The sequence below is a fragment of the Mixophyes fleayi genome, chromosome 7 (genome assembly GCF_038048845.1).
Source record: "Mixophyes fleayi isolate aMixFle1 chromosome 7, aMixFle1.hap1, whole genome shotgun sequence".
Taxonomy (NCBI): domain Eukaryota; kingdom Metazoa; phylum Chordata; class Amphibia; order Anura; family Limnodynastidae; genus Mixophyes; species Mixophyes fleayi.
The window spans coordinates 97,792,799-97,864,887 of record NC_134408.1 but is presented as its reverse complement, the minus strand read 5'-3'; positions in this window follow the sequence as shown (position 1 = coordinate 97,864,887).

Sequence of the window (72,089 nt, the reverse complement as noted above, 5' to 3'; positions counted from 1 at the left end):
AGCATTCTGGTTCAGCATGCTAGTTCCAGTCCATTCCAGTATTCTTGTTCCAGTCCCATCCAGCATTCCGGTTCCAGTCTGGTCTCCTTTGCTAAATCTTACCACCGTCTTGCTATACTTCACTACTTGCCATTCTTCAGTGCCATTCATATTCTCTAGTTTACTGAACTCACAGCGACCAACATCTGTACCAATCCTTTCTCTTCCATGCAAAGGAACCTAATCAAGCCATCTAACTTTTTGCACATAGTCACCAGTTCTACTCCAGAGACACAACCCAGTACGGGTACAAACAGATCCTCAGGTGTGACAGTTCAGTTTTGCAAATGTAAACATTAGACTGTAATATATTAAGGATGGAAATGAGTATAGAATTTCAATCTTCACAGGTATTAGTTAATTGTAGCAATACTTTGTGCTAATTATTGATGTTAGAGAGCTTATTTCCGACTGTTCCTACTGTAAATATGTTTTAGGATAATGGAGTGATTTGAGAAGGCAGCAACCGAAGCTCCTTGCGGAATTGAGCAGAGATATTAGAAGATGTAAGTTTGTAATACCCTGCAAATCACAGGTATATTACTGCATGCACTAATTCAGAAAAGTCTGTCTCCTAGACTGTTTCTGGAAAGTTCAATGCAAATTGTGCTTACCATTTTGGGGTAAACAAGCTGCAAACTACAGTCCCACGCTGCTCATTAGAGCCCCAGACTGTACTAGAAGCATGAAGACACAGTTAGACTCTGCAACAAGTTGCAAAAGCCCATGAAAAAAGGCATTTTTGTGCCAGAATGTACTAGAAGACTTCATGAAATTCTTGGGGGAAAGGGGAGGGGCCAAAATCTGTCTGTTGAAAAGTAACAAGTTGTTGCTGCAGGCTGAGATGTGATGTGTGACTGCTGGTTTGGATAATAAAGGATCTTTCCACAAGGAGCCATTTAATGCTATTGCTGAACTGTTATCCTGAGGCATGTTTGCAGCCACAGTATGTAAAAAACAGATGTAAAAGCCAGCCCAGAAGGAAGAATATTTGCAGTAGAGGGGAAGACCTAACTTGCCACCATGAGATGTCAGCAGAACTCATATGAAGACAGATAAGTTTGTTTTGTTTTGCTTTGCTATGTTCAAGTTATTGAAACAAGTGAGACAACAAACTGTGTTATTAAAGCCTCTGACCATGACTGTAATATTGCTATTGAGAAGTTATGCTGCTGTCTAAAGGAGTTTATTCCAGCCACGTCAGCTGTATTTAAAGTTATCTGCATGCTGACACAGAGTGCAAGGGACATAAAGAGCAATCATTTGCCACAAGAGTGTGTCTATATTGCATCAGAAGTTTGATTCTATTGTGAAACTGCCTAAAGTATTTGCTGAGAAGAGAACTGAAAGTTGTTTAACTGTACAGCTGCTTGGACAGATCGATTACTGATTCCATCTTGTACAAGTAAATAATCTTCATGTGTCCAACTGAAACTTCACTTTAATCTGTGGTTTACAATTTAGCCTCTGTGGGTTCTGTCTATTTTAAAGTGACCCTAATCTACAGTCATTTCTACTGAAGCATCTAACCTGTAACAGCTGGGTTCATACTTCTTGCATCTCTACTCATTTTGTGTGATAAGTGTTATATAATTGCACTAAAAGTCTATTGTGATTGATTTGTCTACATAATGTGCTGCAACAGCATTTAGTGTAATGGTCTAATTAACTCATTAGCAACCGGTTGTTTCCCAAAATATTTATCCAGTGAAATCCATTTCACTGACACACAGTGCCTAAATTTAAAGTGAGATATATGTATTCAGTGACCTGTGTGTTGTGGTGATTTATGTTTGCATATTGCTGATATTGTTGAACCAAGATTCCTAAAATGTTATTTATTTTGTGACATGTTGAATAGTATTGCATATTGATGGTACCGTGGTATTACTTCCCTTCATTAGCGCTACTTATCTGCTGCTGTCGTAAAACCTTATGCCACAAACAAAGAGAATAAACCTCCAAGTTTATGCAGTTTTAGCCCTGTGTTCCTTGCTTTAATCCAACACTACTGGGGGACCTTTGCCTCTATACCATACCACTGGGCCTTTAGAATCCTACTTTACACTACTTCTGGAGTGCCAACCATCCGTTGACAAGTTCACAATTCCTAAAAAGTTTTTTTTCTTTTTTCAAGATAAGATTACAATTATATCTGGCCCAATATGGTTTGTAATAAACTTCACTGGACAAAGTACAATGCCTGCTATGTGTTAGTGATGTTTCTGAATCAGTATGTGATTAATATCAACCTCCTAGGTCAAGTACATATGAAAGTGGTGTAGAGGTGTGTTTATGTGCCCAATGATGGAGCAATCTTCCATGGGTGGTATTTGATATTTCACATTTAAACCTAACATTATATGTATGTATCTATGTATGCATGAGACAGAAACATGTATTTAATAAACTAATGTGTCATATTTATTCCAACAGAATGCCTATGCTGTCAGATTCGGGGGCTAGGGTGGGCAATCACTGAAGGAGGACCAGAAGGCGGGCCATGAGGAGACCCTGGAGGAGGCCCAAAAACTTTCCCTAGTCTCAGGAACCCTTGTGTCGATTTCCCCAACCCACCAGCAATCCCATTCCCAGAGTCTTGAGGAGCCACAAGTGGAGGAGGCCCTGGATGCCCAGGTGGAGATGGCCCAGGAGGCTCAAGTGTAGGATGCAGGGAGCCAATACCAGACCACTACAGAAGAATGTAAGTATCTTGATTGAATAATCTAGTCTGATATTAAACATTTTGTTTTGCAGCATACAAGTGTAGGCCTTGGAAAGGTGTCTGACAACATGGGCCTAATAAGTGTTTGTCGCCAAGCAATGCCCCCAATATATTTACACATGACTCCAAAATTCAATACTACTGTGTTCAGAATAAGATGAACCTTTGCAGAGAATTTCTGTTAATGTAGCATCTCTGATCTTTGCTGAGTTTGAAAAATGTGTGAATAAACTACACCCATAGAGCCAGTGACGGACTGGGGCATGAAGGGCCCACCGGGGGACTGCAACACTAGGGGCCCACCAGAGGGGGTGTGGTCAGTCATCATAGAGGCGGGACCAGACACTAGAGGGGGAGTGGTCAATCCACGAAGGACAGCTAGCACCTTAGTGTAGTATATAAAGAATGCAGTGTGTGTATAAAGAATACACAGTGTTGACCTGCCCCTTAGTTTGGGCAGAACAGTCACCAAAAATCAGGATTGTCCCACTAGATTAGGGTTGGTTAACCTGTGACACTCCAGGTGTTGTGAAACTACAAGCCCCAGCATGCTTTGCCAATATATGGCAGCTTATTGCTGTAAGGGTATGCTGGGACTTGTAGTTTCACAACATCTGGAGTACCACAGGTTAGCCAAGCCTGCACTAGACTCAGAACATTTGACAGACTGTCCTACCTGTTGTTGTCACTTTTACCACCTGTGGCTGCTGGTTTCTTTAGTTGCTGCTTGTCTGGATCCTGCAATGTTGAGGGCTCTATTTGGAAAAAATAAAGGGGACATTTAGAAACGCCAACCATCCCGGTCATTAAATCAACAGCACCCACATTTAATAATTAGGCCTCTCTCCAGCCTCAACATTAAAGTAATAGTGCTCACATGTGATAAATAAACCTATTACCCTCCCTCCAAACAGCCCCAGCAATAAATTAATAGCATTTAGGTTTAAAACATCCATTTCCCACGATCATTCATAGCATTAAATAATTAATATTCACATTTAATAGATAGCCCTCCTCCCCACACTCTGCCACACAGTAATGCCCCAATATTATGCCACACAGTAGTGCCCCAATATTATGCCACACAGTAATGCCCCAATATTATGCCACACAGTAGTGCCCCAATATTATGCTACACAGTAGTGCCCCAATGGTATGCCACACAGTAGTGCCCCAATATTATGCCACACAGTAGTGCCCCAATGGTATGCCACACAGCAGTGCCCCAATATTATGCCACACAGTAGTGCCCCAATGGTATGCCACACAGTAGTGCCCCAATATTATGCCACACAGTAATGCCCCAATATTATGCCACACAGTAATGCCCCAATGGTATGCCACGCAAGTGTCCCCAATTCACACACACATTATATATGGGACTTCTCTGCCGTTTTGTGTTTTAAAAAAAACAAAAACCAGGCTGTCTGGCAATGAGTCTCTTACCTGTGAGATACTCCGGCATGCTGCTCCTCTGGGCGGCCGCGACAGGCAAACAACTCCTCCTCCCATGCTGAAGTGTAAAACACACTACCGCGCAGGTGCAGAGAGTCCAGACACAGCTCTCTGCACCTGCGCGGTAGTGTGTTTGTTACACTGCCGCCGCAGACGTCCGGGACCATCAATTAAGTGCTCCCTGCAAGCTCCGCCCCAACGTCGGAGGGGGGCGGGGCTTAATTGCGCCCGGGCCTACCGGTGTATAGCCCGGCTGGCCGGCAGGCCAGTCCGAGGCTGCATACAGCTAATATATGTTTACAAAATGTCATAAGATTGCGACTGTAAAATGTATGTTTTCCTTTTTTTTTCCAGGTAGCGAAGAAATACCAGTCACCCATGCAGATATGAAAAATGTTAAAATTTTGGAAACATATTATTTTAAATCTGATTAAATGTTGAATTTCAGTTTGTGTTATAAAATTTTAGCTTAATTGTTTATAAAAGAGATTGTGTATGTTTTTTATTTTTTAAAAGTTAAATTGTACGAGTGTACACATGTTCCTTTGGAATGCAAGTTAAAAATCGTATGTAGTTTAAAACTAACTCATTTAATATATGCTTGACCATTACACCAACAGGAACTGTAATGACTTTGTATTCAAATACATAAACTTTAATGTGGAGTTGGTTCCCCTTTTGCAGTGATAACAGCTTCCACTCTTCTTGGAAGGCTTTCCACAAGATGTTGGAGTGTTTCTTTGGGAATTTGTGCCCATTCATTCTGTAGAGCATTTATAAGGTCAGGCACTGATGTTGAACGAGAAGGCTTGGCTCACACTCTCCATTTCAATTCATCCCAAAGGTGTTCGGTGGGGTTGAGGTCAGGGCTCTGTGTGGGGTAGTCAAGTTCTTCCACACCGAACTCATCAAACCATGTCATTGTAGTCCTTGCTTTGTGCACTAGGACACAGTCATGTTGAAATAGAAAAGGGCCTTCCCCAAACTGATGCCACAAAGTTGAAAGCATAGCATTGTCCAAAACAACTTGGTATGCTGAAGCATTAATATTGCCCTTCACTGGAGATAAGGGGCCGGGCCCAAACCCTAAAAGTCAGCCCCATACCATTATCCCTCCTCCACCAAACTTCACAGTTGGCATAGTGGTCTGGCAGGTAACGTTCTCCTGACATCTGCCAAATACAGACTTGCCCATCTGAATGCCAAACAGAGATTTGTCACTCCACAGAACACGTTTCCACTGCATCACAGTCCAGTGCCGGTGTACTTTACACCACTCCATCCGACGCTTGGCATTGATCTTAGTGATGGGAGGCTTGCATGCAGCTGCTTGGCCATGGAAACCAATTCCATTAAGCTCCTGCCTCACGGTTTTTGTGCTAACATTAGTGCCAGTGGAAGTTCGGAACTCTTCAGCTATGGAATCAGCAGAGCAGTTGCGACTACGCACCATCCGCCTTAAGGCAGGTAACTTTCTCCTGGCATCGGCCAAACGCAGGCTCACCCATCTGACTGCCAAACAGAGAAACATGATTTGTCACTCCACAGAACACGTTTCCACTGCTCATAAGTCCAGTGTCAGTGTGCTTTACATTACTTCATTTGGGGTTGGTCTTGCTGATGTGAGGCTTTTATGCAGCTGCTGGGCCGTGGAAACCCATTCCATTAGGCTCCTGCCACACAGTTTTTGTGCTTACATTAATGCCAGTGAAAGTTCAGAACTCTTCAGTTATGGAATCAGCAGAGCGGAGGCGCCTTTTACGCGCCATGCGCCTTAGCCGTCGTTGTCCCCTCTCTGTGATTTTACGTGATCTTCCACTTTGTGGCTGAGTTGCTGTTGTTCCTAAACGTTTTCACTTTGCAATAAAATCAATTACAGTTGACGGTGGAATATCCAGCAGGGATAACATTTTGCAAACTGTCTTATTGCAAAGGTGGCATCCTATCACAGTGCCATGCTTGAAGTCACTGAGCCCTTCAGAATGACCCATTTTATATCACAAATGTTTGCAAATGGAGACTGCATGGTTAGGTGCTTGATTTTATACACCTCTGGCAATGGGTCTGATTGAAACACCTCAATTCAATAATTAATAGGTGTGGCCAAATACTTTTGTCCATATAGTGTATGTTCCATATGTTTTATAATATCATGCAATATCATACAAACAGTATTATCATCATACAAAGGTATGAGGCATGTCATACTTACCTACATTTGAGATCTCCCCTCCAGGATGGGAGATCTTGCTGTCGTGTCCTGGGGGCATAGTCACAGGTGCCAAGTAATTTTGCCCTGTCCGTATTATAAGCGGCACTATTACAGCAGGAGGCAGGGCCAGGATAACACCAAACCTACCCCAATGCCATTCATTGCTTTGCTTCCTGCCTATGCACTATATAAATACCTGTACCCAATGGTGCTTAACTGAGTACTTGAGACAGAGCAAGAATTGGAGCAAAATGGGCCACCTTATTGATATATTACAGCCATAGAGCCAACAGTATGCACAGATTGTGACAGAAATAAGTTACAGTTAAAGAAATCAACACTGTAATTTAGAGAGCAAAATCAAAATATTTCACATTGGCGTACTCTGCCCATCAATGACAGAAGCCCCAATGTAAACCTCTATGGACTGTGGAGAAAATGTTAATACATGTCTCCACTGGCCCACAATGGTCTCTCCAGCCAGGATATTCCACAGTAACATTAGAGGATGTCCTCTATACAGTACAGAATTACCAGAATGTCTGCGTTTAGAGCACAGTTTTCAGGTTGAATCTATAAATCCCTTTTTTTAAGGATACAAAATGTAGCCCTATCATTTTATAAAACCCAAAGCCATAAGTATTTATTTTTGAAAAGAGAATAAAAATACTTTTCCAAACATACACATGGCAAGCAAAATAGACCTGCCAACTAGTTTACCTCTAAAGATGGTTATTTTATTCCCATTCTATCACTTTCAAAGGATGAAAAAGATTCTAACAAAAACATATCCCAAATAAAGAAGCTGAAAATAACAGTGATCATCATATTGGAGATGTTATGTGTGTGATTCTTATCATTGTTTTGTATCTATAATAAACTTTTCTAAGTGCTGCAGACAGGCCTGTAAAAATGCATATCCCTTGTCTGTAGTATGAAATTCAACAATGTTATCAACACTCAGAAAGGGATTTTCCAACTCAATCCTCTCTTCATGGAGGCAGATCTGTGAAAGCTTAGAACGTAAGTACAAATAGAAATCATTTTTTATCTAAGAGAGAAATCACAAGGTGACAAAGCTGAATGCTTTTGAGATGAAATCCACAGCAATCTAAAGCCCTTGGAGAGTAAGCAGCTTTTCCATCATCCCTCAGTATACACATTTCCTGAGGTACGCAGACACTTAGCTTCAATGAGATTTTGCACATAATTATAAACTTTACATTGTGAACAGATATACTAGTAACCTATGACAGACAAACTGTTTCATCGTAGCATTTCTTGACCTCTGTGTTTATAGGAGAGAAGAAAATAACATAATCTAAGAGTAGGGCTATTATGGTCTCTGTGTATAATAATCATACTTTGTGCAACAATAATAGCACTATCTCAAACTATTTTACTCAATTGTACACATTTCATTCATTTAAAGCAGAGCACATTGGCATTACTGATTTTTAATAATAGCAAATGCCTAAATTTAGAATGATTTGTATATGTTAGCAATATGTTTACATTTATTGTAAAGCATACTTGCCAACTCTCCCAGAATGTCTGGGTCACTCCTGAAATTCGGGTCAGTCTCACGGACTCCCGGTAGAGCTTGCAAATCTCCTGCATCCCGCTACTGGCACCACTAAATGACGCGATTTGTGGTGAATCACGTCATTTTAGTCCCGCCCCAGCGACAAAATGTCATGTTCCCTGGGGAAGGGGGGGGGGGGGCAAAATGAAGCGGTTTGCCATGCCCCACCCCCTCCCACCCTCCAGTCACGCCCCGCTCCCGGAAACAGATTCAAGAAAGTAGGTAAGTATGTTGTAAAGTGTCATTTGAGTTTTTCTCAGGTAAAAATAGCAGAACAAATACACAAACAGCTGAACACTGATCTGTACTAACATGTTCTTAGTATTTAACTCACCATAAAAACTACATTTAGTATATGGTGATGTTACAATTTGTTTGTCACATTCAAATTAAACAAGGTGCTGTGTAATGTGGAGAATCAAATCCAGATCACATTTCACATAATGGATTTTGCTATGTGATTTGGGTCCCTACAGTGTATACTTCTGTTCTTCACAATGGACCAACATTTTTATGTTTTATACTTTGATCCTGTTTAATCATGCAATCTTTGTTATAATATATGTACACTATGGGAATAATTTTGAGAAGGATGCAAGACCTCTTTTTGTACCATGTACCCGCACAAAAAAAGTGTAATCCTGCGTTCATATTATCCGTTTTGCATACACCTGACTCCTTTCATCTGGAGAGCCAGGACAATGGAGAAGGGGGCATTAAAGCATAGGCCCAGAACAATAAAAGTATGTCCCTGTAATTAGTCTGGACTTGCAGATTGTTACAGCTGCATATACATCTGACAGGTGGTGGCGGGGTGGGAGAATGGGGGCATGCCATTTAAAAAATAAAAATATTTAAACCTAGAAGAGGGTTTAGGACTGCCTGCGCTTGTCATTGTTGTGTTGTTGTAGTGGTGCTCCTTACAGTAGAAGTAGGAGGACTTACAGTAGAAGTAGGAGGTTTCCTTATACTGCTTCGGGGTTCTGTGATACAGGCTGTGACTCTGTGTTTGTGGATCTGTATACAATTAGAAGAACAGGTGCTAGTGGGTCAGTTTTGGTGTTGGAGAGCATACCTGTGTTTATTTGTTTTATTATGGGTTGCTTTTACTGACTTACAATATACTTGGAGTTTTCAGTGTGTTCTTGGTAAATATAATGGCGTCAAGAATTATTTTGTTTATTTTTTCAAATGACTAATTTTCTTGCTTTGTATACCCAGTTTGGGTCATTACAAATTATGGCTTGATGTCTACTACTCTATGGATGAAAACCTAGGTGTGGCTGGATCCTTTTTTTGGATCAAAGCTTCATTCTTCACATGTTGTTTTCTTTTTAGAGTATGGATAGTGTCCAATCTGTATACACCTCAGATATACAGACTTCTAGGGACTTCTGGGTGGTTTCCTGGAATGTAGGTTGCCTGAACACGCCAACAAAATGTAAAAAATGGAGAAACTCATTTAAAATCTTTGTCTTCGAACATTGCTTCTCTTCAGAAAACTCACTAGAAGCATGCCAATGGTATATCGCTGAGACTCATGTGGATATGGGAATACTATTCAGCCTCTTATATTTCAAAAAAGTATGGAATGGCAATAGTGTTTCAAAAACAGTTTAATTATATGATTGAAAGCTCGGATCATGATCCAGAGGGCAGATATTTACCATTATATGCTGTTATTGAGGGTGAGAAGTTCACCTTGTTAAATATATATGCTCCAACTACTCCTAATCATCAATTTTTTTCTCACATTTCTCAACTGTTGACAGATAGAGATATCTCTAACTTGATAGTTGGAGGTGATTTTAATACTATTGACAACCCAAAAATAGAAAAATCAGACCCTTCACCCATCCTCTCTGGTTCTCTTTAGAATAGAATACACTCATTGAAAATACACCATGCCCTATCGGATGCTTGGAGGCTGCATAATCCTTTGGCTAAATCCTATACTTTTCTTTCCCGAGTTCACAACGCCATGTCAATGATTGATTATATCTTAGTGGATAACAATATTTTTTCACATGTGGTTAAGCTACAGTTTCGTAGTATTGTGATTTTGGAATACGCCCCTATTTCTATCCAAGTAAATATTTATGTCCTCCCACGTCTCACATAGCCTTTAGAGGTCTCCCTCTTATCTTAGTCAGTCGGAACAGTTTACTGAATATTTACATAGTAAATGGGCAGAATTTACCGGCAACAATATAGAACATTGGAAAGATTCAATTCTCTTTTGAGAGAGAACTAAGGTAGTCATGCACTAAGGTAGTCATGCAATCCACTGTATTGCTTATCAGGCTAATAAAAGAAAGTATATTAAAATTAAATATAATCTAATATATAAAAGCCTAGCGGCGTGTGTTAGTGTGTGTGTGTGTGGAAAAAACTACCGGGTGACAGAGTGCTCAAGCTGCAGCGCCACCTGCTGGGCGGAGTTATATACTACACTGACCTACTAAATTCTTAGCATTATTTAATATATAAAAGCCTAGCGGCGTGTGTGTGTGGCGATGAAGATGACAAGAACCTTTTTAACACCTTAAGTAGCTTGATTTTTCTAGAATGCATGAGTATCATGCACGGGTTAACTTGTTCTTTATATCAGTCTATGAAAATTGCATTTGATACCTATACCTCTTGAGCTTCTATGGCCAACTTAGAGATATTCAGGCAAACAATTGTTAGAAATTTTTTATTATCTAATGCACAAACTAGTGTAGACCACACCAGAAACAAATTCTACCGGTGGGGGTATACATCTGTCAAATTGTTGGCTAACATGAGTAAGTCAGAAAAGGAACGAAATCGGGTTCTTCCTATTAAAGATATGACTACAGGTACTTAATTTTCAGACACCTCAGATATATTACTTCTTTTTCAAACATACTATGATGAGCTCTACAAAGCCCGTCCAGTGGACTCAAAATTACATCCCAAGATCATTGGAGAGGCTAATCATCCTAAACTTAATAGTGTTCAGCGTGAAAATTTGAACTCGTATATCACAGAAGAGGATGTGGAAGCGGTAATCAAAAGTTTGGCCTCTAATAAATCTTTTGGCCCTGATGGATACAATGGGGATTACTAAAAGATGTTGAGACATAGACTGGCTCATTTCCTGACTTTTCTCTATCACAAAATATATATAAATACATCTACCTTATCCAAGGTTTAATGAGGCTCATAACATCTTTATTCCGAAACCAGGAAAGAGCCCAGATCTAGTTTCCTATTATAGACCCATTATTTGGTTAAACCTAGATTTTAAAATCTTGGCTAAAGTCCTAACAAACAGATTACAATCTGTTATGCCGGATTTGCTTACCCTGAATCAAATGGGTTTCACTCATAACAGGCATTCAGTAAAAAGGGTTAGGACTGCTATTGCAGACATTATGGCCAGGGCTGCTAAAGAATAGGAAAACTCAGACATTATTTTAAGCCTTGATGCCGAAAAGGCCTTTGACACGGTCACATGGCAACATCTTCATTTAATATTGGAAACAAGGGATTTTAGACAACAATTGCTACAGATTATTAGATTCCTCTATATCAATCTGAAAACTTCTCTTTTTATTAATGGACAACTTAGTTCCCCAATAAATATGTCACAGAGCACTATACAGGGATGCCATCTCTTGCCACTTTTGTTTAGTTTAGCGCTAGTCCCTCTCCTCTCTATCCTACAAATAAATCCAAAACTGTCTGGGATAAGGTTGGGTAGTCAGGAATTTAGGTTGGTTGTATTTGCTGATGATTTATTATTGTTTTTATTTGATCCACATCTAACTTTGTCATCATTATTTTAAATAATTGGGGATTACAGTAGGGTATCAGGTTTTCCATTAATTAAAGTTAGTTGCAACGTCCCTTGGATTAGAGAACAGACCATCATCGAGCAAGTCCTATTACCTGTCTTAAGCTAATAGATACCTTAGTTATCTTGGCATTCAATTGCCAAACAATATCAATGAGTTGTATTTCCTCAATATGAGAAAGATGGTTAAAGCGACAGTTGATGATATGGCCAGCTGGAAACATCTAAGGCTTTCTTATCTGTGTTGGGCCAATCTAAATAAAATGATAGTGCTTTCTAAAATATAAAATATAAACTGCTGAGAAGCTGAGAAGCTTCTTTGACTTTGCCAATACATGTTCAGGACTGTCCCACTGGTTGAGTGTCTTCACTCATATCTCACTAGATACAATTCTAAAGACATTATCAATTCACTTTTCAATCTTTCTTATAATATTTATAAAGAAATGTATTATAACATCTTTCATCGAGGATACCTGTCTCCACACCATAGTACACTACAGGTCTTTCTGAATTTAGCAGCTGTTCTAAGTGTCATGTTGATTGTGCTTCCTTCTATCATTGTATGTGGGAGAGCCCATATATTAAACGATTTTGGAGGCAATTATACCAATAATTATACTAATTATACCAATACTTCATTGAATTATGTGTCTCCACTGACCCCAGATGGGCAGACCTGGGGTTTTCTCCATGAGACAGTTAGAATGACAAAAGGAAGCAGGAAGTTGTTATTGATTATCTCTGCGGCTTCAAAAAAAGTATACTGCAGATGTGAACTCAAGAGTTCCCACCGTATCTGGCTGCATATAAGGTTAATTTGTTTTATATTTTCCAGATGGACTGGTTGGCATCCTCTCTGCTTAAAGAAAAACGGACTAAAAGATTTTTTCAGCTTTGGGAGAGCTATATTAATTCAATGCTCAGTCCTATCAAACGGCAAAGTCTCATTAGAGACTGGCAGACCCGAAAACCATGACTGGGCCTTATGTATGGAGCCCACCCTTCTCTTTCTCCATACATAACACCAGGGACCCTTACCAGGTTTTGTTATCACATGGAAACACTCTGTTGGAAGCTTTTCCCATACATTTACACCTTCTCCCTGGTGTTTTAACGTACACAATGCTGGAAGTCTGGGACACATACCTCTGTCATTTTGCCTCCTTCCAGTGACCCTGTCACAACATATATATATATATATATATATATATATATATATATGTATGAGCTGTATCCAGTGTGTTTTCCAGTACCTCATGTGAGTGCTTTTATTACATTTTATTAAATTTTTTATATGCATACCAAAATATCTTCCTTTTTTTCAATCTTATGCATTTTCGCCATCTGGATGAGGTTGTGACTGTGAAGTCATTGGTGTTGCACATGTTTTAATATTCTCCAGAAGTGGGATACTTCATGATATCTGGTACGCAGATTTAGACGTTTTTTCTGTTGCACTTATATGGGTGTCATTTAATTGGTAATCTTGGGATACCAATCCCACACACCCCATAGGATTGTGGGGTTATTGGTGATATTGCCCTCACTAAAAATACTACAGAGTTATACTATGTTTGCTTTTTCTGCATTTTTGTACTGATTGGTGGAGATCTGGAGGACTACAAGTACAGCAAAGACTACTCCACTATCTCCTAAAAGACCCATCGTTGTTTACCTCACGGTACGCATGTTATTGCTCTATCCCACGTTGTATATTTGATATATCACTCACTGTCCTGAACTGAAGTAGAATTTGGCTCCTTTCCATGACCACAATCCCGCTTAAGTATGTGTCTTTATTCTGAAAGCTCTAAATAGTATATCTCACTGATGTCTGTTTGATTTCTCTCTTATTTGTCTCAATGTCACTTAGTTTCTGCTTGGATACCTAGTCCCATAGCTCTCTGTTCAATCTCTCTTGTCTCTTCCTGTGGCAGACAATTGCAAGCTAATGAAATTCTCCATTTAGGTTAATAATCACCTTTATTATGCTGCCTCTAGCTGCCATTCACTCTACTGTCTCTCTTAGCTCTCTTTCTATTTTTCCATAGGTCAGGACCCAGTTGATAATAATGATTAGACAGTGACTTTGTCTCAACCGTGATTCTCACAAGCCTCCTAGTCATCTATCCTTCTCCTTCAACTGACATTTTTTTTAACTGTCTCTCCTCTCCAACTGTTTTTTGTCGTTAGCTAATCTCTACCTTTTGTAGTTTAGCAATGGTTCCTTGTGTTTCTGACTACTCTGGATGAGCTAACACAGTGGTACTACTTTGACTCTTGCTAATATCAGGCACTGAGCTAGTGGTTACACATCTAATAGTGGAACACAACTGTTTATCTACATATATGTTTCAGGCAAACACTAGACATAAGTAAATAACTAGAACCATTTTGATGGGGTCTTCGCTTATAGCATCGGCGACGTTCTCACTGGTGGTTGGATGCTTCTAGGCCTTAACTCAGAGTGGTAGAGACAAGCAAACCAGACAACAAGAGAGAACTGGAAATACCTATACATATCAGTGATCAGGACTGGTGGTGGACAATTGTAAATCAATAATTTAGTAAAAGACAGGACAGACAGAGTACAGGAAAGGTCCAGTAAATGTAGCCAAAGGTCAAGACAGGCAGTAGACAAGAGTATTACAATAATCATACCAAAGGGAGTTCAATTAAACGTACCCATAGATCAGGAGCCAGGAAATATAATATAAATGAACAGTAGGATCAGCAACACAATGTTATCACCAGCACTGAGGTAAAGAGCCCAGATGTCTCCCTCCTCTGACCTTCTCCTGCTGCCACTCCTCCAGCCTTCACCCTACGGCCTTTGCCTGATGCTAGCTCCTGCGGCTTCATCCTTCTTCCCTCTCCTTGGGGTAAATGTATGATCCTCTGATTTTTGCAAGTTGCTGGAAATCGGCGACTTTGCAGTGAAAATTTAAAGCGGCGATGACTTGTAAAGGCAAACTTGTTAGCAACGTGTCTGCCTTATCTCTCTTTTCATAGAAAGTTTGGATTAACCATTTAAGGGAGTTCTCTCCTCACCTTTGACAGCTAATAGTTTATTATAGTCCTCTGCAGAGTCCGTAGATTCGTAGATCTCGTTTAGTCTTGCAACCAATTTAAAGGCATCAGTAATTTGTGTGACCTACTTTTTTTAGCGTATGAAGCAGCTCTAATTAATCTAGCTTGAGTCACAGCATTTTGGACATCCCAGAGGAATGGGCGAAATCGTTGGGTCAAAATTAGCTGTGAAATAACGTCAGAGTTCAGTATTAATTTGAAATTTGAGCTGGGGATTGTGCAGAGTTCTTTCATTTAAGCACCAGGTAAATTGCCGCAATCTAGACCCAGGGCTCTCAATTTCCATCGTTACGAGGCCATGATCCAACAAAGTGTTGAGGAGGATGTCAGCACTAAGGATATGTTTTGCAACCTCAACACCATGTCCAGACATGTGTGGACATCGTGAACAGTGGAGTAAAATGTGTAATCTCTAGCAGTGGGTTATTTGACAACTGTTATGTCCCTAGTATCATATGAAATAAAGATTATCTGTGGTTCCAGAGCACAAGAGTTTTATTTGCAAAATAGATTACAGGCAAAAAATGCATACGCTTGCACGGTTGGCACCAACAACAAGCTTTGATCAGAATGCTCTGATTTCCAAAGCCAGAGGTGAACAATTTATACACTGTACAGTCATATAAAGCAGTGACATCACAAAGGTACACAGTTACAGTATTAAGACCCACATTCATAGCTTGATAAGTCATGACCTACCAAGAACTCGACGTCCCATTGGTTGATTCCTCTGGTCATTGTTCCTTGAGGTGGGGGTCATCTTTCCATGAGTGACCAGTTGTCCTTTCCTCAGGCTCCCGCCTCTAGACCTGTATAAACTGTTTTTTTATGAGTTTTCTCTGGAGTTGATATTTGGTGTATCAAAAGCAAATTTAGTTATAACTAGCGTTCTCAATGTGTGAACACTACATAAATAATACCGGAAACATTCTCATGCGAATGTGAACAGAATGAGGCCATACACGGTGTAATTAATATATTGGAAACATTAATTAACTTTTTTCCTCATTATATTTTATATTAAATGATGGAAATACATTAAACTTATTTACATGTTGCTATGATAATGATTAGTTTGCATATTAATCGCATCGCAACTGATTGTAGTGTACAGAAATTATTGATTACCATCTTTGATCAATTATTAAACTTCAAAAATCTCCATGCATCAAAAAGTAGGTGCTCGGTGAGAAGGTACCCAAGGGCCCTAGAGTTGTTAGCAGTGATCTGGTTGGTCGATCTAGATGGGGTTTGGATATGTCCAGGTGATTATCGAGTCTAGTATTAAAGTCTCCCCTCAAATTCCAGTGTTGTGGTATGAGATTGATCAGGACGTGGAAGTATTAAATTTGATCTGAATTGGGAGCATGAACATTAATAAAATTGTATAGGATATTATTAAGTTCACTGGTCAGAATGAGAAAACACCCCTCTCTGACAATATTGGAGATTGTAAATGTGAAGTTTTGTAAAATAAAAGGGCTACCCCTTTTTTTGCATATGGGGTTGCAAGCAGGTTAGGAACATGGGAAGTGTCAGGGGCGGGCTGGCCCGGGGGCAGGGGGGCAGCGCCCCCCCGGGCCGTTCAGTCTTACCGGTGTTAGGGCCGGAGGGTAGGCCGGCTGGCCGCCCCCCAGGTGCAATATAGTCTACTTTCACCGGCGGCCGCATTACAATATACGTGATATGGCCGCCACAGCGCATAGGCACGTGATGCAGCCGCATCATCAATGACGCGGCCGCATCCCATATCATGAGATGTGGCCGTCTGTGTGGCCCCCGGGCTGACATCTGTCAGCCCGCGCCTGGGAAGTGTTTATGTTTGAGTTCTGGTTATAGGCAACCTGAGAAGTGAGTAAACTATAAAAACACTATGTCACCTCTCAGTTGGATTGAATGGAACAAACTTGATTGTTTTGGGGGACAATTCAGACCTTTCATTTTAGGTGTTACAAATTCTATATATGCCTATTACCTTGTAATAGTGCTTGGCATATCGGAATCCTGGGAATGTGGTGGATATTACGGATCCTAAGACTATTGTGTCTGCCCCGGCTTTCTGTTTCTTCTATTTATCAGCCAATGACAGAAGATTATTCCGCATATGAACAAACTCTTGTTCCGAGGATTGTTAGAATTGGATGATCTCTTGCGTTCGATCAAGTGCATCAACATGGTTTCCTAAATCAGCAAATTCTGAGGTGAAATTAGACATTGCTTTTGACAGCAAAGCCCACATTAGTTGATGGAACATAGGGTCTGTCTGTCCCAGAACCCACATAGGATTCGCTCCCTGACGGTGAGGCCAATGGTGCTCGTTTGCACGTTGTGGGTTGTCCTGAGGTAAGGTATTTAACAAGCGTCTGGTAGCTGGATTTCTTTTGCTTGGGCATAATTCCAGTGTGGAGAGAGAATGAAGGAAAAACTAATAAACAGGTAATGTTCCAAAATGCTGATGGTCCACGGACAGGATTAAAAAAGGAGAAGATTTACATTATATTGAAATACACACATAGAAGGACGTAGCATATTTGAAGCTATGAAACAAAATCTCACCTCACAAACACTGCAGGACACAGCACAGGCAGCATGCATTTCAGGCTTTCGTTCGTGTACTGGAATGGTATGTGTCCACTTGGTGAGTTGACTGTGCAACAAGGTTAGGAACATAGCACAGATTACAAAGTTCAAGGAGCCTTGGGGTCTGTCGCGAAATGACGAGTGGAAGCTCGCAGTATGGGTGGTATACTGTATGGCACCTTTGGTAACCTAGCAACCAGCAGCTTGCAGTGGAGGCTGAGCTACAGCAGGTTAAACTGCTTTTGTCTCTAATTGTGTCCACTGAAAAACTAATAAGAGCTACTAATGTGTAGTATTAGACAGAGCATGTCTGTGAAGGCTGCCAAGCCACGCCCCCATGTCAATGTTTTTTTAACCTTTTCCAGCATCTTGAGGGTCCTCAGTTGTAGTATTCTATAAACCTGCCAAGAAGAATAGATTTATGGCAACAAGCAAAATTTGTGGTTTTTTTTTTAAAAAAATTAGGAACTGCTGCCAACAAGGAGGCGACAGAGATAACAGCAACATTCTTATGTGCATAACTACCTGTCATCACACATTGCTTCAATTTTCTTATACATTAACTTAAAATTTGGCTATTTAAAATAATTGAGTAAAATATAAAAAAAATTTTTTACAGAAAAGCCTAATAGAATTCATTATTTAAATAAATTCTAAGAAATTGTTGCAGCAAAATATATTCAATAGCTTATTTATTCTCCAAACAATACCTATGATTTAAAAAAACTGAAACTGTTATGTTGTCATTCAGACTGATAAAATATGTATTGCATGTATTTTTAATTGTGTTACCTTATTTATACCCTTAAAGGCAGTACAAAATATATATATAGATTATATATCATCATCATCATCATCTATTTATATAGGGCCAACATATTCCGTAGCACTTTACAATTGGGGACAAACACAGAAAACTAATAAACAAACTGGGTAAAACAGACAAAGAGGTGAGAAGGCCCTGCTCACAAGCTTACAATCTATGGGACAATGGGAGTTTGATACATGAGGTTAAGTCTACATTTTGCATTTCGCCCCAGCCAGACTGCAAAGGTAAAAGTGACTTTATATGGACAAAAGTATTTGGCCATACCAGTTAATTATTGAATTGAGGTGTGTCAATCAGATCCGTTGCCAGAGGTGTATAAAATAAAGTACCTAGCCATGCAGTCTCCATTTGCAAACATTAGTAATATAAAATGGGTCATTCTGAACAGCTCAGTGACATGTTACTGTGATAGGATGCCACCTTTGCAATAAGACAGTTTGCAAAATGTTATCCCTGCTGGATATTCCACTGTCAACTTTAATTGATATTATTAGAAAGTGGAGGCGTTTAGGAACAACAGCAACTCAGGAACGAAGCGAAAGACCAAGTAAAATCACAGAGCGGGGTAAATGACTGCTATGGCGCAAGGTGCGTAAAAGTCGCCATGGTCTGCTGATTCCATAGCTGAAGAGTTCTGAACTTTCACTGGCATTAATGTAAGCACAAAAACTGTGTGGCAGGAGCTTAATGGAATGGATTTCCACGGCCAAGCAGCTGCATAAAAGCCTCACATCAGCAAGACCAAGGCCAAGCATCAAATGAAGTGGTGTAAAGCGCACTGACACTGGACTGTTGAGCAGTGGAAACATGTTCTATGGAGTGACAAATCATGCTTCTCTGTTTGGCAGTCAGATGGGCGAGTCTGCGTTTGACCGATGCCGGGAGAATGTTACCTGCCTGACTGCATTATGCCAACTGTGTGGTGGAAGAGGGATAATGTTATGCGGCTGTTTTTCAGGGTTTGCCCTTTACCTCCAGGGAAAAGCAATCTTAATGCTTCATCATACCAAGTCACAATGCTATGCGGCAATAGTTTGGGAAGTCCCTTTTCTATTCCAACATGACTGTGCCCCAGTGCACAAAGCAAGGAATACAAAGACATGATTTGATATGCTTGGTGTGGAAAAGCCCTGACCTCAACCACATCGAACACCTTTGGAATGAACTGGAACAGAAATTGCGAGCCAGGCTTTCTCGTCCAACATCAGTGGCAGACCTCATAAATGTTCTACAGAATGAATGAGCACAAATTCCCACAGAAGCACTCCAGCATCTTATGGAAAACCTTTCAACAAGAGTGGAAGCTGTTTCCGCTTGAAAAGGGGGACCAATTCCATATTAAAGTTTATGTATTTAAATACAAGGGCATTAGAGTCCCTGTTAGTGTAATGGTCAAATGAATGAATACTTTTCTCCATATAGTGTAAATAAAGCAGATTCCAACAGGCTCTACTCAAGATAATTAACTTATTTTATAGACATAGCTCCCCTTTGGATTTTTAGTAAGGAAATCCAGCCTCTATCTCTCCTATATAGTGACTGCCTAGTCCTTTTCTTTAAATCCCTAATATAGATATAGCAGCTCTAAATAGATGGTGCAGTTCAGAACTTGTCGCAATCACACTTATACACTGCATCGAATCTTCTTTTCAAAAGAACAGTGCTATATCTGCACACTGCATTTTTTGTCTGGTAAAATAATTTTAAAAGGGTAGTCCTTCTAGTAGACTAGAAAACAAAGGGCAGAGTGTGGAAATTTTCACAGTCTCAGAATTAACTGTTATGCTGACGGTGCCAATTGTGGATAAAATGTATTTTGTTGTCAACCTTACCTGCCATGTAATTATAAGTAAGCCATTCAGTATTTGTAACTGTAATGTCACTTCCATGTTCCAGAATATGAAAAAGTCTGAACTTTGCAGAGAATATAAGTGATTGCCAGGAATAATTAAGGTCGGCACATGGGTGAAGACTTTCAGAGATCAATTTGTGCCCTTTCTTGTCTAGCAGCAGGTTCTCCATGGCTTTCCATGCATCTCTGATCAGCACACGCTCCCATTCATGAAAAAAAGCTGCTATTGATTTGCTCTAATCCATTACAAGTTTATGCTTGGATTGGAAAATAATAAATGTCTTGCCTTCTAAGCAAGAACTCGGCAGTAGTGATCTCCAAGTTCTGCCAATTGTCAGAATATTATTTACCACACAGAGAACAAAAAGTTCAAAATTAGTTGTCTGCCATAATTAATGAAAATTTGGCACATTTTGTAAAGTGATTAAAATGTGCACTATAATATATTTTTCAATGAAAGTCACTTACAATAAAATGTTGTGTAAGCAAAAATTAGGTTAATGCATTTTCTGAAGTGTTATTAAATTTCCACAAATATAAGTAAACAAAGGAAAAGTAAATTGGTCTTTAGCTGTCCAAAAGTAGCAAGACACAAGTTCACCCCTGAGGTAAATGTATTAAATTGCGATTCTAGCAAATCGCCGATATTTAGCGACTTTGCCTGCATCATTTACAATGGCAATGTGTTTAAAGGTAAAACTTGCTTTTAAACACATTGTAGTTTTAAATTATGCCGGCAAAGTCGCCGAATATCAGCAATTTGCTAGAATTGCGACTTAATACATTTACCCCATAGAGTTAAAACTGGGGTTATTATATTTACATTTAAGTAATGTAGCCTCTTGATTCGCTCCATTTGACCAAAATGTTCTGTAAGAACTGCTCCCATTACAGTCCAGCTTGTGCTTTTCCTTTCCGCAGATCAGCAGCATGACAATACATAATTATACATCAACACCTATTAAAGTAAAATTACACCAGTGTGTTTTATCAACTAGCTACACTAACTAGAGATGCTCAGGCTCAGTTCACTGAGTACCGAACACACCCTAACTTAGCAGATACTTTCGAGCTCCCTCGGAAATGAAAACGAGGTCGTATGTCATTGTTATGTCATTGGATCTCGCGAGTTTTGGATTCTATAAGTATCGCCCTCCATGGCGATCCAGCGCCATTTCACAGAGGGACACAGAAGGGGTAGCACAGCTCTTAGCAGTCTCTAGTACAGTTGGGCAGCGTCATAGGTAGAAAAGAAAGAGGAGGGGTAGCAGTGTTCTTCAAAGTCTGCAGTGACATTCAGGAAAGCTCCATTGCTAATTGTCATTGCTGAAATAGAAATAATATGGCTGGCAGTCTTGGTGCAAATGTGCAGTCACATTGTACTATGTTATACAGGTAAAACACAAAGAGGAGAGCTCCATTGCTCAATTGCTAATTGTCATTGCTGAAATAAAAATAATAGGTCTGGCAGGCTTGGTCTTCTAAATCTTCAGTCACATTGTACTATGTTATATAGGTAAAACAGAAAGGGGAGAGCTCCATTGCTAATTGTCAATGCTGAAATAGAAATAATAAGGCTGGCAGGATTGGTCTTCTAAATCTGCAGTCACAATGTACTGTGTTATATAGGTAAAACAGAAAGAGGAGAGCTCCATTGCTAATTGTCATTACTCAAATAGAAATAATAGGTCTGACAGGCTTGGTCCTCTAATCTGCAGTCAAATTGTACTGTGTTATATAGGTAAAACACAATGTAAATGTAAAAAAAGACCTTTTACCTAGGTAAAGAAAACAAAACCTGTAATCTAGGTAAAGTTATCTGCAGAAAAATGTAAAATTGCCAACATGCCATTCTACACACGCAGTGGCAAGGAAAGAATGAGGTCTTCGCTTTTCTCTATGAGTGCTAGTTCTGCAACAGTCACTGAGGCATCTTCTTGTAAGGTCAGTCATGACCAAGCAAGACCTTGACATTCGGACTCCAAAAGTGGTGTCCAAATACTTTTACGTGTAATAGCCGAGGTGGAAGAAAATAGTAAAGCATTAGAGGAAAATGTATGTTCAGATTCAGAAATGACACAAATCCCTGAGGAGAGTCTATCCACGAGTGCTTTGTGTAATCCTGACCTGTCTGATAGTGTACCTATTAAGAAGGGCCCTTTAAGCATTTCTGCAAATGTGTGCATGAACAGCTCAAGTGTAGCCGGTGATCTACAAATTGAGGATGCCACTTTGGAATTGCAACAGGATGAGGGGGATATTTGTATAGCTGACGAGTGCGCTAATTACCATTTATTTATATTACCATTTATTTATATGGCGCCACTAATTCCACAGCGCTGTACAGAGAACTCATTCATATCATTCCCTGCCCCATTGGGGCTTACAATCTAAATTCCCTAACATACAGACAGACACAGATGGATGGACAGACAGAGACACACAGACTAGGGTAAATTTTTTCTTGTATGCAGCCAATTAACCTACCAGTATGTATTTTAGAGTGTGGGAGGAAACCGGAGCACCCTGAGGAAACCCACGCAAACACGGGGAGAACATACAATCTCCTCACAGATAAGGCCATGGTAGGGAATTGAACTCATGACCCCAGTGCTGTAAGGCAGAAGTGCTAATCACTTAGCCACCATGCTGCCCTGAGGATGATGATCAGGAGGATGATGATCAGAATGATGTTGTTTGTGTAAGTCCTGCCCCAATGGAAGCAGTTCTTGCACGTGATAACATGAAGGCCATTGTCATGCTTGGGCATAAGACCAAAAAATACACCGCTTATGTGTGGTATTTTTACCCAAATCCTGACAACAGTTGTCTAGCCATTTGTAGAATTTGTGAAGCCACAGTCAGTAGAGGTAGGGACCTTAACCATCTAGGAAACTCATCCATGTTATGCCATTTGGCGAGTTCATAGCAAGCTGTTGGGAAAATTGGAAACTTATGCTATAAAAATAACAACAAGCAGTCCATCATCAGCTAGGTCCCTTCTCTCAGCTAGATCCCGACACTTGCAATCTATACCCACAACACCGTCCTCATCAATATCCTAGGTAGCGATCAGAGTTACTCCTGCATCCAAGTTACTAAGGCTAGATGACTCCTCTATACTGGATTCCTCAGAATAATTCTTGAGCATTAGTTCCACTGCTGCTGCTGCTGTTGCTGTTGGTGAATCTTCATCCCGGAAGCAGACCAAGAAGAAGACTATTAGTAGTTTACAACAATTGACTGTTAAACAATCCTTTGCAAGAGGAAGCAAGCATGAAAGCTGTCACCCAGTCGCAAAGCGAATAACAGTCGCCATGGTGGCTATACTAGTATTAGATCTGCATCCAATATCCACTATTAATGCAGCTGTTTTTAGACAATTACTTGAGGTCTTGTGTCCCCGTTACCAAATTCCATCACAACACCATTTTACTAGAAAAGCTATTCCTCACCTCTAACAGAAGGTTCGTAAAAATGTAATTATTGGGCTACAAAATGCCATTCTAGCCACTGTACACTTAACCACAGATATGTGGACAAGCTGAACTGGGCAAACTAAAGATTATTTGACTGTGACAGCCCACTGGGTTGGTGATTCGCCTTCACCAGCAGAAACAGCAGCAGCATGTACCCAAGTATGTCACAGTTTTCAGAAGCAGGCTACTCTGTTTATCACTGGCTTCACTATGAGGCATACAGCTGTAAATCAGTTACGAAAACTAAGGGATGCCATTGCAACATGGCTTATCCCGTTTGGACTCTCCTCAGGATATGTCATCTCTGATAACGCCACCAATATTGTGAGAGCATTACAGCTGTGTGAATTCCATCACATTCCCTGTTTTGCTCACACAATAAACTTGGTGCTGCAGAGCTTTTTAAAAAATGACAGGGACATTCAGGACATGCTGTCTGTGGCCTGTAAAATATCTGGACATTACCAGAATTTGGCAACAGCATGTAGGAGATTGCAACAGCTACAAGAGTAATTCAATTTTCCCTGCCACCAACTGAAGCAAGAGGTGGTGACAAGTTGGAAATCCACCCTGTATATGCTTCTGCGGATGGAGGAACAATGAAAAGGCATCCACGCTTACTCCACAAGCCATGGAAAAATAGGGGGATGTATTTTACTCAAGGGCAGTGGAGAATACTTTCCGTGTTGTGCAAGGTGCTGAAACCATTTGAAGTAGTCATCTGTGAAGTGAATTCACACACTGCTAGCTTGAGTCCAGTGATTCCCTTAATTAGACTTTTGGAAAAGCAGCTTGAGAAACTGAAGGAGGAGATTAAACAAAGCAATTACACTAAGTATGTCGGACTTGTAGATCAAGTACTTTTTTCGCTTCACCAGGATCCAAGAGTAATCAAAATCTTGAAATTCGCTCACTACATTTTGGCGACTGTGCTTGATCCTCGGTTTAAGAGCTATGTCATCTCTTTGTTTCCAACTGACCCAGATCTGAAGAGATGCAAGAAGCTCCTGGTGAGCTAGATGACAGCTCAAGTTTTACGTGACAGGACGGCGTCTCCTCCTTCAGTTTCTCAGTCAACTGCTGCTAAGAAAAAAATTAGCTTTCCCAAGAGACCCAGGGATGATGCAGATGACTCAGCACAACATTTTGACATCTGGTCTGGTCTAAAAGAATTGACCAAAAAACTTGACACCTCTGCCGTAACTCCCCCTGATCCTGCTATCAACATCCAAAGGATGGTGGAGGATTATTTTAATGACAGCATAGAAATAAACACATCAGACAGTCCCTATACATAGTGGGAGGAAATAAAGGGAATTTGGAGACCCATGTACCAACTCGATTTGCACTGCCTAAGCTGCCCACCGTCCAGTGTGTACTCTGAAAGAGTTTTCAGCTCAGCCGGAAACCTTGTCAGCGAACGGCGTAGGAGGCTACTTCATCAAAATGTGGAAAAGATGATGTTCATAAAAATGAACTTCAATTTCCACGAGCAAGGCCTTTCCTGCCAATTACATTGGCAGGAAAGGCCTTGCTCGTAGTTTGCCTTTACAAGCCATCGCCGCTTTAAATTTTAGCTGCAAAGTCGCCGATTTCTGGCGAGTTGTAAAAATCTGACCATAATACATTTACCCCCAGGTCTTGTCTAAATGAATTGACCAGAATTAGTGACACCTCTGCTGTAACTCCACCTGATCCTACTATCAACTATCAACATCCAAAGAATGGTGGAGGATTATTTAAATTTTTTTAAACGGTATAAAGACAACTGTTTTATTAACAAAGAACAACGTTGCTTGCAGAAGTAATGTAAGCATGTATGTCTAAATAGACGTGTATATGTATTACCTTTCACTTTGCTGCTGCTGTTTCATCAGTATTGCACAAAGTGTTTGTAATCTGTACTTTACATCAAAGGTAACTAACAATATTATATTTTTTTTGTGAATTGGGGCTCAGTGATGAACTTGCTTTTTGCTGTGAATTACAATGGCTCTTTTTAGTGCATTGTCTGGTACCCTGGAGTGGTCTGGGTCTGATAAAAGCATGCATCCCGGGGGGGAGGGGATGGGGTCAGCGCTTATAGCCATTTATTACCTGTAGAATTACCACAGTTATCCAAGGAATGGGTGGAGTGATCAAATGAACCATTACTGATTTCATGATCGAAGGACAATTCCATCTTGCACCACTTTTCTTTTCTGACACTGCTGTGTGGCAATGTTTCCTAGATGTGCTAGGAACTGCTGTGTGTTTGAGTCATTGCTCTGTCACTTAGCATCCAGCCAGGTCCCTGCAGTCTTTGTTTGAAAGTGTATGAAAATAATATTGTGACCTGTGAGGTGGTCAAAATTGACTGCAAGTGACTTTAAATTCGTGTTATTGAGGTTAATAATAATGTAAGGGAGGAGCAAAAATATGTGATTTTAGAAAAAAAAATAGGGATTTTAGAAAAAAAAATCGGGATCCAAAACCAAAACCCGAAGTTAATCCAGATCCAAAACCAAAATCAGAACACAGTGAACTCTAACACTAACCAGTGATCAATTGTCCAGTTGAAGATTAAATGCTATAAATGGAACAGTACAAAATGTGTGCACGTCCCATTATTTTTATAGCACTCAACCTCGAAATGTTATCCTTAAAATGCTGTCCAATAAGCATTACTGAGGTGAAAATGAAATACAGTAAACAATGTTTGGTAAATAACTGCCAGATAGGAACTGACTTTATTAAACAAATGTTTATTGATAAAAGTCAGCTACACAATTTTTGTTCCAGGGACTGACTCTGCTTAACCCAGTGGTTCCCAAACTTTTGAAGTTCGCGACACCCTTAGAGTCTCCAGATTTTTTCAAGGCACCCCTCTAAAATAATTATTGAGCAGTCCTGTTTTAGAAGTAGTTGGGTCCAAAAAATGTAATAAGTATTTAGGTCAGGAAAGAAATACTTATTTAGTTGTATGCAAAAATGCCCCCTCTGCATCCAGACACTCTGCCCTCAGGCACTCTGCCCCCTCTGCATCCAGACACACTGCCCTCTCTCACACTGCCCCGTCTGCCCTCTTTCACGCTGTCCCCCCTCCTCTGCCCTCTCTCACGATGTCCCGCTCCTCTGCCCTCTCTCACGATGTCCCCCCTCCTCTGCCCTCTCTCATGCTGTCCCCCCCTCTGCCCTCTGTCACGCTGTCCCCCGCCCCTCTGCCCCTCTCATGCTGTGTCCCCCTCCACTGCCCCTCTCACGCTGTGTCCCCCTCCAATGCCCCTCTCACGCTGTGTCCCCCTCCAATGCCCCTCTCACGCTGTCCTCCTCCTCTGCCCCTCTCACACTGTGTCCCCCCCTCCACTGCCCCTCTCACGCTGTCCTCCCCCACTGCCCCTCTCATGTTGTGTCCCCCCCTCCACTGCCCCTCTCACGCTGTGTCCCCCTCCACTGCCCCTTTCACGCTGTGTCCCCCTCCACTGCCCCTGTCACGCTGTGTCCCCCTCCACTGCCCCTGTCACGCTGTCCTCCTACATTGCCTCTCTCACGGTGTCCTCCTCCTCTGCCCTGCTGTCACCCTCCACTGCCACTCTCATGCTGTGTTCCCCTCCTCTGCCCCTCTCATGCTGTGTCCCCCTCCACTGCCCCTCTCACGCTGTGTCCCCCTCCACTGCCACTCTCACGCTGTGTCCCCCTCCACTGCCCCTCTCACGATGTGTCCCCCTCCACTGCCCCTCTCACGCTGTGTCCCCCTCCACTGCCCCTCTCATGCTGTGTCCCCCTCCACTGCCCCTCTCACGCTGTGTCCCACTCCACTGCCCCTCTCACGATGTCCCCCTCCTCTGCCCCGCTGTCATTCTCCTCTGCCCCGCTGTCACACTCCTCTGCCCCTCTGTCTGACCCGCTGTCACACTCCTCTGCCCCTCTGTATGCCCCGCTGTCACACTCCTCTGCCCCTCTGTCTGCCCCTCTGTCTGCCCTGCTGTCACACTCCTCTGCCCTTCTGTCTGCCCCTCTGTCTGCCCCTCTGTCTGCCCCGCTGTCACACTCCTCTGACCCTCTGTCTGCCGCGCTGTCACACTCCTCTGACCATCTGTCTGCCCACTGTCTGCCCCACTGTCACACTCCTGTGCCCCTCTGTTTGCCCACTGTCATACTCCTCTGCCCCTCTGTCTGCTCCGCTGTCACACTCCTGTGCCCCTCTGTCTGCCCGCTGTCACACTCCTCTGCCCCTCTGTCTGCCCACTGTCATACTCCTCTGACCCTCTGTCTGCCCGCTGTCACACTCCTCTGCCCCTCTGTCTGCCCGCTGTCATACTCCTCTGACCCTCTGTCTGCCCGCTGTCACACTCCTGTGCCCCTTTGTCTGCCCGCTGTCACACTCCTCTGACCCTCTGTCTGCCCGCTGTCATACTCCTCTGACCCTCTGTCTGCCCGCTGTCTGACCGCTGTAACACTCCTCTGCCCCTCTGTCTGCCCGCTGTCATACTCCTCTGACCCTCTGTCTGCCCGCTGTCACACTCCTGTGCCCCTTTGTCTGCCCGCTGTCACACTCCTCTGACCCTCTGTCTGCCCGCTGTCATACTCCTCTGACCCTCTGTCTGCCCGCTGTCACACTCCTGTGCCCCTTTGTCTGCCCGCTGTCACACTCCTCTGACCCTCTGTCTGCCCACTGTCATACTCCTCTGACCCTCTGTCTGCCCGCTGTCTGACCGCTGTCACACTCCTCTGACCCTCTGTCTGCCCGCTGTCATACTCCTTTGATCCTCTGTCTGCCCGCTGTCACGCTTCCTCTCACTCCTCTGCCACGAGCCAGCCATAGAAAAAAACAAGGAGCACATAAACTTACCAATCCGCATGGCGTCGGGACCCAGCAGACTCCTCTCTCCCGCAGCTGTCACTGAATATCGACGTCAGGTCATATGGACCACTTGTACATTACACTATTAATTTTTAACTATTAACTATTGGGATAGCTAGCAGCTTATTAGATATTAGTTGCATGCTATAGTTAAATGGTCTGATGTTTATAAAAAAAATCATTGGTCTGTTTGTCTGGTTATGCATTCGGACACCCCTGAAGTGATTGGGATAAAGCCAATGCGAGGTGGTCCAGTTTGATGATGGCCAGGATTTAGGGGCTTAGGGTCCCTGTTGGAACACCCGTTGGTGTACGCTGGGCAGAACTTTGACCCGGGGAGCCTGTTCTGACACTGCATTCGGACACCCCTGTACCAATTGAGATGAAACCAATGCAAACTGACCAATGATTTTTATACATCATATATATATATATATGTATATATATATATATATATATATATATAAAATAATACATATAAATATATAATTAATGCTGTTGTGCCTTTTGTTGCATATTGGATATTTTTTACTGTTTCTGTGTTTGAGCAAATTGAATGTTGTGTTTTAATTTATTGCTTATTCAAATAAGTGTGTGTGACTTTAGTTTGTTTTGAGAAATGACCAATTCTTTTTTTAAACATAAACTCTGTTTTGATAAATACATATCTTAATTATTTTGCCTAAATGTTTTTAAAATAAGTTTATCATTAAAATTACTATTGTGTTTGTACCTTCCTCTAGTTATCCCAGAGCGCTGTTGGTGTATATAGACTTTTCTGTAAATACCATTCAAATTAATACAAGTGGTGTATTAAAAAAAGTAAGGTTTTTTTTTTGGATTGTGTTGTGAAACACAGCATCCTATTTTTTGGCTGCTTGCTAGTACGGATGAGAATCTGCACCTCACACAATTGCCTTCACAGACAAAAAATAAAATATTTCTTGATTTTAAAATTCAAGCACTTGAATTTTAAAATCAAGAAATATTTTATTTTTTGTCGGGGTGTTGGTCAGAGTCAGAGAGGGAAAAATGCTCTCTGTATTGCTGGCTTCAAATAGAAGCATATCAGTACCAATGAAGTAGAGAGAAAAAGGATGTATATTGGGGCACTCCAATGAGGGGATATTTATAAAATATAACTTTTAATGATGTACATTAAAAATAGGGGTAGAGAGCGAAATATTTAAAATAACATATGACAAACACTGTTTGTCATATGTTATTTTAAATATTTCGCTCTCTACCCCTATTTTTAATGTACATCATTAAAAGTTATATTTTATAAATATCCCCTCATTGGAGTGCCCCAATATACATCCTTTTTCTCTCTACTTCATTGGTACAATTTATATCATGTAGGGTGCACCCCCTGGTTGGTATATCGCTTTATGTACCCCAGGTTTGTTATACAACATTTATTTTTGAAGGAGACCAATCTATATTACATGCTATCTGGTGCGGTGGTATACCTCTTTTGTTTTCAAGAAGCATATCAGTGTCACTCTCTTTAAAAACTCAGGATTGTCATAGCAAAATGGCTCACCCTTGTAAGACTCTCCTAAGGATTCCTCGTTACTGATAACAGAGCTAACATTGTTGAGGTGTGCACTACAACTGTATGAATTTCAACAGGTACCATGCTTTGCACTCACAATAAAATTTGTTGTTCAGAATTCCTTAAATAATGAGAAGTAGGTATGGAAATGCAATTTCTAGGCATTTTTGACATTCAGCAAGCACATGTAGAACATTGCAGCAGTTGCAAAATAAACAAAAAAAATGCCACCAACTGAAGATAGCAATGAGGTGGAATTCCACACTTTATATACTTCAGCAATGGGAAGAACAACAACAAGCCGTCAAGACCTACACATCAAACCATGAGATAGGAGGGACATGTTACCTTACTTCAGTACTCTGGAGAACCCTTTTGATTTTATGAGCTTTGATCACTTTGGTGTGTTTTACTTTCTAAAATGAAAATGTATTACTGCCACTACTGTCTGTGCCTGGGATATCTTCTTCTAAAACAACCATCCTAAGAGCCAGTGCTCTTTATTAAAATGCCTTCCTGTCTGTCACTGCTGTATCACTATGTTTCATAGGGATGCTAAAATGCTCTTGTTATTTACATGTACAAAATCAGTACATCAGTATATGGTGGTGGCAGCAAATATGATGCAGTGGGAAGTGTGCTTATGTTTCTTGAACTATGCTTTTATTTGTAAGAAAGAACCATAAGTAGTGATGCTCCTAGCTGAAAAATCTTGGTAAAATAAGTAGAGGACCTGAAATAATACATAGCCACTTCAAGGGCAAGAGTCTGAGAAAAAAACTTGATTCCAAATGGCATACATGGGATAGTCAGTGGGAACAAAAAAAACAAAAGCCCAGGACATGTCTGCAGTCTCACATTTTTTTTCTTTTACTTTCCTTTACAGTCTGATGAAGAAGAAGCTGTATTTGAGACACCTGAATTGATTATTTGCAGAGTCAGTGATTACAAGAGGTTCAGATTATTTTCTTCTCAATGGAAAGCTTATTTTGATTGGCAAGTCTAAGCTACTTAAAGATAGCAACAGTAAAAACTAGGGAGACTAGAGTTATCCTATATGAAAGAGAAAAAAACTTGAGAAAAATGTACAGAAAATACCCCCCATACACAGTTTCTATTGATAATATTCCTGATTACACCACAACACACTGAGACCCTTCAATATAGATTTGGTATCATGTCCTCACAATCAAAATCCCTCAGTGATACAAGGGCCTCCAGTACTGTAGGGTTCAATGACTCAGGTACCAGTAGTCCCTCATACTCCAGTGATAGGAGCCTCCCCTAAACTTACTCCATCAGAGATCCAAGAAATGCCAGGACTGTCTCATTCAAGACGTCTTGCCTTGTTTAAGCTACTAGCGAAACGCGCGTCGGCGGACTCCGCGCTCGCTACTCTGCAACTCCAATTGCAATTATATTTATTTTCACCTCTAACAATATAGTCAGCAAGTCTAATCACAGCTTTTGGTATTAGCTAGCGGTGCCCACTATCTCAGTAGTTCCTAGTACTGCAGCAGACAGCTAGACTGCAGTACTGTAGAGATTTGAGATTCACGTTACCATCTCCATAGACCTGTTCAGGAGTGGTATCAGAGATAGGCTAGATTCCAGACCATAGGAGTCCATAATAGCATTACATCTGATAATAGAGGCACACTTCCTATTTGTAGCAATACCGTTTTAATTAAAAGGGCTTTAGGGTTTATGAGAGGGATATTAATCCCCGTCAGATTTAACCTATCAACAGCCCACTATTAGGGGTGCTAATCTCCAGATTATATATAGGAGATACATATTTAGTGTCAGTATTCAATTGGAGTTGATTGTCATACCGTGAATGCGGTTGTATAAAAATATTTATCAATTATCACATAAGAATATCAGAGTAGCCTCGCGGCTAGACAATAAAATATTGTCTATTTTAACTGATTTATGTATATATCAATGTATGTTTCCAATTACAAATTTTAAATATTTCGCTATTAGAAGTACGTTCTAAATTTATACATAATAAAGAGTGATTTTAATATCACCAACATATCAATATAATGCAAATATATATGTTGTTTATTTCCATTCATGAGTGCCCCTTAAGGTCATTTTCTTTTCTTTTTTGCTGAATAAGGCTACCCAATTATATGACCGGGTGCACCCCTCCTCAATAAATATCTATACCAAGTTGGAGTTAGGGGGAACTATATAAGTGGAGGAGGTTATGAGTGGTACACTTGGTGCAGTTAAACACTCTCTCTAATTGTGTCAGAAGTTGCCATCACATATCACTCTTCAGTGTCTAAGACATAGGGCTAGATTTACTAAGCTGCGGGTTTGAAAAAGTGGGGATGTTGCCTATAGCAACCAATCAGATTCTAGCTTTCATTTATTTAGTACCTTCTACAAAATGACAGCTAGAATCTGATTGGTTGCTATAGGCAACATCCCCACTTTTTCAAACCCGCAGCTTAGTAAATCTAGCCCATAGAGTTGCTGGCAACAGCCAGCTGTCACTATTACAGTCCTTCTTTTATTTTCCACAGTGCACTTGCCTTCTGTGAATTCTACTTTGTAACTTTTGCTTTCTAGAATACTTATGACAATCAAATTGGTTCTTTTACCTGATACAAACAAAATTTCTTCAATATTTGTAATTACAGTTTTATCTTTTATCCTCAGGCGGACTGTAATTGTCCTGAGTTCTGTTGCTGTCAGGATTTTGTATCTGATCCCTCTGATTGTGATAGCATCACACTCAGTGTAGTAAACCAGTGCTTTTTACTGCTGAATTGTCTGGTAGCTCCAGCATCCAAGTACCAAGAGTCCTTTCTGTGACTATCTGCCACATTCAAAGCTGACTCTTTGTTTCTAACAGTTACTTTTTGCACCATTTTGCACTTTCAACCAACAAAGCAGTCATTTCACCTTTAGTGTCCACAGGTAACGCTCCTGTTGCAACAGTTTTTCCCTCATGACTTATATAGATAAGTTGGTAGCACATGACTCCAATGCCACTAGAAAAAAATTGAATTCAGCGGACAGGTTCTGTAACAAGGCCATGGCGACCTCTTTGCCGTCCACTTAAGCTCCGACGGACATCAATTGCTGTGAAACTGATAACATTTTATAAATATAATTTACTTTGATTACCACAGCTAAATACAGGTAAGAATTAATATTATATCATATCATATCAAGAAAGAATTTCCACAAAATCTCATTAAAGATAATGGGCCTGATTCATTAGCGAACGGATCTGTTGCGCAATTCAATAAGGAATGGAAAGTTGAAAAACCTTTATGCAACGGAATATATGATGCAACGGATCTTAAGCAATTAGCTCATCTTAAGATCTGCATCTTAACTTCTGCTTCTTATTTAAAGATAAGAAAGTGTGTTACGCAACGGCAAATGTGGGAGGTGTGAAGGGTTTGTTTACACATGTAAAAACACAATTGGAGTGTATTAAACAGGACTATTGTAATCTAATTATTCATTTCAACACTTATATGTTTATATAATCTGGGACAAATGACTAAAGTATTTTTAATGAGCTAAATCAACATACCTACTTATTCACCTACGTCATAGATCATGTAATAAGTTTGATTTGAACTAATAATGTGGATGCAAAATCATTGCATAATAATTTGCAAACAAAAATAAACATGCATGTTAAAATAAACATTAGTGTATGATAAAAAATAATATCATTAATGTTGCAAAATGTGTAGCATACTCTTTCATAATCGATACATAGTAGAGTACATACAACCTCCACACAGATAAACGTCATGAGTCAAACTCGTGACTCCATTGTTGGAAGGTGGATTGGCTAACCACTAACGCAACATTCATTGGGAAATATAAATTCATTCTATAGAATACAGCAATAAGCAAAACAATACAGCAAGTGTGTGACAGATGTAAGAGCTAGATAATAGTACTCTTCCTTATTACCCAAAAATATATGCCAATTAAGATCTGCACAGGTACCTTAGTGGTTAGCACTTTTGTCTCACAATACTGGTATCATGAGTTTGAATACCAAGCATGGCTGTATTATCTGTGTGCAGCTTGTGAGCCTTATTCATTAATGAAAGGAACACAACAGGAACTTTGCCCAAACCAGCCTAAGTTTTTTTGCCAAGGGCTAGTTTTAGGATAGTAGTTACCTAATAAGGAAAGTAATGGTTTGTTTTCATGTAACACACAAACCCTCGCTAGCTTGATTTTTCACGCACTATTACAATGATAAATCTGTTCTCATATTTTAGATGTATCTCCCCCTCAAATGCAACTTTATAAGGCCAAGGAGCATTTATGAATATAAATGTTTCGGATGCAAAATGAATCTATTATTCACATTATCTGCATACTGTCATTTATTACTATGGATGTCCTTAGACTTTTTTTTTTGGGGGGGGGGTGTTGGGGTTGATTTTGAAGGGACATGCTCCTTTGAGATTAATGCAAATATTGTCTGCAAGCCTTTTAATTTTTATTTATCTACCGCTTGTATGTTTTGTACTCAGCTTCCCTACAAATCATTGCAGACAACACATTAGCAGCACAGTGGGTTAGTGGTTAGCACTTCTGCCTTACAGCGCTGGGGTCATGAGTTGGTTTCCCAAACATGGCCTTAGCTGCGTGGACTTTGTGGGCCATTAAGATAAGTGAAGTAATAATTAGAGGAACTTTGAACCTTGTAAAAGTGTTGAATAAAAGTTTTTATTTTTGCACCAAAGTATAATAATGGCTCTTTTTTCAGGTACCACACAGATACATAGAAAGTTGATCTAGGACATGCCTTACCCAAATTATAAATATTTACCAACATTTTAAATATATATGCAATAAAACATGCCTTGACCAAGTTATTCCTTTTATTAACTAACTTTTCTTAACGAATCTTGCCCTGTATGTTCTCCCCATGTTTTGTTTTTTCCTTCCTGAACTCCATTTGACTTCAGCAATCAAAAGTAACTTCTATTGGGACAGGGACTGTGTTCTCTGTACTGCGCCTCAGATTAGCTGACACCATCATAAATAAACAAATGATGAAAGAATTTTAGTGTTTTGGGTTTTGGGTTCTGATTAGCTTGAGGTTTTGGGTTCTGATTTGTTTTGCCAAAACACCTGACGAAAGGTTTTGGTTCTGATTTTGGGTTTTGGGTTCTGATTTATTTTTAAAAAAGCATAAAAAGTGCTAAAATCCATTTTGTTTAAAAAATGTTTTCACTACTACACTATTATTAACCTTAATAACATTCATTTCCACTCATTTCCAGTCTATTCTGAACACTTCACACCTCACAATATTGTTTTTAGGCCAAAAGGTTGCACCGAGGTAGCTGGATGACTAAGCTAAGCGACACAAGTGGGAGGCAAAAACATGTGGCCCAACACGTGGCAGGATCAGTGGACTTAAACAGCAGTACCACTGGATTTATACGGCAGGATCAGTGCCTTGCTTGCAGTCTCCTAGGTAACGCAAATAATCTGTACAAATATGCACACAGGGGCATGGCCAGTAAAATATGGAACACATACTTTATGGATAAACAATGTCACTACACTTCATTCCTGTAGCATGAGGGAAAAACATGAAAGTCAAAGGCGACAGGAATAGACTGCAATTTTTAGGAGACTTCCTAGAATTCAGTAAAAGTTGAGAATATTTGTGCACAATAGGTTTCAGGTATGATTTGTTATAAAACAGAATGCAACCTCCCCCCCCCCCCCCCCCCCCCACACACCATCACCACAAGACACACACACACACACACACACACACAGACACATACACACACCTTTCAGGAGGGACTGTATCCTACTAGTCTGCCCACACTATCTACAAGGGATAAACTCACCTACAAACATTTGTGGACACAAAGTGATCATATGGTCACTTCATTCATAAGAGTTTGCAATGGCATCATTACCTACCATTGATGTATTAAACACTACCTCTATGATACTATTCACTAACTATGATAACAATATTTCATCTATGGAAACAGAGAAACTACTTGATAACAGAGCTAATCACACTGAGTGTTATAAAGTGTATTTCATATATGATGAGTAAATGATAACAATAAACATATCAAACCGCCAAATCTGAACTCACCTCGCTAAAGATATTATCCTCTCAGGATTAAGTTGAAGCAGATTTTGTGCAGAATTGTATAAATCAAGCGCAGACTTCCCGAGCTCTGTCACTGTGCTGACTCTGTGCTTTGCCTCTAATGCAGTGTACACTTCGCTGGAAGCCTGGCCCTCTCCTCCAGTCACAGTGTGAGATCCCTCCCTCGGAGTCTGCATGCTCTACCAATCATTACAATTAAGGAGTGAGTGGAGTCAGATCTCGCGAGATCCGACGGCGTGATGACGAGGTTTTGCCTCGTTCTGAGGTTCGTGATCGGCGGGAACCCGCGAACAGTGCTCGGATCCGGGCTCGGATCGGCACTGCCGAAAATGATCTAGATTATTTCTGGACACAGACAGCATCTCCTGCAGGTCACTGTCATTTATTAAAAAGCTCGGTACCACCAAGTTGACTGTGTGAGCAAACAGGGAAAGTGATTAAATTCTCCCCACTGTAATGCTCTCACAATATTGGTGGCATTATTACCAATGACATATCCTCAGGAGAGTCCAAAAAGGATAAGCCATGTTGCAATGACATCCCTTGGTATTTCAAACAGGTTGTCAACGGTTTGCCTCTTATTGTAGCCGCTGATACACAGAGTAGCCTGCCTCAGAATAATCTGGCGTTGTTGGGTACATGCTGCTGGTGTTCCTGCTGCTTAAGGCAATTTACCAACCCAGTGGGCTGTCATGGGTATTCCCCATGAACTATAAATAGACCTCGTGGCTGGATTCTATTCAGTATCATCGGTCTGCTTGTACACTGTACAAATAGAAGTTTGCGTTGTCTGTAAACTGGGTTTATTTATTTTTTCTAGCATGTTCCGGATTTGGATTACAAATATGGGGCCCCTACTGGGCAAAAGAAAAGAATACTGCAAGCAACAAGGGGGGCTTCTTGGCCAAGAAGAACAGAAAATATTTACAAGCAGGGACTTTGTAATTCCAAAGTACCTGCTTGTAAAGTCCAAAATAATTTGTAATTTCAAATTATTTTGGACTTTACAAGCAGGGACTTTGGAATTGCAAATTATTTGGGACATGGTTTAAGCATTTTGGGATTAAAAGTTGCTGACAAAAGAGGAAGGAATCAGATTGGTAAGTATTTTGGGGTGTATTATTTTTAACAAATGTATGTGGTATGAATGAGGGTGTTTAGTGTATTTATTGTGGTTTTATTATTTTTATTAAAAGTGTGTCGTTGTAAACAGGGTGTTGTGGTTTTGTAAACATTTTGTTTTGTGGTACTACATGTCTCAGCCAGCCATGGGTGTCAGGGCATGATGGCACTTGTGGTTCTCCAAGTGTCAGCATGCCATGGCTGCCATGGGTATGCTGGTGCTTGTAGTTATACAAGCATCAGCATGCCCAAACTGTTTAGGGCACCCTGGCATGGCTGGGACTTGTAGTTCCACAAAACAAAATGGTGTCCTTTTTTTCACATAAATTTTAATTACCCTACTACCCACAGTGCACGGGGGTAGGAAGAGCCCAAGTGCTTTCAGCACTGGGATAGTTATTCCTAGAGGACGGGGGTCTGTTAGTTTTTTTTCTGCGGACCCCACTCCATAGGGAATCCAGCCCACCTCTGGACAGCCTGGGGTTGGTTGTCATTATGGCAGGGGGACCCCTGCCGCTTGTCCCCCTGCTATAGTGCCATCTACCCCGGGCTGGTTTGCCCAGTGCTGGTTATGTGAAAACCGGGGTGACCCAACGCAAATTTTTCATCGATTTTCATGCAACCAGCAGTAGGCTGGCAGCACTAGGGTTAATAGTGCTCGGACGGGGGGACTCCACGCTTTTTTTAAAAAAACTTTTATTTGTCTTTAAACTTTTGATAGCCGCGGAGACTTCCGGCTGTATAGGCAGACAGTATAACAGTGATATATTTACTAATCATGCTGCTATCAGCCAGCATGTTGTATCTGGCGGTTTTTAAAGCACACTCAGGAGAGTTTACTTAATCGCAGCTTCATACATATGAGACTTGTATAGCTAGAGTGACAAACAGTCGGGACTTTGATCTCTATCGATTTTGTAAATAGCGATTTTGACAGAAACATATCTCTGGCGATTTTACATCAAATCTCACTTTAATACATCTGCGAGCTGAAGCACCAGCGAGAAAATAGCTGGATCTTCAAAATCGGAGCATTATACATTTACTCCTCTGGTCTGGTGTAAAAGAATTGCCCAAAAATCGTGACAGTTCTGTCTTAAAAAATGAACTACAAATTCCATGAGGAAGACCTTTACTGGCATTTAGATCAAAGTACAGAGACTTCTGTAATGGTGGATTCCAGCCGGGATTAATTAGTATTGAGTGAAGATGATATACACACTGATGAGCGTGAGGATGATGACAATGAAGAATGCAGTTGCTGGGATCTAGCTGAGAGAAGGAAGCTAGCTGGTGCTGGAATACTTATTAATATTTGGGTAAAAAACATATTGGCAATTTTATGTTTTTCTACTGTAAAGTTTCTACTTTATTAAAGATGTGTTTTTTTAATTAAAAGTTAAAAGTTTTTCTTTTACATTTTTGTTTTTGACATTTATGTTAAAGAGACTACTGTAATGGTGGTTTCCTGTGGGGTTGAATTATTATTGCATTAGGATGAGGTTTGCTTTCAATCATCCTTTCAATTGCTTCTCTCTCGTACGTGTGACTACACACTTTGTTTTTCACTTGGTTTACTATCCATCTCCAACCCACTGGGGCACCCTGGATTGGTCTTGGTCTGATAAATGCACGCATCCTGGAAAGGAAGCACTCGTCTCCATGTATTAGATACACAATTGTCACAGTTATCCAAATAACAAGTGACGGGTGGAGCAATCAAAGGAGCCATAACTGATTTAATGAGCTATTTGCAGTTTCACTGTACTGGCCGTGTGCTCTGGGTGACGGTGATCTTTTCGTTTTCATCTTTCAAATCTTCGTCTGCAAGGGCCCGGTGACACACCCATTTGTTTTCTCAGGTCTCTTTGCTGTTCTTTAAACTGGACATATTTATCATCTTGTCTCAGGGCCTCCACTGTATTATTCATCTGAAGCACAGTGTATCGCTCGTGTACAAGCTCTCTTAAATCCGGGATCTCATCCGGTGGGTCATGTTTTAATTTAGGTACGGTCTCCTCAACTGCATCTATGTATTGGCTTAAATCTCTGTTCAATGCAGCATATTCCATGATGACGGATTCCATGCTGCCCACATGTTCATGTCACAATCTGTCTGAAGCAGATGTAATGCCACTCCAGTTGTAATATCCATTGCTGTGTCTACATAAGTTTGGCAGTTCTTCAGGGATGAGAGGAAGGTATCCAGAGAGGAAAAGGAGATTAAAGATGCAGGACAAGCAAGCATGGTTTAATAATGAAGCTGTTGGGCTTAAGATATTGGTAGCTTTTTTTGTGGGGGCCCAAACAAACCAAGCACTTCAGCCATAAACATGGCACCCATTGTAGCTGGAATGCCTGCTTTGTTAAAATGTACATGTCCTTTTCAATATTTTACATAAGGGTGGGTGGGAGGGCCCGGGTGGGAGGGCCCAAGGACAATTTCACCTTGCACCACTTTTCTTTTCTGTCACTGCTGTGTGGTAATATTTCCTAGATGTGTTATGAACTGTCATCTGTTTGTGTCGTTGCACTGTCGCTTAGCATCCAGCCAGGTCGCTGCAGTCTGTGTCCAAAAGTGGATGAAAATAATATTGTAACCTGTGAGGTGGTCAAAATTGACTGCAAATGACTAGAAATTAGTGTTATTGAGATTAATAATAATGTAGGAACAACAAAAGAGCAAAATTATGTGATTTTAGCATATTTTAGCTATTTTTCTAAAAAATACAGATCCAAAACCAAAACAGAAACTTAATCCAGATCCAAAACCAAAACACGGGGGTCAGTGAACATCTCTAATCACCAATGTCTTCATCCATTTGCTATCTAGATACCCTACATCTATATGACAAAGCCCATAACAAAAGTTCAAAAGTTATGAGACTTTGAAGAATTATACCAATAACACCTATCCCATTTACTTGCACCGTCTTTTGCTAGTACTCTTTCAAGAATGTTAACCAACAGTTTACAGTAAAATGGAGAAACAGCAGGTGGGCTGGAAAAGCGATCAAGTTCTAAAGCCAACTATGTATCAACAATTAACCACTTTGTAAACAATGGAACTCAACCAGTGGAAAATTATACATGTAATATCTCCATACACACAAATCTAAATGCTACATTGTATAACTTGACTTTATATAGGAGGTCACGATTAAGCAAAAGCAATAAGCACTTAGAAAGGATACTATTTTATTTGCAGATGAAAACCTTAGCTATGGTTACCAATAGTCAGAAAGCTGCTATTTATGTTAAATTCGTTCAGGTAAAAATTTCCTACACTATTAATACTGACATAAGGAATACTGACACTAAAATGCTGACACGTAAAATACTGAAAAGTAGGACATTCCTAACATTGAAAACACTGACATGCAAAAAATACCAACAGCCTAAATATCTACTTGTTAGAAATCCTGACACAAAAAATACCAAGTCTGTTGCAGTGGATTTAATATGGGGTCTTCTGGAGTGAAGACAGATGATTTCTAAAGCCATTTTGGATTACAAATTGGGGTCTTTTGACCAAAGAAAAGAATATTGTTTACATGGACTTTTCGATACAAAAGGGTGCCTTTATGACTGAAGAAAAGAAGATGCTTTTTTATAGACTTTTGGATATAATTTATAGTTCCTTTTGGAGTGCAAGCTTACAAAAGATGACATCACATGGTAATTATTTGGGGATTTATTATTTTTAATAAAAATATGTGGCTAGAGCAAGGGTTGTGTGTTTTATTTAAGATTTTCTTTTTTATATTAAAGTAATTTGGTATTAAAGAGGGTGTTGTGTTTTATTTAAAATTTTACTTTGTGGCACCACAAGTAACAGCAAGCCCTGAGTGTCCGGGATTACTGGTTCTTGTATTTCTACTGTTAATGGCAGCCCGGTCTAGCTGAGACTTATAGTTACACAAGCTTAAATGGTGTTTTATACTTTTTCATTATATTTTTTCACTGTATTAACCTACACCCACTGCCCCAGGGGTGTAGGATGAACCATAATGCTTTCAGCATGGAGCTGGTTCCTCCTAGAGGGGGATTTTTTTTGCGGTTGGTTGGCCTAGTGCTGATTTTCATGAAATCAAGGGGACCATTGGACCCCCAAATCAAGGAAACCAGCAGTAGGATGGCAGCACTAGGGATAATAGTGTTTATAAGGGGGGACTCCATGTTTTTTTTTTCTTGTTCAATTTTTAACAGTATATAGCTGCTAGACCTGCTCTCATTGCCCTCTAAGTGTTAGCAGAGTGATTGTCGGCATTTTCATTATCAGCAATCACACTGTCAGTATTTTATGTGTGTCGGGATTTCATAGATGTCGGTATTTAGGCTGTTGGTATTTTTTATAATAGTAGGAAGTTTCCTTGGCGCACAGAGTGTAAAAGAGAGTCAGTGCTGTGAAAAAGACCTCTGTATTTATTTACTGGTTGGGTCATCTAGCAATAACAACATGGAAATTGGTACATAGGTAGCAACCTAAGATATACATTAGTTCACATGTACAGGTGGAAAAATAATTTCACAATAGATTTTCCAGAATTCTGGAAAATCTATTGGGAAATTATGTACCAATTTCCAGTGGTGTTGAACAGCTCTGTGGAGAAATTAATGTTGGCTCAGTGCTTTTTTTGGTGCACACATATCTTTCACAGCATCTCACATAACTGTTTGTCGGTGGATTATCCAGGATTTCCTAAGGATACGTATTGTATTTTTGTTTTGTGTTGTCAGTCCTAAAAATTACCTAAATTAACATATAAATTATTCACTTACACCCAAATTAATATCATAGTAAAATAGTGCTTCTCACAGGTCCATTATTCCCCTGCACAAACAGGCCTTTTCCCTACCCTTTTTTTTGTTGGGGCTGCCTGACCTCAGGCAGCTCTTCAAATTGTCAAAAATAGCATTTTTAAAAAAAAACCAAAACAAAGCGTGTGGTCTACCCTCTATTTAGTCTTAACCCTAGTGTTGCCAGCCTACTTCTGGTTCAGTTAAAATCTTGTAAAAAATTTGCGTGGGGTTCACCCTTATTTTCACTGAACCAGCACTAGGCAAACCAGCCGGGGTGATAGAAACTATAGCGGGGGGGGACGCAGCATGGATCCCCCTGCCATAATGACTAAACAAACCTAAACTGTTCAGCCCTGGGCTGGATTCCGTATGGAGTGGGGTCCGCCCAGAAAAACCAGCGGGCCCCCCCCCCTACAGACACCCAGCCCAGTGCTGATAGCACTAGGGCTCTTCCTACTACCCTTGGGCTGTGGGTAGTAGGGTAATAAATGGGGATTTCGTATGAGAAAATCAAAATGTACACCATTTTGATTTGTGGAACTACAGGTCCCAGCCAGGCATGTTGCCCTAAATAGTGTGGCCATGCTGATACTAGTATAACTACAAGCACCAGCATACCCACGGCAGCCAGGGCATGTTGGCACTTGGAGAACCACAAGTGTCAACATTCCCTGACACCCACGGCTAGCTGGGCTCTGTAGTTCCACAAAGCCAAATGTTTTAAAAAATAACAACACCCTCATTACAACCAAAAATCTTTATTAAAAATAATAAAACCACAAAAAAAACCAGTACACACCCTCATGTTTACCACACTTTTTTAGTATAAAAAAAACCCAAAACAAAATACTCACCAGTGAAGAAATCCTTAGTTGCAGCGTGTCGAAGAAAGTCATCACAGTGGTCTGCAGTAGATATAGAGCTCCTGCAGCTGTCAAAAGTGTAAAAAAGAGATGAAATTAAAAACAAATAAAGCGTGTGGTCCCCCCTCTATTTAGGCTTAACCCTAGTGCTGCCAGACTACTGCTGATTCAGTGAAAAATACTGAAAAAATTTGCATGGGGTTCCCCCCTATTTTCACTGAACCAGCACTAGGCAAACCAGCCGGGGTTGGCGGCACTATAACAGGCGGGACATGCAGTAGGGGTCCCCCTGCCATAATGACTAACCAACCCCAGACTGTTCAGCCCTGGGCTGGATTCCCTAGGGAGTGGGGTCCGCGGAAAAAAAACCAGCGGGCCCCCACCTTAGAGACACCCAGCCCAGTGCTGATAGCACTAGGGCTCTTCCTACTACCCCTGGTCTGTGGGTAGTAGGCAGGGGTGGATCTAGGAAATGACTATACCCCGGACGATGTAGGGGGGGGATTTAGGCCCTGCCCCCTTTCCGACTTCTAAGGCTGCTGACGGCTGCACAGTATGTGCAGGTCCGTTCAGCAGTGATAATGTGCTGTCCCGCTGCTCTGATTGTGTTTAAAACACAATCAGAGCAGCCGGGCAGCACACTGTCACTGCTGAACGGACCTGCACAGTGTGTAGCTGTCGGCAGCAAGCCCCTGCTAGGGGGGTCGATCGCCCCGATCGCCCCCCCCCCCCTGGATCCGCCACTGGTAGTAGGGTAATAAAGGTTAACAATGAAACTACTAGCACATTACAAAAGATCACTGTGGAAATGCCCACTATTAGAACTATAACCCTACATAACAGAATGGCATAAGACTTTATATTGGCCAGTAAAGGAAAGTGTATGATATAATTAGAAAGAAATACTTTGTCCATACTGCTTATATCTTGTAAAAAGTATCTGAACATATTAGAACAGAAATAGGAAAATAACATCAAGATGAATCTTGGGGGGAAATTTACTAAATTGAGACTGCCTTTTTTTGGCGGTTTTCAAACTAAAGACAAGATCACTGCATCAGTCATGATGAAAGACAGTTCCTGATGAGCTGCACGTCTATTAAGTAGGCATTCTTCATTAACCTATTTCACATTGGGAGATCATCGGGAGCAGTCCGTGTTGTAAATATTTTTTTTTCTTTGGATTACATTGGATCAAACACAGATGAAGATTCCAGGTAATAATATATAAATACCACCAGACTGCATAAAAGTTTGGCATCTATGTACATGGGCCATATTAATTATTTTACAGGACGCACCATTTATTTATTGATTTAAGAAATGGAGGCATTCATTATTTATTTCTTTAATAAATTAGGGATTTATGTTTTATATTTTATTTCAATAATGGAGACACTATGACAAGCGAGACCATAAGCTAAACGCACTTAAAATTGTGAGTGTCTTTCATAGTACTTACTCAATTGGGGTTAAGTTATCTTCATATCCAGGCAATAATATCCATGGGGAGTGTCTAGGTTTCTCTATATATTCCTACACCAGTTGCTTCTGGGTCTCTTGTTCCTGCACCTGATAGAATCCAGTCCAGGAGTGTCACAGGCACAGTAACTGCTGTGTTTTTTGGCTTTGTGCTGTCTTTTCTTGTTTAACTCTCCTATACCTCTCCTATACCATGGGCAGCACAGTGGCTAAGTGGTTAGCACTTCTGCCTTACAGCACTCGGGTCATGAGCTCACTTCCCAACCATGGCCTTATCTGTGTGGAGTTTGTATGTTCTCCCTGTGTTTGCGTGGGTTTCCTCCGGGTGCTCCGGTTTCCTCCCACACTCCAGAAAAACATACTGGTTGGTTAATTGGCTGATAAAAAATTTACCCTACTCTGTGTGTGTATGTTAGGGAATTTAGACTGTAAGCCCCGATGGGGCAGGGACTGATGTGAGTGAATTCTCTGTACAGCAGTCTGGAATTAGTGGCAATATATAAATAAATGGTGATGATGATGATATCTCTGCCCTATTCCACTGTTTCTTGTTCTCTTTCCTTTCCTTTCATCCTACCTCTCTCCGTCCTCCATCCCCCTCATTTTCATCCTACCACCCCCTGCCTCCGCTGGGCTTCCATTGTTATATTTAACTGCTGTTTTCACTTTTTTGCTAAATACCCTGCTGCCTATGTTATTCCCCATCTGAAAAGGCAGGCCCCCTGCTCCACCCCAGCAAGATATGCTGATGGTTCCCATTCTCCAGTGGGGAGCCATTGGTAAGGGAAGTAACTTTACATGGTACCCCCAACATCCTGGTATTACATCTAGGGGGCAAGGATGTGGAGATGGGCAAGTCACTGGACTTAATTATCTCTATTTGGGAGGACCTATGAACCATTCAGACAAGATGGGCTGCAGTTTAAATATGCTGGTCCAACCTTATCCCATGACTGTCATGGATGTCCGCCCCCCCCCCCCCCTTTCCCCATTATGCGTTCAATTCTCAAGATGATCAATAGTCCTCGAGGAAGGTAATTAGGAAATTAGGGGTAACAGTCATCGACCACTCTTTAATATTTGTGAACCAGGAACACCTCTTTAGGCCAGATGGGGCATACTTGAACGAGGAGAGGCTCTGGCTGTTTATTGAGCAGACTTATTGGAAATTGGGGTCTATGGTGAAATCACTTAGTAGTGGGCTTTGAGTCCCTTAAAGGACCTGAGCGGTTAGTAGTAAAGCATCACAGTGAGCATCTAGTAAGCATATGGTGCTTCTGTGGATTGGCCTCTGGTCACTGCCCCCTTGTCACACATCGGGGTCTCAGCCGCAATTACCACATCTGCCACTGTCATATAATATCTACCCAAGTCCCTCCTTGTTGCCTGCAGCATTCCTGTCCATCACATCTCCGTTTCTAAACAAACACATACTGTTTGTTCTGCTGTATAGGCGGACCGTCTTTGATGTAGTCAGGTGATCATTCCAGACCAACTAGATTCAGCAGTTGTGTTTACATGTACTGTGCAGCCAATAGTTCTTTGGAACACCCTATTTAAACCTGCTGCTGAGATCTGTTCATTTCCAGAACAACACACTTCTCTCCTGAGGATAATTATTGGCTCTAGGTTCCAGTTGTTTCTGCACTGTTCCTGATTACTAAGGGTGTGCACCGGCCACTTTTGGTGTTTTGGGTTCTGAATAGCTTGAGGTTTTGGGTTCTGATTTGTTTTGCCAAAACACCCCACAAAAGGTTTTGGTTCTGATTTTGGGTTTTGGGTTCTGATTTTTTTTTTTAAAAAAAGCATAAAAAGTGCTAAAATCCATACTTCAGGTTTTTTTTTCACTCCTACACTATTATTAACCTCAATAACAGTCATTTCCACTAATTTCCAGTCTATTGTGAACACCTCACACCTCACAATATTGTTTTTAGTCCAAAAGGTTGCACCGAGGTAGCTGGATTTCTAAGCAAAGCGACACAAGTGGGCAGCACAAACACGTGGCCCATCGAAGGTGGCTGTGAAGGCTTGAATGGCTTTTTTGTTGCTCCTCCATCCTCTGCAGCATATAGAGGGTGGAGTTCAAGCACGTCACTACCTCTTGTTTTAGTTGATGGCAGGGCAGGTTCATGCTTTTTTGATGTAGCAGGAACAGTGAACGTAGTTTAATATCTGATACTAATATTTCTGCACTGCAGGAACAGTGAACGTAGTTTAATATCTGATACTATTATTTCTGCACTGCAGGAACAGTGAACGTACTTTAATATCTGATACTAATATTTCTGCACTGGAGGAACAGTGAACGTAGTTTAATATCTGATACTAATATTTCTGCACTGCAGGAACAGTGAACGTAGTTTAATATCTGATACTATTATTTCTGCACTGCAGGAACAGTGAACGTACTTTAATATCTGATACTAATATTTCTGCACTGGAGGAACAGTGAACGTAGTTTAATATCTGATACTAATATTTCTGGACTGCCTATTGAAGTTGAATCTCGACGGGATTTGGTACTGGGGACACAATACCTCCATCAACCGTCTAAATCCTACTCCACTGATGGCGGACACCGGACGTACGTCTAACACCAACATAGCTGTTACAGCCGCAGTTATCCACTTTGCAATAGGGTGACTACTGTCGTACTTTGTGCTCATGGCAAACGACTGTTGGACGGTCAACTGTTTGGTGAAAGACGTAGCGTTCTTGCGACTTCCCCTCTGGGAAGATGACTGACTACCAGCAGCAACAGCAGCAGCGGCAGTAGTATGCGTACCGCTGCAGGATTCCTCGGATGAATCCCGGATTGAAGAGGACTCAGTCTGGCTGGTGACATGGCCTGCAGGACTAAATCTGATGGAGATTGTGGAGGAAGTTGACGAGGAGGGTGTTGGTGGTGTGTATCCAACAGGACCAAGGGATTTAGGTGTCCCTGGACTGCTGACGGTCCTAGCCACAGTTCCTGAACTAAACACAGAATTATGAAGGTTCTTCAGGTGACGTATAAGGGAGGATGTCCCTAGGTGGCCAAGATCCTTACCCCTGCTTACTTGAGCTTTACATAAGCTACATATGGCCATACATTTGTTGTCCGGATTGGGATAAAAATAACTCCAGACAGAAGAGGTGGATTTTTTGGTCTTCTGACCAGGCATGACGATGGGCTTTTTCATCGAATGGACAACAACTGTTTCCCCCCTGGTGCCTCATTTAAGATAACCACATCAGCATCCTCCTCGTCAAGTTCCTCCTCAGCGCCAGCTACATCAATATCCTCCTCCCGGTGTACAACATTCACACCTTCATTAGCCAAATCTGTAACTGGACTGTGGGTGATCGCTACAGCATATGCAGAGGGCGTGCTGCAAATGGTGGAAGGAGCCACCTCTTCAAGTACAGTGATGGGAAGGTCAGGCTTCGCAACCACCAACACTCTTGGACTCGCCTTGGGGATTTGTGATGACATCTCTCCAGTGTCGGACTGGGGCATGAAGGGCCCACCGGGGGACTGCAATGCTAGGGGCCCACCAGAGGGGGTGTGGCCAGCCATCATAGAGGCGAGACCAGACACTAAAGGGAGAGTGGTCAGCCCACGAAGGACAGCTAGCACCATAGTGTAGTATATAAAGAATGTAGTGTGCTCATCCTTCTCTTTTAAAATGACAGGCTGACTGCGCACTTAGTTTCTAACCTGCTCATGCTCCTCTGGACGGTTGGATATCTGGAACTCCTACTCTCATCTGCCCTGCTCAAAGTGAAAAACACACTACCGCGCAGGTTCAGAGAGCCCAGACGCGACTCTCTGCACCTGTGTGGTAGTGTGTTTAACGGGAGTGTTTGGCAAAAACGGGGAGGGGGGGGAGGAGTTGCGCTCTACCCCTACTGTTGCAAGAGCAGCATTAACACAGGTTATCCCTCTCTACGAACTAATAATATACTGAAAGTTAAGCGCTCATTGACATGTATTATTCCAAGTGTAATGCTAATAATAAAATTTGTATTCTTTTATCTTGAATACAATTCGTATTTTTCTATATCTTGTATTAAGCTGTGAGCAAGAGGCTCGGTTCAATTAGTGGGATAACATTTAATGTTAGTTTTATCACAATTTATTGAATCCTGGTTAAAATACATAAAAATACATTAATATAGACAAATAAAATACTCCAATTAAACCACAGTATCTATATTATGAGGCATTGATTTCTATATACATACATATGGTTTGGCATCAATTGAACATACATAAAAAATCAGACAAACCTAGGTATATAGACCTGGACTAGTCTAGCTACTGGGAGGCAAATGGCAGTGGGTATAAATGCTGCATTGATCCAGATATAACACAGTCACTGATATCTCAATAAAATAATGTTCATAGCATACAAGTCCAGTAGATGGGAATTGGTATTTCTTTAAGTCTCTGCTAGTGCAATATAAATATTCAGATCACTGTCCACATATATCACATGGTTATTGCTGCGATGCTTTCAAATTTAACTTTGTTTACTTGCAGTTTCGATGTATATAGAGATGGTGGCCGGGTACCCAGTGTGCTGAAATCAGAGGATGTTTCTCGTGGTCCGTGCTTGTTACTGTTGGAGAGGAAGGTGCCTGCCTGGAACGCATCTGTCCCTTCCTGTTCTCGCGTATGTCCAAAAGATGAATTGTATGCAAGTTGGGAGTCAGCTGTTTTCTTAGCTCCTCCCTAACAACGGAGGGGGCGTGGCTATAATGTGGCGGGGCCTACCGGTGGATAGTCCTGCTGCCCTGCAGGCCAGTCCGAGCCTGCATCTCTCTAGAAGGCAGAGTTGTTTGCTGTGTTGTTGATGACAGCTTAAGTCTCTTAAATTTTTTAGAGGGGTGGGGAGGAGGAGGGCTTAGATCCTTGGGTGAAGCTGTACCACTAGTCATGAACACGGGCCAGGGCCTAAGCTGTTCCTTGCCACTCCGTGTCGTAAATGACATATTGGCAAGTTTTACGTTTCTCCTCAGATGATTTGAATTTTCTTTTTTTACTAATTGTAGTGAACTTTGGCTTTTTGCATTTTACATGCCCTCTACTAGGAGATTGGGCATCGCCCTTAGCAGACGACATTGATGGCATTTTATCGTCTATGTCATGACTAGTGGCAGCAGCTTCAGTATTAGGAGGAAGTGGGTCTTGATCTTTCCCTACTTTATCCTCCAAATTTTTGTACTCCATTATATGCAGCACAAGAGAGCGTACCCCTAAACCACACACACTTTGGGACTGCAGAAACAGTGACCGTAGTAATATAGATTGCAGTTCCTATTTTTTGGACTGCAGAAACAGTGATTGTAGTAATATAGATTGCAGTTCCTATTTTTTGGACTGCAGAAACAGTGAACGTAGTAATATAGGTTGCAGTTCCTATTTTTTTGGACTGCAGAAACAGTGAACATAGTACTATAGATTGCAGTTCCTATTTTTTGGACTGCAGAAACAGTGAACGTTGTAATATAGATTGCAGTTCCTGTTCTTTGGGACTGCAGAAACAGTGAACGTAGTAATATAGATTGCAGTTCCTATTTTATGGGACTGCAGAAACAGTGAACTGGATTGCAGTTCCTATTTTTTGGACTGCAGAAACAGTGAATGTAGTAATATAGATTGCAGTACCTATTTTTTGGGACTGCTGAAACAGTGAACGTAGTAATATAGATTGCAGTACTGCAAGAACAGTGAACGTAGGTAAATTTAGCAGTACTAATAATTCTGGACTGCAAGAACAGTGAACGTAGGTATTGCAGTACTAATATTTCAGGACTGCAATAATATATTGCTCTAGAATTTTTTTATACTTTTTAAATTATTTTTTAATATTTTTTTTTGTATAATTTATTTTTACATTTTTTTTAGGAGTTTTTAATAATTATAAAATTAGTATGGACTTAGCACAACAAAGCACAGGACTAAAGCACCACTGGACTCAGCAGGACAGAGCACTGGACACAAGCATAAAGCACCACTGGACTCAGCAAGGACAGAGCACTGGACACAAGCATAAAGCACCACTGGACTGATCACGCAGGAGCACCACTACCCTACAACTTCCCTCTTCCCTGATGTCAGGCGAAATGAAGATGGCGGCTGCAAGCTGAGAATTTATGACATCCGAGTCTCGCGAGATCCGACGCGAAACTTGGATGTCATAGCCTCGTTTTGGATCTTTTTGCCAGGCGGAAGTACCCGAACATTGCTCGGATCCCGTCGGATCCGTACTGTTCGGGTGGGCTCGGATTAGCGGAATCCGAGCCCGCTCATCCTTACTGATTACTCTGCATTTACAAAGTGATCATCTTCTGTGAACATCCTGATTTACCAACTGAACATCACTTTGCAAGTATCCTGCATTTTAGAGTGCACATATATTTTCAATTACCTGCATTTCCAAGTGCATATCTTCCTGCAATATTCTGCATTCAGTAAGAGTGCTTATCTCAGTAAGAACTTTGCACTATCCAGTATCTATTCTGCAGTATCAGTGGCTTTACCAGTATCATCAGTTCTGTTGCTACATCTGGTTCTAAATCTTTAGGACTTATTTCCAGTTCCGTGTATCTGTCTGTGGGTTCCAGGTCTGTGGCTGCCACGCAGTCCTGAGTTCACCATTCTGGTCACGGTTCAGAGTTCCTATTCCTTATCTCCAGTTACAGTTCGTTCTGTTCTGAGTTCATTGTGTTTTCTACCTGAGTACTGATTAATGGGCTCCAGTCCTGGGTGCCTGTGGCCACAGGTGCTGGGGTTGAGTTCCTACGAACAATTCCAGTTCATCATTATACTGGATTCCAGTTCAGTATAAGGCACAGACTCCAGTCCTAAGACTCCTATACTGCTTGTCAGGCGCGGGCTGACGGACGTCAGCCCGGGGGGCACACGCCGCACAGGCGGCCACATCACTTTTATATTACTTCCGGGGGGGGCGGCCGGCCCTAACAGCCGTGATTGTGAGCGGCCCGGGGGGCCGATGCCCCCCTGCCCCCCGGCCCAGCCCGCCCCTGCTGCTTGTGCTACTTTGAGTAATCTAGATGATCAAAGAGATCATCAAAGTCTCCAGGTTCCATTTCAGTCCTGCTTCAGCTAGGCCCAAGGGTCCTGATTGGGATCGAGAAATACAGAATTCTCTGTACAGCTCCTGTTTGCTACCTGCTTTCTGAGTCTCCAGCACATCTATCTGCAGATCATCACAGCCTCTGTGTCTACTCCACTATCCTGTGGTAAGACTCTGCAGATTATTGCTACCTGTCCTCTGAGTCTCTAGCACATCTACTCGGAGATCATCGCTACCAGTCTCCAGTATAACCTGCATACTCGCCTGCTGTTCCTTACTCTAAGTACATTGGCTCGACCATCGCCCTGGGAAACTGCCTCTTAGTCTCTCAGTGATTGAGCTACTTCTTATCCATGGCATCTTCAGTTATTATCATGGTTCTCAATACAGCCTTGCTCATCACCCCCTAAGAGGGCAGTGACCTGCGGTCTGTAAGCAGCTAACTCCAAACTCCTGACTCCAAACTCCCTTGCGGGAGTCCCTGGCGAACACCTCCCTCACCATTAGACTCTGCGCCTCTTGGGAGGTAATATCACGTGAGCCAGCTGTACGGGCAGTCCTCTGTCCCTAACTCAGTGACAGCATTGCTGCTGACGCTCTCCAATGTGTCACACATGCTGCCTCATAATAATTACTTGTTGTATCTTCGTTTCTCAAATGAAAATGTAATTGATATAGGCATCTTTGATGAGAATGAATGATGAGGGTGATGATTAATGACATTGTCATTTGTCACCACTGAGCTGACCACTGCTATCCAAATGCCAATGATTCATTTGTTAACATCCCTAACTGTTCTCCAGTTCAAAAAATGAAATGTTGGCATTTGTGAAGGCCCAGATAAATCAAACACTTCTGCCACAAAAGTGCCAGTCCCTGTCATTGTGCTTGGGTGGGTGGTCCCAAGGACAATGCCGTTTTGCACCATTTAACATTGTGCACTTATTTTCTCATCATCTGTTAAGTAATGTATACTGAAGCTGACACTGTCCATCTAATGAGCTCTGATGAACTTCCATGTATTGGCTGCCATCCTCTTCAATGTATTGCTGCTGACCCAACCCAATGTACTGTTACTGACCCTCTCCAATGCGTCACACATGCTGCCTTACAGTTACCTTATTGCTGTATCTTCTCTTTTCAAATGAAAATGTAATTTATGTAGATATCTTTGATGAGGATGATGATGAGGGTGATGATAACATTGTCATTTGTCATCATTAAAGAAGAGGACCACTGTTATCCAAAGCTGTGTCCAGTTTTGTGCACCAGTACAAAACTAGCTTCTCAATTTGCATAGCCAGATTATTGACATTAGATAAATGGGATTTTGCATCAGCTCAGACTTGGCAGAGATTGAGTCTTATTTCATTTGTTTATAGGACTCATTTTGCAACCTCCAACTGCACTTCAGCAGAGATATTTGATGGAAAGTGATGTCTGTGCCATGTATTTGTGCCCCTGCTTTGTCACTAATTTTAGCCAACCAGATCGCTGCAGACTTTGGTCAAAATTGGTGAAAATTTGGACAGTTGTGAAGGTATCATTAGAGAATAGACTGGAAATTACTGGAAATGAATGCTAGTGCTATAAATAGTAATACTGAAGCAAAAACAGCTCACAATGACATCACTTTACCTATTTTCCACAATTTTTAGTTCAATCCAGACCCAAAATCAAATGCAAAACTGAAACACAAAGAAATTTTAGAACCAAAACCACATCCAAAACCAAAACACGGGGGCAGCGCACATCTCTAGTTATCGTTCCTATTTTATTTAGATTCCATTTTGCAAACATGTTTCCATTTGTACTGTTTTGCTACTGGCATACATTTATAATTAATATGGTACATTTTATGTCCTGCCTAACAGTAGGCAATCATTAGCTCTGATTGTGTATGTGTTCATTGTCCATTTGTACTAATTATGCTTTAAAGGATCCTGTTATGCTCCCAGGACACTGAATTGCCAGATTGTTTCAATTTGCCCATATGTGTTGCCAAACAGCACAAAGATCAAGTGACTCGCATTGGGTTTAGGCACCTGGAAATATAAGTGCATGGACACTTTAAGTAAATGTTATCAAAAGATTTTACATTTTCTGTATTGAGGCCCAGCAGATGTGAAAGATATTTGCAGATACACTATGGACGTGTTCATACTAGTTTAAGCAGAAATAATGATGTAATTCTGCACAAGAAGTAAGACCTTTCTCATCAACTGAATCCTACTTACGTGCATCAAAAATTATAATTGAGTGGGTGCTCTTCCAACTAGTTTTATATATATATATATATATATATATATATATAAACACACATATACATATATATATATATATATATATATATATATATATATATATACACAACTAAAAGACTGGAGTTGGATACAGAAAGTTACCAAGTGCACTCCAGTTCATTAAATTTAAACTTACCTTATTGTATTCATTACAGACTCAAATTTTGTATGTAAAACCTGTTACAATGTTCCATTCTGAAATTTTAGATACACACTGGCGAAATATTAAAAACACATAGGGCTAGATTTACTAAGAATCGTGTTTGGCAGCGATTTTGAACCGCCATGCATCCCCACGTTTTTCCGGAGGTTTTGCAGGTCAGCCGGATTAACTATTGGGCAGTTTTAAGGTGCAATGTGAATCCGCCGTCGATGTAACGGCGGTATGTAAGCCTCCATCCCGCTGGTGGCTTTGATAGAAACATGGCGGTTCTGCTTAAAAACACGGCAGTGTCGTTTAATGGCGGGAAATTTAAATAGCCACCTTTTTCATGGCGTTTTACTGTTGGCTATTTTCTCTCTCAGGAGATTTGACATCACAAGCTCTATATAAACCAGTGTACTTCCTCTTTCACTTTGATATGGTTTTGAGCAGGAAAGAGAGAGGAGTTTGGAGGTGTTGGGAACCCCTCCAGCCAGTACATCAACACCCGGAGTCTGCTCTGAAGTCTGGTGTTTATTGGAGCCCCTAGTGGTGGGGACAGACTTGGCCGCAGACAACAGAGGGTCGTGAGTTGTGCACTGACTGGGGAGAACCCAGCGATAGAGTATAGGAGCAACCAGCAGAGTGAAGTCCAAGCAAGGGTCAAGGGCCGGCAGCAAACAGAGAATCCAGTAGACAAGCCGAGGTCAGAGCTCACAGGCAAAACGGCAGCGTCAAAGTCCAGGCAATAAATCAAGGGGCACAGGCAAACAATTGTAGTCAAATATTCAGGCAAGGGTCGGCAACGGTAAACAGGATCAAGGATAAGCAGGTACAGAGAGAGAGCAGGCTACAGCACCGGAGCAGGAACTATAACCGGCAGGGAGGGCTTGTCCCTTCCTGCCTTATAAACAGGTGAAAACCAATGAAAAACCTGCTCTGCACAACAGGTACAATTTAGCCCAGCTGGGCTATAACTATGTATAATGTGCGCACGCGTCCGGCTGCCCTAGATGCCGGGACGCGGTGCTAGAGGCAAAGAGCGTCCCGACCGTTGCCTAGGCGGGACCAGGAGGAAATGACGTCCCGGTCGTCATGACGACGGCGGGGACGCTGAGCCGGACCTGGAAGTGAGTCGCGGCGGTGCCCAGAGCCGCCGCGGCTCGTAACAGTACCCCCCCCCCTTGAGGAGGGGTAAAGGAACCCCGACACCCAGGTTTTCCGGGAAACTTTTTAAAGAAATCAGCAAGTAATTCATCTGAGTGAAGATTTCTTTGTGGTACCCAGGAACTTTCCTCCGGGCCGTATACATTCCAATGAACCAAGTAGTGGAACTGACCCTGGACCTTTTTTGAATCAAGAATTTCTCGACTACGAATTCTTGATGTCCATCCACCAAAACTGGCTGAGGTCTAGAGGGCTGTCGATATTTGAATTGTCTGGAAGACCGGGCAGGTTTCAACAAAAAGCAGTGGAAGGTTCTGGGGATTTTTAGAGATTCAGGAAGCTTCAGTTTGAAGGCCACTGCGTTAACTTGTCTTAGAATGGTAAATGGACCAATATATTTACGTCCTAGTCTCTTGCATGGCTGACGGAGTCTTATGTTCCGAGTAGAGAGCCATACTGTATCTCCAACTTTGAATGAACAAGTGGACCGATGTAGAGCTGCAAAGACCTTAGACTTAAAGGAAGCTCTGAGTAAGGACTGATGCACTGATTTCCAGATCTTCTTAAGCCGAGTGGCCGTGGCTCTGGTTTCAGATGGTCTATTAGAGGATAGAGAGGATAATGAATTGACTCTGGGATGGTACCCCAAGTTACAATAAAAGGGAGAGTACTGGGAAGAAGTGTGGCATGCGTTGTTGTGCGCAAATTCGGCCCATGGAAGGAGGTCAGCCCAGTCGTCATTATGCTTGGATATATACAATCGAAGGTATTGCTCCAAGGATTGATTCACCCTTTCGGTCTGTCCGTTTGACTGCGGGTGGTTGGCAGATGATAAACTGAGACTGATGCCTAGGAGAGAGCAGAAGGCCTTCCAGAACACTGCGATGAACTGTGAACCCCGATATGACACAATATCCTCTGGTAGACCATGGTAACGAAATACATGTTTGACAAACAAAGTGGCCAAAGAGCATGCCGAAGGTAACTTGGTCAAAGGAATAAAATGGGCCATTTTACTAAACCGATCCACCGTTACCCAAATGGTGTTGCACCCGGAAGATGGAGGTAAATCAACGATGAAGTCCATAGATACGTGGGTCCACGGTCTGACCGGGACAGGTAACGGCAGTAATAACCCAGAAGGGGAACTTCGAGAAACTTTGTTCTTGGAACACAGGTCACAGGATGATACATATTCTCTTACATCCGCATATAATGATGGCCACCAGACAGTACGAGAGACAATTTTGATGGTCTTGGCAATACTGGGATGTCCAGAGGCCTTGTTGTCATGACACTCTGAGAGGACCGATTTCCTGAGGTGTATGGGTACGAAAAGTTTGCCTACTGGAGTTTCAGAAGGTGCCTGTGGTTGACATTGCTGAAGGGAATCAAAATAGAAGAAGCGGGAATAATAGGACAGGGCTCAGAAACTGGAGTTTGAGCAGAGATAAAGCTGCGAGACAGGGCATCCTCTCTAAGGTTCTTTGAACCAGGGCGGAAAGTAATAATGAAGTAGAAGCGAGAGAAGAAGAGGGACCACCGTGCTTGCCGGGAATTCAACCTTTTAGCTGACTCGATGTATGACAAGTTCTTATGGTCTGTATATATTGTGATAGCATATTTTGCTCCTTCAAGCCAGTGGCACCATTCTTCTAGTGCCCATTTGATGGCCAGCAATTCACAATTGCCCACGTCGTAATGTTCTTCAGCGGAAGAGAATTTTCGAGACAAATAGGCACAGGGATGAAGGCGGTGGTCTTTAAGATCTTTCTGAGACAATACTGCTCCAACTCCTACATCAGAAGCATCGATTTCAACAATAAAGGGAAGGTCTGGATTAGGATGTCTCAGAACTGGGGCAGACACAAAAGCATGTTTCAAGGCTTCAAAGGTAGAAACTGCACTAGGCGGCCAGACTTTAGGATCAGCACCCTTACGGGTCAGAGCTGTGATAGGAGCGACAAGGATAGAAAAAGCACTGATATTTAGCGAATCCCAAGAATCTTTGGATGGCCTTTAAATTAGAGGGTTGTACCCAGTCGAGAATAGCCTGTACCTTTGTGGGATCCATGGTGAAGCCTTCAGGAGAAATGACATATCCTAGAAAAGTGACCTTGGAGACTTCAAAGTCACATTTTTCTAGTTTCGCATACAGATGATGATGGAGCTTCAGAAGCACTTGTCGAACATGTTCTCGGTGTTGTTCTAATGAGCAGTAATAAATAAATATGTCATCTAAATAGACCACTACGAAGGAACCCAGGAATTCGCGAAGGACATCGTTGCTTAAGTCTTGAAAAATAGCTGGAGCATTGCTGAGGTCGAAGGGCATAACAAGGTATTCATAATGACCCGTTTGAGTATTAAAGGCGGTCTTCCATTCGTCGCCACTTCGGATACGTATCAGATTGTAGGCCCCCTGCAGATCAATTTTGGAATAAACTTTGGCTCCTTTTAGTTGATCGAAGATGGCTGAGATAAGTGGCAAAGGATAAGTATTTTTAATGGTTATTTTATTTAACCCTGTGTAGTCGATACAAGGCCTAAGCCCACCATTTTTTTTGGCCACAAAGAAGAAGCCTGCTCCGGCGGGAGATTTGGAAGGCTGAATAAAGCCTTTTTGCAGGTTCTCCTTTACATACGATTCCATGGCTTGGGTCTCTGGAATAGATAAGGCATATAATCTTTCCTTTGGCAACCTGGAACCAAGGACAAGGTCAATAGCACAATCGTATTCCCGGTGAGGAGGAAGAACATCTGCTTCTTTCTTAGAAAAAATGTCAGAGAATTCATGGTAAGGAAAGGGCAACCGTTCAGGGCAGATCAGAGTAATCCTGAGTGGTAGAGACAAGCATGAGGAAGAACATCGAGGACCCCACTTGATGATCTCACCCTTGGTCCAGTCGATACAAGGATTGTGAAGAACAAGCCAGGGGTAGCCCAGAATTAAAGGAACCGAAGGGCAATTATTAGATACAGAGAGACGATCTCGGAGTGAAGGGTGCCCAATTTTAACTGCAGAGGAGGTGAGCGATGATGTATTTCACCCTTATCTAGGCGGTTCCCATCCAAACCATAAACAGTGATGACGGATTCCAGTGGAACGGCTGAGAAACCCAAGGATTGGGCGAGAGCCAAGTCCAAAAAGTTTCTGGTAGCTCCACTGTCCAGAAAGGCTGGAATGGAAATATCCTGTCCGTTAAAAGTGAGCTGAGCAGGTACAAGCAGGGAATTTTTAGGAGAGATGACTTGTAGGCCTAAGTGGACACTCTCCATGTTCACTTGGCCTGGTCTTCACCCGGTTTAACGGGGCAGAACCGGAGCAGATGTCCCTTCTCTCCACAGTACAAGCAGAGACCCAAAGTACGCCTCTGGGTGCGTTCCTCAGACGACAGTCGATATGCTCCCAGCTGCATAGGCTCGACCTGGTCAGTGGATGAAGTTTGGGAAGGAATAGGAGAATAGGATGAAGGATTTTCCTTCTCAGCTTTCCTTTCTCGAAATCTTTTGTCGATCCGAATGGCTAACTGCATGAGCTCCTCGAGAGATCCAGCAGTGGGATACTGGACAAGGGAATCTTTAATTTGTTCTGAGAGCCCCAGCCGGAACTGACTACGGAGCGCTGGGTCATTCCATTCACAATCTGAGGCCCAACTACTGAAATTGGAGCAGTATTCCTCCGCGGACCGCCGTCCTTGTACTAAAGATCGCAGCTGTGCTTCTGCTGAAGCCACTCGGTCCGGGTCGTCATAAATCAACCCAAGAGCAGAAAAGAATGCATCCACTGATTGTAATTGGGGACTATTGGAATCCAAGCTGAAAGCCCAGGATTGAGGGTTCCCTTGTAACAGGGAAATCACTATCCCAACTCTTTGTTGTGGTGATCCGGACGAGTGTGGTCTCAATTTGAAATAGAGCTTGCAGTTTTCACGGAAGTTGCGGAAGAGTTTGCGGTCCCCAGAGAAGCGATCTGGCAAATTCATTTTTGGTTCTACCACAGAAGGCTGAGTGGCATTCGAAGCTCTTGAAGCCTGTTCTTGGGCACTCTGCCGCTGAGACAGTTCTTGAACCATTTGGGACAAGGTCTGGATTTGTCCTGCCAACACTTGCGCCGGGCTTGGATCCATAGAACCAAATCCAATGCAATTCACTCACTACTAGTGTATATTTTTTTTAAGGCCGGTTATAATGTTAGGAACCCCTCCAGCCAGTACATCAACACCCGGAGTCTGCACTGAAGTCTGGTGTTCGCTGGAGCCCCTAGTGGTGGGGACAGACTTGGCCGCAGACAACAGAGGGTCGTGAGTTGTGCACTGACTGGGGAAAACCCAGCGATAGAGTATAGGAGCAACCAGCAGAGTGAAGTCCAAGCAAGGGTCTAGGGCCGGCAGAAACAGAGAATCCAGCAGACAAGCCGAGGTCAGAGGTCACAGGCAAAACGGCAGCGTCAAAATCCAGGCAATAAATCGAGGGGCACAGGCAAACAATCGTAGTCAAATATTCAGGCAAGGGTCAGCAACGGTAAACAGGATCAAGGATAAGCAGGTACAGAGAGAGAGCAGGATACAGCACTGGAGCAGGAACTATAACCGGCAGGGAGGGCTTGTCCCTTCCTGCCTTATAAACAAGTGAAAACCAATGAAAAACCTGCCCTGCACAGCAGATACAATTTAGCCCAGCTGGGCTATAACTATGTATAATGTGCGCAAGCGCCCGGCTGTCCTAGATGCAAGCATGCGGCGCTAGAGGCAAAGAGCGCTAGGCAACGTTCAGGACCAGGAGGAAATGAGGTCCCGGTCGTCATGACGAAGGCCGGGACGCTGAGCCGGACCCGGAAGTGAGTCGCCGCGGTACCCAGAGCCGCCGCAGCTCATAACAGGAGGTAGTTATTTTGTGATTGAGGTAGTTAGGAGGGTTGTTGTGCTTTGATTTCTGCCTGGAGTGTGAGTAGTCCTGTGATTTTTTTCAGTGTTGTTGTTTTATTTTCTGATTTAATTTCTGTCTTGTGCTTTTTGAAATTGTCTAGTCCTTTGTCTGTATTCCTTGTGTGTGAGTTTGTTGTGCATGTTTCATTAGTTAGTATAGTTTGTCCTTTGTGTTTGTCAGTAGCTCAGTGTTACTTGTTTTTGTTCAGTAGCTGGGATTATGGCCAGAGATAGGAGGGGGGCAGAGGGTGAGGAGAGGGAGATGAAGCTGGAGGGGAGAGAGGAAGGTGAGGAAGGGTTAGACAGTGCCGTAAGTTGACATTTTAGTGCCCTGGGCGAGACAGGGCACCGGTGCCCTCCTATCTAAGTGGGAGTGACATTTGCCAAGTGGGTGTGGTCAACCTAATGTGGGGGTGTGGCTAGCACTTTACTGAAAGAATTCAGTTACACATATTTGCAAATGCATTATATATATATATATATATATATATATATATATATATATATTATATATGTACAGTGGTGGGATTCAAATATATTAACAACCGGTTCTCTGCCCTAATGATCATTTTAAGTATGCAAAAATATATCCCGAAAGGTATTCTAAACTAGATTGTTATAAGAAAGAGTTTTAAAATGTTAAAGAAAAATTATTAAAGAATACCTTACCTGACAAAAATCGGTTATTTAATATTATATTCATATTATGGCACAGTAATGCCCCCAGTTCATATTATGCTAGAGTAATGCCCCCAGTTCATATTATGCCACAGTAGTGGCTCTCTTCATCACACTCTGCCATGCAGCCTTCCTTTGCCCCTCAAAACACTGCGATGCAGCTTCCTTTGCCCCTCAAAATACTGTGATGCAGCTTCCTTTGCCCCTCAAAACACTGCATTGCAGCTTCCTTTGCCCCTTTAAAACACTATGGCATGCTGCCTTTCTTTGCTGCCCCTTGCTCCGTTCCTTCACTTACCTTTTCTATTGGGTTCTTCCTTCTCTTTTTATACTTTCTTGTCGCCTGACATTCAGTTTGCGGCTGTTAACCTGTTTTTTTAAGGAGGCACCACCTGTACAATGTTCTTTACAAAGCCTAATAGATTGTACAGGCGGCACCTCCTTAAAAAACCAGGTTAACAGTTGTAAACATAGTTTGGAGCTTGAAAGTGACCGTCAACGCTACCTGCCAGGTTCTTCATTCATCGGCAGTGTTTCAGGTCAGTGTCAGTATTACCAGTTTGTCGGGGTATCCGTTGTCGGGGATCTGGTAATCATTAAAAGGTGCCCCAACCTAATTATGGATGGTGTCTGCAGCAGTGTCTATGACATAAGTAGATAGGTAACACTTACAGGTTATGTGTTGTCCTGAGATATACACTGAGATATACACTGGGCCAGACCCCTATGTCAGGATGAAGGTAACAGGAGGGTTAAACTCCAGGCAGTGTACATTCACCTGCAAATACAATAACATCCACCTATGAGTTTCAGCACAAACCAATGGTTATACTAGATTAGGCAAGGTGATATTTCAAACCAGTCTGGGTCATGACCCAAGAAATGGGACTCCTAGTTGCCAACCTTCAGTAAATGTACCAGCTTTCAGTAAAAATATTACTTACATTTTTGCCTGTCAGTAGGAAGAGAAGAGCAATCAGGAAAAATATGACAACCAATCGATAAGAGTGTGAATAGTGTTATAAGTAGAGATGGGCGGGCTTGGTTCCCCGAGATCTGAACCCGCCCGAACTTCACCTATCCGAGTACCGCTCGGTACTCTCGCATCAATTCGGATTCGAAATCGAGGCAAAACGTCATTGTGACGTTGTCGGATCTCAAAGCTCGGTTCTCGCGATATTTGAAATCCATAAATAGCCGGCTTCACAGAAATCCATCTCCATTTGACAGAGGGAGAGAGCAGGGTTATGTCGCAGGCAACATTAGAGCAGGGAACATTAAGGCAGGGACAGAGCAAATATTCTTGCAATTCTTATTGAAATTATTCTAGCAATTCTTCTACCAGTAAGAGAGGAGAATAGAGGCATTTTTGCAAACATTACCAACTGTTTGGGGTGTCATATTCCCTCCTACAGAAACTATTTTCTGGCTGCAGAAAGTCTTATCTAGCAGCACTATCTATTGAATATTTTGCACTACAAGTGCTTTGGGGTGTCCCATATTCCCCAGTGTGAAACAACAATTTTTCTGGTGCTGAAAGTCTTATTTAGCAGCACTATCTATTTAATATTTTGCATTACAAGTGTTTTGGGGTGTCCCATATTCCCCAGTGTGAAACCACAAATTTTCTGGTGTTGAAAGTCTTATCTAGCAGCACTATCTATTTAATATTTTGCACACAAGTGCTTTGGGCTCATTAAAATGGATTCAAAGCAGTCCACATATGAGGAGGATCAGCAAGCAGCTGCTGGCATCAGTCCTGATGGTAGTGCTCCCTGTACTTCATCTGGTAAAGCCAATGTAAAAGTACATAGTCTTTTTAAGTCAAGGAAAAAAACAAAAAAATTTAAAAATGTAACCGTGTTGAAGAGAAAAAGAGCTGTAAATGATGAAAAGTTACATGGCGAGAAAAAAAAATTGCCAACATGCCATTCTACACACGCAGTGGCAAAGAAAGAATGAGGCCTTCGCCTTTTTCTATTAGTGCGAGATCTAAAAATTTTACTGAGCCTTCTTCTTGTAAGGTCACTCGTGCGCAAGCAAGACCAAGTAATTTTGAGTGCAAAAGTGGTGCACAAGTAACGTTATTTGTAAAAACCAAGCTGCAAGAAAACAGTAAGGCATTAGAGGAAAATGTATGCTCAGAATCAGAAACTACACCAATCCCTGAGGAGACTCCATCCACAAGTGTTATGTGTAATCGTGACCATTCTGATAGTGTACCCATAAGGAGGGACCCTTGCAGCATTTCTGCTGATGTGTGCCTGAACAGCCCGAGTGTAGCCGGTGATACACCAAGTGAGGATGACACTTTGGAATTAGAAGAGGATGAGGGGGAGATTTGGGTAGCCGACGAGGGTGATGATGAGGATGCGGTTGATTGTGTAAGTCCTGCACTAGTGGCAAAAAAATGTGTGACTTTGCCCATAACTCCAACCAATCCTACTATTACCATGCAAAGGATGGTGGAGGGCCTAGCAGGAATTAAACTGCATTTTTCCTAATTTGCATTAATAAGGTTTGGGTGTAATATACACCCAAAGACAAGTGCTTAATTGCTAAGAGTCATTGATGAAGAGGAAGACAAGCAGGCTTGTCTGTAGAATTTGCTGGCAAATTCTACTGCATACTATAGTTAACACTCAAAGAGAAGAGCTCCATTTCTCCATTGCTAATTGTAATTGCTGAAATAGAAATAATAGGGCTGACAGTCTTGGTCTAAATCTGCAGTTACATTTTATTGTACCATTGCTCACTCAGAAACAGGAGAGGTGGCAGGGTTCAGTGCTAATTTTCCTCAAACAATACTAATTCATCCCCACTGGAATCCATCATCATAGTCTGTGTACTATGATGTCATTGCCAATAATGGCCTGCCAAATTGAATTAGTAGTTCATATTAGGCCAGAGCTGTCACGATTTTTGGCCAATTCTTTAACAGCAGAGCAAATATCAGAATGTTGTGCGGACTCATCTGCATCACCACTGAGTGTCTTGGGAAAGCAACTTTTTTCCAACAAGCATTTGCCACAGAAACTGAAGGAGAGGACGTCATTACAAGATGTTAATAGCTCTTGGATCATGGCGAAGCAAATTAAGTATTTAATCAACAATTAAAATATAGTTAGCACATTTACTGTGGTTTATTTCATCCGTTAAATTTCTGTTGCTCCTTGTCAAAATGTATTATTAAGGCAATCATTCACTCAAGCTTACCGTGTCTGCACTCTCTTCACAGGTGACTGCTTCGCTGGACTAAAGTACGTTACCCTCAAATGCTAGTCTTCTTGCAGCTGCTGCATTCTCCTACATGCTGTTGCAGAAACCAGGAAATGACCCTAAATTTTTCGGGACACAAACAGCATCTCCTGCATGTCATTAAAAAGATCTGTAACACCAAGTTGATTGTGTGAGCAAAACAGGAAATGTGATGGAATTCCACCGCACTGTAATGCTTGAACAATATTTGTGTCGTTATCAGAAATGACATATCTTCAGGAGAGTCCAAGCAAGATTAGCCCTATTTCAATGACATCCCTTAGTTTTTGTAACAGATTGTCAGCTGTATGCCTCTTAGTGAAGCTGGTGATACAACAGAGTAGCCTGCCTCTGACAAATGTGACATACTTGGGTACATTCTGTTGCTGTTCATGATGGTGAAGGCGAATCACCAACCCAGTGGGCTGTTACAGTCATATAATCTTTAGTTTTCCCAGTTCCGCTTGTCCACATATCTGTGGTTAAGTTTACAGTGGGTAGAATGGCATTTTGTAGCCCAATAATTAATTTTTTAGGTATCTACCGGTACAGGTGAGTAATAGCTTTTTTAGTAAAATGGTATAGTGATGACATTTGCTAACTGGGACAGAACACCTCAACTAAATGTCTTAAACCAACTGTATTAATAGTGGACATTGGACGCAGATCTAATACTAGCATAGTACCCATGGCGTCTGTGATCCGCTTTGCGACTGGGTGACAGGTTTCATACTTGCTTCCTCTTGCAAAGGATTATTTAACAGTTAATTGTTACTTCTGGGGATATTGATGATGAATGTGCTGGGGGTGTAGATTGTAGGTGCTGGGATGTAGATAAGAGAAGGGAGGTAGATGATGCTGGACTGCTTGTTGTTATTTTTTTTAACCTAAGTTTCTGATTTTCCCAGCAGCTTTCCACGAACTCACCGAGAAAATCATAACATGGATGAGGATTCTAGATGGTTAAGGTCCCTACCTCTACTGAGTGTGGCTTTAAAAATGCTACAAATGGCTAGACAACTGTTGTCAGGATTTGTGTAAAAATAATTCCACACTTAAGATGTGGATTTTTGGTCATATGCCTAGGCATGACAATGGTCTTTTTCTTATCACTGGCAAGAACTGCAGCAATTTTTCTTTGAAAGTGTATGAAAATAATATTGTGACCTATGAGGTGGTCAAAATTGAATGGAAATGACTGGAAATTAGTGTTAGTGAGGTCAATAATAATGTAGGTACAAAATAATACCTAAATTATGTTATTTTTTTTAACATATTGCAAAACAAAACCAAACAAAACCAAAACCAAAACCAAAACACGCAAGGACGGTTTTGCCAAAACCAAAACACGATGGTAATCCAGATTCAAAACCAAAACCAAAAACAAAACACGGGGGTCAGTGACCATCTCTAGTGTAAATGCTTGTGGATATGTGAAATACCTTGGTTGATATATGTTTGTAGAATGCATCTGGAAGTACTATACAGAGGCTGCCCAAAAGGAGTAATAGTTTACCCCACTCCACTATCTTGCAACATTTTGCAGCATACACCCTCTTGTTTGGTTAAAAAATTAATTACACGACGCACAGGAAGACACAGTCATCACTTTACAGGTGGTAGATGTCCCCATGTCTAGGCGCCAGGAACAAGCAACTGGCCCTGTGAAACAGACTCAAGAGCAACAAACTGCACCTCCTCAGCTGGATACAGGGCGAGAACTGGCCCAATCCATTGCCAATTTTCAGGTCCTGCAGTCTCAGTTTATGGACAATCAAATCAGACATATGTCTCATATTGTTGGACATTTGAGGCATTCCTACCGCAGTACTAGCGTAATACCTTCTGCATTAAATTGCATAGCTACAGCTAAAGAGCAATCCAATGTCAGTATGATTCAAATGACTGGTGCTGTGGAGGCCTTACACACCACAGTAAAGGAGGTCAATGCCAATGTGAATCGTATGGCTGCCCAAATTCACCACGGTTACCTTTGCCAGTGTCCTCTACGGAAACCAGTTTGGCTAGTAGGCCAGGACACTCCGTGCAAAGTACTCCGCCAAGGAGAGGTGCTCGCACTGAGGCGGGGGAGCGAGGAAGAGGAGAGAGTGTCACCCGAACCTCTGATGTACTTGCCAAAAGGTGTAGGTAGCCTAATGTGTGTGGTTTTATCAAGCAACCTGTCAAATATGTGGTTCTGATTTTTTAAATGTTCTTCTTTTCTCAGTTCTGAAAAATGTTGCACTATTTACAGGCTATTATACTTCTGTTACGTGTACCCTGCGCACATCAGAAATTGAGTATGTACTTTGTGGGGCATATTTATGCAATATTCATGTATACTTAAGCTTAGGTACCACAATAAATGTTGTTTCATTTAAACTCAAAAAATCTTTCTGTCCTGCCTATAAAATACTATTATACTGCGTGCAAAAAAGTTGTCAGTTTTGGTACTTACACATTGCCACTTGTCTGACACTTAGCACTGAATATTAAAGGTTGCAGAACTCACTACCCTGTGCTCAGGAAAAGCAAAGAAATATGGGTAAATTTTACACATTACACCTAAACAACCTAAAAAACAATAACACTTTTAGAATAAAAAAAATAAAAATCTTTAACTTATGTTCAAACTGGCAAAATAGCAGAAACTGTATGCTGTTAGGTCAATCTCGCCATTCACAACCACCTCTTTTATTTTCGTCGTTTGAATGGTGTTTTTCCGGCGGTTTGTCAAACCCCTCCATAGTAAATCCGGCTATTTGTATGTTCATCATAAAATCGGAATGGTGGTTTGTAAAGTGGTGGTTTTTGAAAAATGTAATTTCTGACCGTTTGGACGGCGGTTTGAGCTTTAGTGAATCTGGCGGTTTCAAAACCACCGGAAAATTAGCTGAAAAGCGGCGGGTTGAGAATACCGCCCTTTAGTTAATCTAGCCCATAGAGTTATAGAAAGAAGAAAAACATTTTGGGTAATTAAAAACGTCAAACCCTTTTGTGGAGACCAAAATTGATTTATAACAGGGAAACAGTGTCTTATTCTTTCAACTGTCAATTTTTATTCGTTTTCCACACAATTTTACACTGATCACTTTACATATATCACAACCTATACATCGCTGTTGCCACAGGGAAAAACCCATTTCATATGGACTAATATGCCATCAGGACTTATACCTGGGTTATGACCTATTATAGCTCATTGTAGTCACTTTCTGTGTAACCCTATTTAATGAGGACTAGATTATCAAGGGAGTTTATCTATAGATTGCAGCTAATTGTGCCTCATTATAATCATATTCCGTGCATACTTGCCCCAGCAATAAATTAATAACATTTACGTTTAATATAACCATTTCCCACATCAATCCCTGGCATTAAATAATTAATATTCACATTTAATAAATCCTCCCTAAACTCAGACCCACATTCAATTAATAGCCCAAACTACCCCTGCATTAAATTAAAGGTCCTGCCACCCCATCTTAATTTAATAGGTCCCACCAATAAATTAAATTGCTCCACCATCATCCCACAAACAAAATAGCACCCATTAAATAATTACTCTCCACCGAAACTCCACCATTATATTAATAGCATACCGCCCACCTAAGTGCTATTAAGACAGACTCCCTCCCTTCCCTCATATCACACAATATATTGAGAACCCCCCACTTCCTCACACATTACAGCAACATACACCCCTTTTCCCTCACACATTATAGCAATCCCCCCTCCCTATAGTTTTTTATAGGCAGCCCCTCTCTCCCTCCCTATAGTCTTGCATGGCAGCACCCCCTACTATAGTTTTTCATGACAGCCCCCCTCTCCCTCCCTATAGTATTGTATATCACCACCCAGCTCCCTCCCTATTATTTTGTTTGGCAGCCCCCAGCTCCCTCCCCTATAGTTTTGTATGACAGCCCCCCTCTCCAATCCTATAGTTTTGTATAGCAACCCACCTCTTCCTCCCTATAGTTTTGTATGACAACCCCCACCATCCTCCCTAGTTTAGAATAGGCAGCCCCCCCTACAGTTTAGTATAGTCAGCCCCCTATAGTTTAGTATACGCAGCCCCCACTCATAGTTTAAACAAGGCAGCCCCCACTCATAGTTTAAACTAGGCAGCCCCCACCCATAGTTTAGTACAGGTAGCCCCCCCTAAGTTCAATATAGACAGCCCCCCTATAGTTTAGTATAGGCAGCCCCCCTCCCTATAGTTTACTTACCTTTAGCTGCTCTGGCTGGAGCGCCTCAGAACAGGCCGCATTGTACTCTGGTACCCCATACAGCAACAGGCAGCCTAGCGATTGGCTGCCTGTTGTTGTCCACTGACCACCAATGTTTTTGACAGCTCCCTAGTCCCCTCCCTAACCCCTATTTAGAATAAACCATACAGCTTTTAACGTGATTAATTATACTGTATGGTGTTTCTTCAGATACCTGTACAATGCAAAGATGTGTGTATGAGACAGGTCCACTATAACTTTTTATCTATCTAACACTTGCAAAACCCGGAGGTGATTATAAACCTTAAGTTGGTATTAGACCCACAGGTGTTGCGAGAGGTGGTTTGTAATAATGTGATGGATATATGGATTACCTTGAAGTGCGCCACTCAGGCCTGCGTCTGTTGCACATTATTCTTGTTAATGGACTGTGCAGCACCACACTCCACACTGAGATGACTCCGGAGACACAGACAAACAATATGATTCTGCAAGAAACGAGGAGTTTTGGACAATCCAATAGCCATTTTTATCTATTTAAGTATTTAAAAAACCTTTGATTTATTTATTTAATAAACTTTTGATTTACCAAGCTTACTAATACTACAGTTGTTATAAATTATCCTCCCTCTAACCGATTGCACTAATCTGAATAAATTAATGATGACAAATTTCTAGAATTTAAACACCCTTTTTACCCAAGTGATTGAACTAATCTCTATAATTTGTTAAAAACCAGATCTTATATCAATATTTACACCTTTTTTAATGAATAAGATTTCTTTCCTTCTCGTACAAATCACTATGGATTTTAACAATACAACTCTTATATTTATAACATTGCTCTTTACAATAATATTAATATGAGTTAGATTAAACTAGTTACCATGTTTCTAATTCTTTATCCTAGTAGTGACACACTTATCAAATTCTCCACTCAAAGATCAACTGTTGGGTCACAGTCTTGTCTCTCTTCCACACACCCAATATATAAATTCATTAACTAAAATATTATCGCTATTATCTTTAGATGGTGCACTTGATATACGTAGCAGGCCTGAATGATTCTTTTCACAATTAATTATATTTATGGATCTTGGAATTGGGACACCTTTATCAGTATTTCCTTATGACAATTTCAGACTTTTAATACATTTACTATCTCACAGTTCCTGAATGATGTATTTATGCTTTGTGTAAATAAGGATTCTGTGTAACTATAGTGGTTTACTGATGGTTATGACAAATAAGCTCTCTTGAATGGTAATTCTCTTGAATTTATTCTATATAGCACAAAGTTACTCTACAATATGAGAGTAGTACTATACAGGAATAAGTGACATATATGTCTGAGGTGTAATGTTTGCAGTGTTTACTTATCTTTCTGTCTTTTATGTAATTCTCTTCTGGAAACATACCCCATTTCTCTATCACTGGATACTCTGGATTTCAAGCTTGACTGAATACTAGTTATACTAGTATATATGTTATATATATGTTGAAGACTCAGTCCAATAATACTTATTAGTTTCCATTCTGCTTTCTTCTTGTAGTTGTTTTTTATTATATAACTCCTGCTGCTGTTCTGACAAGCTTTAAAATCCTTTTTAATACCTTGTTACTCTTATCTTTATCCTTTATTCACGCCCTCCTCACTGACACCTTCATTCAGTACTTCACTCTCCAACCACATTTACCAACTTCTCTTAAACTGCATGCTGGATGCTTTCTTACTTTGTACCATAACCTTCTCTTGTCGTACCCCATTTTACTTAACATAACTAATACAAAAGACACTTATACTTGTATAAGTAGCAAAAGAAGGTCACATTATATTGTGGAGAAGAAAGTGCACTGCGGGACAGCTAAACCAACTGGTATCTAAACCAAGTGTGGATGGCTAACGGCTTAACTCCACTTAACACGGAACAAATCCTTAACTGCTTGGCCAGCGCTAAATCTGGCGTCAGGTGCCTACACCCATTCTAGACTCACAAAGGTGATCTTTATTGCTAGCAAAGGGATCCTCCCTATAAAGGATCAATAGTCACCTTCCTTGAAGGGGGTAGAGCCCTGTGGTCAATTAGTGATAACGCCTTATGACCCAGTCACTGATTACAGTGCCTTCCTACCACCGCTGGATGTCCTTAGGGTCTTAACCCAGAACGTCTAACATTCATTTAAATATTGGGTAAAATTGAAACCTGGTGAGAGCTGAGTTATCACTGTGAATTAAGAATAGGGGGTTGTGAGGAGGTCTTACATTATGGAATTGTCTTGCCAATGTCAGGGGACAAATCTCAGCTTGCGGCAGTAAGTGTACCCATGAGCCTCTACCAGCTTGATCCGTTTTGAACCTAGCTTTACATAATAATTGAGAATCTTGTATAATCACGTGTCGGGCCATAGCTGGGGTTTTTTGGACTGGACTACAAACTCTGATATTCTAAAAGCACCAAAAAATACTAGCTCAAAGGCTGTTTGGAATAACACTATGTCATAACTGTCTTGTGTCACAACTTGGAGAGACTGCATTAATTTTTGCAACAGCTGGATGTCTATTGGTCATCTAGTATCTTCTTGTACCGGCCTGTTGCGCGCCCAACCCTTCAGGGCTTTTGATATAATGAAGTTTTTTGTCACATCGGTAATACCATACAGTCGAGTCATAAATGATATACCCGATTATGGGAGCCCCCTGTCATTCAAGAAATTCGACCATTATCTCCATGCTGCCTGGTAAGCTTATCTTGTTGTCGGGACAAGGGCTTGCTCCGCCAATCCGATTCAGCCAGCTTGATTATCTACCAAACACAAGAGGGACACTTTGTCCCTATAAGATTAGCGTGCGGCGCTAAAGCTCTAAATCGACGCTATAGAAAGTGTGATAGCAAGTCTGCAATGCTGTTATTGGTTTCGCAAACGTGCTGTGCTTTAAACGAAATGTCATACTCCAAGCAGTGGAGTACCAGATGACGTAGCAGAGCAATGGCGTACGGGGACATTACACTCTGTTTATTAATGGCTTGAACTACGCCCATGTTATTGCACCAAAAGACTGTCTATTGCGTAACAATGGTGCCTACAATTGCAAAGCAACGATGATTGGAAAAAGATTGACAACTAAAAGGTTGGACACAATGCCACATTGATGCCAAGATTCTGGCCAGTGTGCGGCACACCAGTGCCTGTTTAAGTAAGCGCCAAATCCTAGAGATCCGGATGCATCTGTAAACAATTCTAGCTGTTGATTGGAGATTGGGGGGTGGGCCATATTCATTTTCCTTTAAAATTGTGTAAAAACCTTAACCATATTTGCAAGTCATCTTTCATTTTGGGCGCTAAATGGATAGATGCATGAGGCCTTGTTCTGTCCGTTATGGCTCTTTGCATTTTTCTGCAGAAAACCAGGCCCATGGGAATGATTCTGCATGCGAAGTTAAACAGACTTAAAAGGAATTGCACTTTGTCAGTTTTGACCCTCAGTTTTGTCATGGGCATTGGGTACCCCCAGCACTGTGAATAATGATTTGGCTGCTTGGAGGATGTTGCTACACTGCTGCGATCCCGTCGGAACCAATTATGAGAAAATTATCTAAATAATGAGCTATATCATGATGTCAAGTTCTTCCATGAATGTCCAAGTGAAGGAAAGAGCTGAAACTTTAAAATAAGGAACAAGAAATTGCACAACCCATGGGAAGGCAACAATCGACATAGAATCTCTCTCTGTAACTGAAACCCATTAGTCAAAAAGACTCTGCATGTAATGGTAATAGCCAGAAAGCAGACTCGATGTCACACT